Raw genomic sequence first — 72,089 nt, 5'->3', positions numbered from 1 at the left:
AGCAACTGCACGGACTGAGTCTGTAACCTGAGGATTATCCTCATAGCTGCCAAGAAAGCATATGTCCTTGAAGCACCGCTAGGTGACGCACCTGTTTTCCTAGCGACTCAAGACGTTATGAACGCCTGGTAGTCGCGTAGTGATGATTACTCCCTGGTTCAGTGCGGCATGCTTTACAACTTAGAACTGGGGATCCAAAAGCGTTTTGAGCAACATGGAGCATATGAGATGTTCCAAGAGCTGAAAATGGTTTTCCAAGCTCATGCCCGAGTCGAGAGATATGAAGTCTCTGACAAGTTCTACAGTTGTAAGATGGAGGAGAATAGTTCTGTCAGCGAGCACATACTCAAAATGTCTGGGTTGCACAACCGCTTGTCTAAGCTGGGAGTTAATCTCCCGGATGACGCGGTTGTTGACAGAATCCTTCAGTCGCTTCCACCTAGCTACAAGAGCTTTGTGATGAACTTCAATATGCAGGGGATGGAAAAGACCATTCCTGAGGTATATTCAATGCTGAAATCAGCGGAGGTGGAGATCAAAAAGGAACATCAAGTGTTGATGGTGAATAAAACCACTAAGTTCAAGAAAGGCAAGGGTAAAAAGAACTTCAAGAAGGACGGCGAGGGAGCTGCCGCGCCCGGTAAGCAAGCTGTCGGGAAGAAGCCAAAGAATGGACCCAAGCCTGAAACTGAGTGCTTTTATTGCAAGGGAAACGGTCACTGGAAGCGGAACTGCCCCAAGTACTTAGCGGATAAGAAGACCGGCAATATCAAAGGTATATGTGATATACATGTTACTGATGTGTACCTAACCAACGCTCGTAGTAGCTCATGGGTATTTCATACCGGTGCGGTTTCTCATATTTTTAAATCAAAACAGGAGCTGCAAAATAAGCGGAGACTGGCGAAGGACGAGGTGACGATGCGCGTCGGGAATGGTTCCAAGGTCGATGTGATCGCCGTCGGCACACTGCCTCTACATTTACCTACGGGATTACTTTAAAACCTCAATATTTGTTGTTTAGTACCAGCTTTGAGCATGAACATTGTATCTGGATGTCGTTTAATGCGAGATGGCTACTCATTTAAATCCGAGAATAATGGTTGTTCCATTTATATGAGAGATATGTTTTATGGTCATACCCCGCTGGTCAATGGTTTATTCTTGTTTAATCTCGAACGTGATGTTACACATGTTCATAGTGTGAATACCAAGAAGTGTAAGGTTATAATGATAGTCCCACATACTTGTGGCACCGCTGCCTTGGTCACATTGGTGTCAAACGCATGAAGAAACTCCATGCAGATGGACTTTTGGAGTCTCTTGATTATGAATCATTTGACACGTGCGAACCATGCCTCATGGGCAAAATGACCAAGACTCCGTTCTCCGGAACAATGGAGAGAGCGACCAACTTATTGGAAATCATACATACTGATGTGTGCGGTCCAATGAGCGTTGAGGCTCACGGTGGCTATCGTTATGTTCTCACCCTCACTGATGACTTGAGTAGATATGGATATGTCTACTTAATGAAACACAAGTCTGAGACCTTTGAAAAGTTCAAGAAATTTTAGAATGAGGTAGAGAATCAACGTGACAGGAAAATAAAGTTCTTGCGATCAGATCGTGAGGGAGAATACTTGAGTCACGAATTTGGCACGCACTTAAGGAAATGTGGAATTGTTTCACAACTCACGCCGCCTGGAACACCTCAGCGTAATGGTGTGTCCGAACGTCGTAATCACACTCTATTGGATATGGTGCGATCTATGATGTCTCTTACCGATCTGCCACTATCATTTTGGGGTTATGCTTTAGAGACTGCCGCATTCACTTTAAATAGGGCTCCGTCAAAATTCGTTGAGACGACACCGTATGAATTATGGTTTGGGAAGAAACCTAAGTTGTCATTTCTAAAAGTTTGGGGATGGGATGCTTATGTCAAGAAACTTCAACCTGAAAAGCTCGAACCCAAGTCGGAAAAACGCGTCTTCATAGGATACCCTAAGGAAACTATTGGGTATACCTTCTACCTTAGATCCGAAGGCAAGATCTTTGTTGCCAAGAATGGATCCTTTCTAGAGAAAGCGTTTCTCTCGAAAGAAGTAAGCGGGAGGAAAGTAGAACTTGATGAGGTACTGCCTCTTGAACTGGAAAGTGGCGCAGCTCAAGAAAATGTTTCTGTGGTGCCTGCACCGACTAGAGAGGAAGTTAATGATGATGATCATGAAACTTCAGATCAAGTTGCTACTGAACTTCGTAGGTCCACAGGGACACGTTCCGCACCCGAGTGGTACAACAACCCTGTCCTATAAATCATGTTGTTAGACAACGGTGAACTTTCGAACTATGAAGAAGCGATGGAGGGCCCGGATTCTGACAAATGGCTGGAAGCCATGAAATCCAAGATAGGATCCATGTATGAAAACGAAGTATGGACTTTGACTGACTTGCCCGATGATCGGCGAGCCATAGAAAATAAATGGATCTTTAAGAAGACAGACGCGGATGGTAATGTGACCATCTATAAGGCTCGGCTTGTCGCTAAGGGTTATTGACAAGTTCAAGGGGTTGACTACGACGAGACTTTCTCACCCGTAGCGACGCTGAAGTCCGTCCGAATCATGTTAGCAATTGCCGCATTCTATGATTATGAGATATGGCAAATGGACGTCAAAACGACATTCCTTAATGGTTTCTTTAAGAAAGAATTGTATATGATGCAGCCATAAGGTTTTGTCGATCCTAAGAATGCTGACAAGGTGTGCAAGCTCCAACGCTCAATCTATGGGCTGGTGCAAGCATCTCGGAGTTGGAACATTCGATTTGATGAGATGATCAAAGCGTTTGGGTTTACGCAGACTTATGGAGAAGCTTGTGTTTACAAGAAAGTGAGTGGGAGCTCTGCAACATTCCTCATATTATATGTGGATGACATACTATTGATGGGAAATGATATAGAATTCTTGGAAAGCATAAAGGCCTACTTGAATAAGTGTTTTTCAATGAAGGACCTTGGAGAAGCTGCTTATATATTAGGCATCAAGATCTATAGAGATAGATCGAGACGCCTCATTGGTCTTTCACAAAGCACGTACCTTGACAAGATATTGAAGAAGTTCAATATGGATCAGGCCAAGAAGGGGTTCTTGCCTGTATTGCAAGGTGTGAGATTGAGCACGGCTCAATGCCCGACCACGACAGAAGATAGAAAAAGATGAGTGTCATCCCCTATGCCTCGGCCATAGGGTCTATTATGTATGCCATGCCGTGTACCAGACCTGATGTAAACCTTGCCGTAAGTTTGGTAGGAAGGTACCAAAGTAATCCTGGCATGGAACACTGGACAGCGGACAAGAATATCCTGAAGTACCTGAAAAGGACTAAAGATATGTTTCTCGTTTATGGAGGTGACGAAGAGCTCGTCGTAAAGGGTTATGTCGATGCTAGCTTCGACACAGATCTGGATGACTCCAAGTCACAAACCGGTTACGTGTATATTTTGAATGATGGGGCAGTCAGCTGGTGTAGTTGCAAGCAAAGCATCGTGGCAGGATCTACATGTGAAGCGGAGTACATGGCAGCCTCGGAGGCAGCACATGAAGCAATCTGGATGAAGGGGTTCATTACCGAGCTAGGAGTTATTCCCAATGCGTCAGGCCCAATGACTCTCTTCTGTGACAACACTAGAGCCATTGCCCTTGCCAAGGAGCCCAGGTTTCACAAGAAGACCAGGCATATCAAGCGTCGCTTCAAATCCATTCATGAAAATGTTCAAAATGGAGACATAGATATTTGTAAAGTGCATACGGACCTGAACGTCGTAGATCCGTTGACTAAACCTCTTCCACGAGCAAAACATGATCAACACCAGAACTCTATGGGTGTTCTATTCATCACAATGTAACTAGATTATTGACTCTAGTGCAAGTGGGAGACTGTTGGAAATATGCCCTAGAGGCAATAATGAAATGGTTATTATTATATTTCTTGTTCATGATAATTGTCTATTGTTCATGCTATAATTGTGTTATTCAGAAATCGTAATACATGTGTGAATACATAGACCACAACATGTCCCTACGGAGCCTCTAGTTGACTAGCTCGTTGATCAATAGATGGTTACGGTTTCCTGACCATGAACATTGGATGTCATTGATAACGGGATCACATCATTAGGAGAATGATGTGATGGACAAGACCCAATCCAAAGCATAGCACAAGATCGTGTAGTTTGTCTGCTAAAGCTTTTCTAATGTCAAGTATCTTTTCATTAGACCATGAGATTGTGCAACTCCCGGATACCATAGGAATGCTTTGGGTGTGCCAAACGTCACAACGTAACTGGGTGGCTATAAAGGTGCACTACGGGTATCTCCGAAAGTATCTGTTGGGTTGGCACGAATCGAGACTGGGATTTGTCACTCCGTATGACGGAGAGGTATCTCTGGGCCAATTCGGTAAGACATCATCGTAATGAGCTCAATGTGACTAAGGGGTTGGTCACGGGATGATGTGTTACAGAACGAGTAAAGAGACTTGCCATAACGAGATTGAACAAGGTATCGGTATACCGATGATCGAATCTCGGGCAAGTGCTATACCGGTTGTCGGTGTCAAAACCGGCGGATCTCGGGTAGGGGGTCCCGAACTGTGCGTCTAGGCCGGATGGTAACAGGAGGCAGGGGACACAATGTTTTACCCAGGTTCGGGCCCTCTTGATGGAGGTAAAACCCTACGTCCTTCTGGATTAATATTGATGATATGGGTAGTACAAGAGTAGATCTACCACGAGATCAGAGAGGCTAAACCCTAGAAGCTAGCCTATGGTTAGGGTTACACAAGGTCGGTTACAAAGGAGGAGATATCCATATCCGTATTGCCTAGCTTGCCTTCCACGCCAAGTAGAGTCCCACCCGGACACGAGACGAAGTCTTCAATCTTATATCTTCATAGTCTAACAGTCCGGCCAATGGAGATAGTCCGGCTTCCCGGAGACCCCCTAATCCAGGACTCCCTCAGTAGCCCCTAAACCAGGCTTCAATGACGATGAGTCCGGCACGCAGTATTGTCTTTGGCATTGCAAGGAGGGTTCCTTCTCCGAATACATCACAGAAGAATTTGAATACGAGGATAGTGTCCGACCCTGCAAAATAAGTTCCACATACCACCGTAGAGAGAATAATATTTTCGCAAATCTAATTTGCTGACTTGTTTTGACAGCATGACGTTATGTCATGGCCCGGTGATTATTCGAACCGTTTCCTTTAACTAGCCCCGCACATAACGCGAGGCAGTTTTTCGACACGTCTTGTCAAAGCAGAGATCGTGTCCCCTTATTACGGGATTCTCATCAAGACGGGCGTGGGTAACCCAACCGCGCCATCGATTATGGCGCTCGGGGGATAAGCGAGTTTTACCAGGCTAGTGCGGACGCTTAGTTTCGTCCGCCCATATAAAGGGATAAGGAGTCACCTTTCTATCCACGCCTTCTTCCTCCTTCGCTCATCCGTTTTCGCACACTCGAGCTCTAGCGCCCAAGTCTGCACTTCCCACCTCAACCTTCTCCAACCATGTCCAGAGCGAGAGGTAGGTGGATGGTCTCCTCCGTCACGGATGGAGACATCAAGAAGCTGAGGAGAGCCAGATACCTGCCCGACGACATCGCGCACCGGCTCCCCGATGAGGGGCTACTCATCCCCACCCCCAGGCCCCATGAGAGGGTAGTGTTCCTCACCCATTTCCTCCGCGGACTGGGATTCCCTCTCCACCCATTCGTCCGGGGGATCATGTTCTATTACAGCCTGGATTTCCATGATCTGGCCCTGAACTTCATCCTCAATATCTCAGCGTTTATCGTCGTGTGCGAGGCCTTCCTCCGCATCAGGCCCCACTTCGGCTTATGGTTGAAGACCTTCAATGTCAAGCCGAAGGTTGTGGGCGGCCGCCAGGCGGAGTGCGGAGGCGCCATGGTGGGAAAGATGCCCAACGTAATATGGCTCGAGGGCTCCTTTGTGGAAACCATAAAGGGGTGGCAATCAGGGTGGTTCTACATCACCGAGCCGTGCGACCCTGCATGGGCAGCGGCCCCCGAGTTCCGATCTGGCATCCCCACGCGGCTCACCTCCTGGAAAGAGAAGGGCTTGTCCTGGGGTAGTTCGGGAGAGCTGACCGGACTCCAAACATGTATTCAAAACATGGTGAACAAGAAGCTCAAACTTGTCAACGTGGCCCAGGTCATGCTCCACCGCCGGATCCTTCCGTGCCAACAACGAGAGTTCAACTTGTGGGAGTTCGACCCTGCGCAGCACCGAACTCTGAACAGGCTCTTCGACACAACTCACGAAGATGCCTGGAGGGTGCTGTTCAAAAGCGCCGAGGTCCCCCCTCCCATTACTGAGGATCGCGGATTCAGCGCGAAGCGCCAAGCCAGTGCGATAAGCTGCTTTACCTTTCACAGGATACTTATTTCTTATAGATTGACTCCATGCGGGATCTAAACTCCCGTACCTTTGACAGGACTGGCAAGAGACGGCCGGACAGATCGACTATCCGGCTCCTTTGCCCGAAGGCCCAGCAGACGCTCTTCTGACGAAGATGCTGACTCCGGCCCCTTATACGGTGCCGGAGAAGACCAAGAAGGCCAAGGGAACCCGAAAGAGTTCCCGACGCCAGGCGTCGTCGGACTCTCCGTCCGATGACTCTGCGGCGCACTCCTCCCCCGAAGACGGGGAAGAAGAAGAAGATGCTCCCCCTCTAGCTGGGGGAGATAAGAAAAGGAAGGCCGCCCCAACTGGGGGCATCGAAGGGTCCAAGAAGGGAAGGACTCTCCTTCCGGACAGTTCCACCGCCGCCGACGAAGGCGAAGACAAGTGGTTGCCCAGGGCCAAGCCCCCGGGGAGATCGTAAGTATTCGGATACCAGAGTAACTCATAGCATTCCTTTGTCGCACTGCTTTCCCTAACGCCGAACATGATTATGCAGGCCGCCATGAGCTAGTATTGATGTATCATCGGACGGCTCCCTGGGCCCGTCGGACATGGATAGCGATCCAGTCCTGACCGCCACCTCCCTCATCCTGCCGACGACGCCGAGGTGTTGTCTCAAGAGGCACCGGACCGAGGGGAGACAGTCCCGGAGGCGCCTCAAGGCGACCTTCCGGATTCCGGGAGCCGAGGGGACGGGGCCCCTAAGAGCTCCGAGTTCGGCCCTCAGCCGAACACCGCACCGGAACCTCCAGCGGTTCCAGGATTGGGCATGCGGCCTCCTTCTAAGAGGGGCAAGACGCCTGTGCCGGTGACCTCTGTCCATCCAGAGGCGCCGGACAATCTGCTGGAAGTGCTTCGCAGCGCTTCCATTGACGAGGAGCATCGTACTGTTATGAGTGCGGTGGTCCAGAAGGTTCAGTCCGCCAAGAGCGGGTTGACTGAAGCCTGTGCCAGCCTTCTAACAGGCTTTGAGGTAAGTGTTTTAAAATGTAGTAGAAATATTACCGCATAGACAGTAGCCCCTGATGCTTTGTTCGGTGTTCACAAAGAAAAGCCGAACAGAGGATCAAATAATATCGCAGGAGTCTAATATAAGTATGTCAATATGCGTATGCAGGCCTCGCTGCTGGCGTCCGCCGGACTGACTGCGGAGGTTGCCATACTGAAGCAGGACCTCGAGGGGTCCAGGAAAGAGCTCGGCCTTGCCAAGAGGCAGCTCGAGGAGAACAAGGGTAAGTAATACCCTGTCTATAGATATGACACGATTGCAAAATGACAGGATCATCCTATATTTGCCAGGGGCCACAGCCGAGGTGGCGACCCTGAAGCAAGCGCTAACCAAGGCCGAAGATAAAGCGGCCAAGGAGCGCACCGAGCGAGAGAAGCACGAGGCTCGGGTGGGCGAGGTGCAGCAAGAGCTCCAAGCTCTCGTGGCGAAGCACGAGGTGTTGGAGCTTGACTCAAAGACGCGGGAGTCTGAGCTTGCGGCGGCCCTCGAGAGTGCAAAAAGTGCCAAGGCCGAAGCCCAAAAGGCCCTCCAGGAGATCGACACAATGAATAAGATAGCGGCGGGTAAGGCTTTCTATATGCAAAGCAAGCATGTAAGAGTAAATTACCGATTACTTACCCGAATCCGGAGCTCTCCAGGAGCATTCGCAGATTTGCCCCGCAGCGTGTCCGATGCCGCACAATTTTACCAGGCCGAGGATGGAAGCTCAACGGAGAAGCTGTTCTGGTCTCAGTATGCTGAGGCCGAACACTCGGTGCCAATGAGCGACCAGCTGAAGCAGATGGTCGAGCTACATAAGGCGGCCGATCGGGCCATGAAGAGCTTTATAGTCCGGCTGTGGCCTGGCGACGCCCTTCCGAACAGCTTCTTCGGCCTGGTGAGGCATCTTGTGGATGCCTGTCCACGGCTGGAGGTCGTCAAGCGATCTGTCTGCATTGAAGGTGCACGCCGGGCTTTCGCTCGTGTGAAATTGCAGTGGGTCAAGCTAGACACCGCGAAGCTGATCAAGGAGGGGCCGCCGGAGGGCAAGGAGCACCGCCACCCCGAAATGTACTACGAGGGTGTTCTGCCGGGTGCCCGTCTCATAGCGGACTAGTGTTCCAAAGATGTAATATTTGAGTGAGACTTGCTTGTTTTATCCTGTATTTATGAAAACTTGTTTCATATGCGCTATGCAACGCTTGTTTGGATTTAAAATATTGCCTTCTGTTTGGCTGTTTATCCAATCTGAGAGATGGCTAGTCCTCGGCTTCTGCCCCCATGCCACGAGTGCTGGGGTGTTCGGGATAAACCTGAGCACTCTTGTTCCCATGTTTGGGTCCTTTGAGGGAGGTGCTCAGCACAACGAACAAGGCAACCAGACTAATAATGCTTTATCACTCTCACTTAGCCATAGAATTCTATAATTTTAAATTTCGGCGAAGCCCCTGGTATTCGGAAGGCCGAATTCGGGGCGCGATACACGCCTTTAAGCCGGACAGGGCCGGCCCCTCCCTCTAAGCGGCATAAGTCTTTAGGGACTCGAAAACCTCGCTGAACAGCGACCAGTCTCTCGCCTTATCATGACAGACAGTTTTAGCTTTCTCTACTGAGGCGCTGAACCCTGCAGAACCGGGGCACAATCACAGTAGTTCTCCTAGCGCTACCTTAGCCGACAGAGCGGAACATAAGGTACCAAAACATAGGAGCCGGGCAAACCCAACATTTGACCAAAGACATGATTCGGAGCTGATGCATATAATGCTATAAGTTCGGGGTGCCGCACTTGTGAAAGTGTTTGGACTTTTCACACCGTATTGTGGGGTATGTAAGCCCCTGGTGTGTTGGCCGTACCAAAGTGTATGGTTGCAAGGCGTCATTAATGAACACATTGATATATATATATAACAGGAATGCAATAATAGTTGTAATGTCATGCATTGTTTAGTCAAAAGATCGCGTTAAAGCAGAGTGATACAGGTAGTGCGATAAGCAAAGAGTAGGACTATGTCCATTCCAAGGGCAAGCTGAGGAATGATATGAAATCGAATATTTTGCTCATTACTGTAATCCACCTGGGAATTCCGTGGTATGACGTAGCTGGTTGCCTCCTTGGTTGCTGCATCATGTGTTCGGCAATAGTGCTGCCGGACAGTGTTTCCAGAGATTAAGGTCCTGAAAAAAGAGAAAAATTACAAAACGGGAAGCCCCTAGTGCGGTTTAAGCCGCGTCTTGGGGTGTGACGCAGTTTTGCCCCCCTCCCCACCTGTGCCCATGGTATTTTTAGTGCGTAATTATGTACGCGTGGCACGAGTTTTGCCGTTGGGCTGGGATTTGGGTGGGCGCCGTATTGCTACGCGAGCTCAGATCGTGCTAGGTGGTCCATTTGCCGATTGCTCCGAGCGCGCTTGAAGGTGTCCGGGCTTTGAAGCGCCGAACTGGTTGATTGCCTTGAGAGGCTGCTTTGCGCTTCTGCTGCGAGGGCCGCGGTGTGCTCCTCTGTTCGGAGAGAGCGATCTGTGTTTCCATTGACTGTAATAACTCCGCGAGGTCCTGACATCTTGAGCTTGAGGTATGCATAATGTGGCACCGCATTGAATCTAGCAAATGCGGTTCGCCCGAGTAGCGCATGATAACCACTGCGGAACGGGACTATGTCGAAGATTAACTCTTCGCTTCGGAAGTTATCCAGGGATCCGAAGACCACTTCCAGTGTAATTGAGCCTGTGCAATGGGCCTCTACACCTGGAATGACGCCTTTAAAGGTCGTTTTTGTGGGTTTGATCCTTGAGGGTTCTATACCCATTTTGCGCGCTGTGTCCTGATAAAGCAGGTTCAGGCTGCTACCGCCATCCATAAGGACTCGAGTGAGGTGAAATCCGTCAATGATTGGGTCTAGGACCAGTGCGACAAATCCGCCATGACGGATACTAGTGGGGTGGTCCCTGCGATCGAAGGTGATCGGACAGGAGGACCAAGGGTTGAACTTTGGGGCGACCGGCTCCAACACATATACCTCCCTGAGCGCATGCTTCAGCTCCCTCTTGGGGATGTGGGTTGCGTATATCATGTTCACCGTCCGCACTTGTGGGGGAAACCTCTTCTGTCCTCCGGTGTGTGGCTGCCGTGATTCCCCCTCGTCATCACTATGCAGCCCCTTGTCTTTGTTTTCGGCAAGCAACTTGCCGGCCTGCTTGAACACCCAACAATCCCTGTTGATGTGATTGGCTGGCTTGTCTGGGGTGCTGTGTATTTGACACGAGCGATCGAGTATACGGTCCAAGCTGGACGGACCCGGTGTACTTTGTTTGAATGGCTTTTTCCGCTGACCGGGTTTAGAGCCTTTGAATCCGACATTGACTGCCATATCCTCGGTATTTTCGCTGTTAATGCGGCGCTTATGTTTGTTGTGACGTGACCTGCTATTGCCGTCCTTGGTATCCGAGGTACCATGGTCCTTTGATATGTTATTACTGCGAGCCAGCCAGCTGTCTTCTCCCGCACAAAAGCGGGTCATGAGCGTCGTGAGAGCTGCCATAGATTTCGGCTTTTCCTGACCAAGGTGCCGGGCTAGCCACTCATCTCGGATGTTGTGTTTGAAAGCCGCTAAGGCCTCTGCATCCGAACAGTCGACGATTTGATTTTTCTTTGTAAGGAACCGAGTCCAGAATTGCCTGGCCGACTCTTCTGGCTGCTGAATTATGTGGCTCTAGTCATCGGCGCCTGGTGGTCGCACATAAGTGCCCTGAAAGTTGTCGAGGAATGTGGCTTCCAGATCTTCCCAACAACTAATGGAGTTCGCTGGCAAGCTGTTAAGCCAATGCCGCGCTGGTCCTTTGAGCTTTAGTGGGAGGTATTTGATGGCGTGTAAGTCATCACCGCGGGCCATGTGGATGTGGAGGAGGAAATCCTCGATCCATACTGCGGGATTTGTTGTGCCGTCGTATGATTCAATATTTACGGGTTTGAAACCTTCTGGGAATTGACGATCCATTACTTCATCTGTGAAGCATAAGGGGTGTGCGACACCTCTGTATTGGGCTATATCGCGACGCAGCTCGAATGGGTCTTGCCCGCTGTGTTCGGCCCGGCCGGATTTGCTTTTACTGTATCCGGCATGACGTTTATCGTCTCGCAGAGTGGTGCGCCCTCGTGATCCATAGATCGATCTTGCATGCTTTGCTTTGTCCTCCAATATGTCCCGCAGGTCTGGCGTATCTCCCCAGGCCTTTTTATGTGAATGGCATCGGGGTGGAGGCTGAGTTTTTGGCTGGAATGCCTCTCTATCGCGGCCACGAGGTGGCTGATCAGCCGTATCATACGCTTCTTCCTCCAGTCGGGGTAGTAACCTGCACTTTGGGTAATTCTTGGAGGGGCGCTCGAGTTTATATTCCTCGGCCACGAGGACTTCAGTCCATCTGTCAGCTAGTAGATCTTGATCAACTTGAAGCTGCTGCTGCTTTTTCTTGAGGCTATTTGCCGTGGCCATAAGCCGACGCTTGAAGCGCTCTTATTCGATGGGATCCTCTGGTATGGCGAATTCATCGTCGCCGAGGCTTGCCTCATCTTCGGAGGGGGGCATGTAATTGTCATCTTCCTCCTCTCCATCTGCCGCTCTCTCAGGAGGGCTGGCTTCTCCATCCTCCTGCTCTAAATCTTGCTGGAGGGGATTGTTATTGCCTTCGGCACTATCCGGAGTGTTATTATCTCCTTTGCCGGTATCACCACTTTTGCTTTGGCGGGATTTAGAGCGGCGCCGCTGACGTTGACGCTTGGGTTGCTTCTTGGAGGGGTCATCCTCTGCTATCTCATCGCCATTGCCTTCTTTGGGTGTATCCACCATGTATATGTCATATGATGAGGTGGCTTTCCAGTGCCCTGTAGGTGCTGGTTCATGTTCGTCTCCTACATCGTCGTCCATACCGTCGATGTCTTCGGAGTCGAAGTCGAGCATGTCGGTTAAATCATCGACAATGGCTACGAAGTGGGTGGTGGGTGGGCGTCGAATTTCTTCGTCGTCCGCATCCCAATCCTGTTGGCCATAGTCCGGCCAGGGCTCTCCTGACAAAGAGAGAGACCTTAGTGAATTCAGAATGTCGCCGAAGGGCGAGTGCTGAAAGATATCCGCGGCGGTGAATTCCATGATCAGCGCCCAATCGAATTCGATTGGCAGGGGCGCGGATGGTTCGGAGTCCGGAAAAGAGTCCGGCGCCTTGGAGTCACGGGCTTCGTAGAGGATTAGGCAGGTGTTCGGCTCGATCGCCGTTGAGACTGCAACCCCTGAGGTGGTGCCTAGCCACCCGTCCTCGATTGGCGCAGTTGGCTCCGAGCTAAGGGTCGGAGCTGATGCGGGAGCGGCCTCTGGGGTACTGTTCGGCGGCAGAGCTAGGTCATACCCATCGTGACAGTGCGGCGCGCCCAGCTGTGGCTCGAATTCGTCGAGATCAAGTCTCCGCGGATGTTGGCCGTGTAGTTCAAACTTCCAAATCTGACCTAATGGCCAGGGGCGTAGCTTTCAATCTGCTCCAGATGGCCAAGCGAATTAGCCCACAGTGCAAAGCCGCCGAATACAAAGATCTGTCCGGGGAGAAAAGTCTCACCCTGGACTGCATCGTTGTTGATGATCGGAGGAGCCATCGGGCCTAACGGCGACGACACAGAGGAACTCTCAATGAAAGCACCAATGTCGGTGTCAAAACCGGCGAATCTCGGGTAGGGGGTCCCGAACTGTGCGTCTAGGCCGTATGGTAACAGGAGGCAGGGGACACAATGTTTTACCCAGGTTCGGGCCCTCTTGATGGAGGTAAAACCCTACGTCCTGCTGGATTAATATTGATGATATGGGTAGTACAAGAGTAGATCTACCACGAGATCAGAGAGGCTAAACCCTAGAAGCTAGCCTATGGTATGATTGTATGTTATGGTTGTTGTCCTACGGACTAAAACCCTTCGGTTTATATAGACACCGAAGAGGGTTAGGGTTACACAAGGTCGGTTACAAAGGAGGAGATATCCATATCCATATTTCCTAGCTTGCCTTCCATGCCAAGTAGAGTCCCACCCAGACACGAGACGAAGTCTTTAATCTTGTATCTTCATAGTCTAATAGTCCGGCCAATGGAGATAGTCCGGCTGCCCGGAGACCCCCTAATCCAGGACTCCCTCACCGGTAGACAAAGGGAATTGTATACGGGATTGATTGGATCCTCGACATCGTGGTTCATCCGATGAGATCATCATGGAACATGTGGGAGCCAACATGGGTATCTAGATCCTGATGTTGGTTATTGGCCGGAGAGATGTCTCGGTCATGTCTGCATGATTCCCGAACCCGTAGGGTCTACACACTTAAGGTTCGATGACGCTAGGGTTATAGGGAAGGTTTGTACGTGGTTACCGAATGTTGTTCGGAGTCCCAAATGAGATCCCGGACGTAACGAGGAGTTCCGGAATGGTTCGGAGACAAAGATTTATATATGGGAAGTCCTTATTCGGTCGCCGGAAGTGTTCGGGGGTTTATCAGTATTGTACCGGGACCACCGAAAGGGTTCCTGGGGTCCACCTGCCCCGGAGGGCCCTATGGGCTGAATATGGAGGGGGGGGACCAGCCCCTAGGTGGGCTGGGTGCCAAACCCCCTAGGGCCATGCGCCTAGGGTTTGGGGGAACCCTAAAGGGGGTGCCCCCCTTGGCTTGGGGGGCAAGCCTTCCCCCCTTGCCGCCGCCCCCCTCTAGATCCATCTGGAGGGGTCAGACCCCCTCTCCCTTGCCCCTATAAATAGAGGGGAGGTGGGAGGGCAGCCGCACCACATCCAAGGCGCATCCCTCCCCCTCCCCAACACCTCCTCCTCCTCCTCCTCCTCTTGCGACGCTTGGCGAAGCCCTGCTGGAGTACCACGCTGCTCCAACACCACCACACCGTCGTGCTACTGCTGGACGGAGTCTTCCCCAACCTCTCCCTCTCTCCTTGCTGGATCAAGGTGTGGGAGACGTCATCGGGCTGCACGTGTGTTGATCACGGAGGCGCCGTTGTTCGGCGCTTGGATCAGAATCAACCGCGATCTGAATCGCCACGAGTACGACTCCCTCATCCGCGTTCTTGTAACGCTTCCGTGTCGCGATCTTCAAGGGTATGAAGATGCACTCCCCTCTCACTCTCGTTGCTAGTTTCTCCATAGATTGATCTTGGTGATGCGTAGAAAATTTTAAATTTCTGCAACGATCCCCAACAACCGGTGCCTCCATGCCAGTCGACACGAGGCCAAGGCAGCCGGTGCATGATAACCCACAAGTATTGGGGATCAATTGTAGCCTTTTTCGATAAGTAAGAGTGTCGAACCCAACGAGGAGCTAAAGGTAGAACAAATATTCCCTCAAGTTCTATCGACCACCGATACAACTCTACGCAGGCTTAACGTTCGCTTTACCTAGAACAAGTATGAAACTAGAAGTACTTTATAGGTGTTGTAGGCTAGGTCTGCAAGATAATAAAGAGCATGTAAATAAAAGCTAGGGGCTGTTTAGATAAAGACACAACTAAATTAGTTTCAGTAGACCTTGCAAAAAAAATTAGTTTCAGTAGAGAGCTTTTTGTCACGAGAAAGTTATTTGTCCCCAGGCAATCGATAACTAGATCGGTAATCATTATTGCAATTTTATTTGAGGGAGAGGCATAAGATAAGATACTTTCTCTTCTTGGATCATATGCACGTATGATTGGAACTCTAGCAAGCATCCACAACTACTAAAGATCATTAAGGTAAAACCCAGCAATAGCATTATAAGGCATCAAGTCCTCTTTACTCCCATACGCAAACAACCTACTTACTCGGGTCTGTGCTTCTGTCACTCATGCCACCCACCATAAGCAAATCATGAACATATTGCAAACCCTACAGAGGGGATCCCTCATGCTTGTGCGACACGAAGAGCACCATAGGATAGCACCAATAATAAAACATACAACTCAAACCAATCACGATCATCAATTAACCCATAGGACAAAACGAATCTACTCAAATATCATAGGATAGCCATACGTCATTGGGAAATAATATATAGCGTTGATCACCATGTTTAAGTAGAGATTACAACAGGTAAAAGAGGGGTTACACCGCTGCATAGAGGGGGGAAGAGTTGGTGATGACAATGGTGAAGTTGTTGGTGTAGATCGTTGTCGCGATGATGGCCCCAACGATGTTCTGGCGCCACCGGGAGAGAGGGGGAGAGAGCCCCCTTCTTCTTCTTCTTCCTTGACCTTCTCCCTAGATGGGAGAAGGCTTTCCCCTCTGGTCCATGGCCTCCATGGCGGCAAAGGGGCAAGAGCCCCTCCGAGATTGGATCCGTCTCTCTGTCTCTCTCCATTTCCGCGTTCCAGATTCTGCCCTTTCATCGTTTCTTATATTCCCGGAGATCCGTAACTCCGATTGGGCTGAAATTTGGACACGATTTTTATCCGGATATTAGCTTCCTTGCGGCGAAAGAAGGGCACCAACCACCTTACGGGGTGGCCACGAGGGCCCAGGGCACGCCCCCTGCCTCGTGGCCCCCTCGGGCATCGTCTCACGTTGATTCTTCTTCCCAAAAATCACATATATCACAAAAAAATCTCCGTCAGTTTTTATCCCATTTGGACTCCGTTTGATATGGATTTTCTGCGGAACAAAAAACATGCAACAAACAGGAACTGGCACTGGGCACTGGATCAATATGTTAGTCCCAAAAATACATGCAACAAAGAGAGCATCATGAAGGATATGACTAGCACATTTAAGTCTAACATGCTTCCTATGCATAGGGATTTTGTGAGCAAACAACTTGTGGGAACAATAATCAACTAGCATAGGAGGGCAAAACAAGCATAACTTCAAAACTTTAAGCACATAGAGAGAGGAAACTTGATATTATTGCAATTCCTACAAGCATATATTCCTCCCTCATAATAATTTTCAGTAGCATCATGAATGAATTCAACAATATAACCAGCACCTAAAGCAGTCTTTTCATGATCTACAAGCATATAAATTTCATTACTTTCCACATAAGCAAAATTCTTCTCATTCAGGATAGTGGGAGTATCATAAGAGACTTGGATACTATAAATTGTTTCCATATTAAAAGAGTAATGTTCAGAGAAGGGATAATCGTAATCATGACAAGTTTTATAAATATAATCACTACTTTTTATAGCATATGTATCATCACAATAATTATCATAAGTAGGAGGCATGCTATCATCATTATAAATTTGCATATCAAAACTTGGGAGACTAAAAATATCATCTTCATTAAGCGTAGCATCCCCAAGCTTGGGACAAACATTAATTGCAGCAAATATATTCTCAAAAACATCATCTTCATCAAACATAGCATCCCCAAGCTTGGGCCTTTTCATATCATAAGCATAATCACTCTCATCATTAATAGTATAGATAGCACCAATAGTATAGCAATTATCATATTCTTCCAAGCAAGTGCCAAAAAGATTTTCAAGATCATAAGAAGTATCATTATCTTCCACAATTATATTTTCATGAGGCACAATAGTAATAGGAGCAGCATTATTTGAGAGAGATATCTTTTTACCTCTCTTCCTTTTTCTTTTCTTCTTCTTCACCACATCATGTGTGGGTTCAATCCTCTTTTTGGAGCTCCTTATTAATGAGATTGGTTGAATAGGAGGCTCCTCCTCGTTACCTGGTTCATCATAAGAAATAATAGGAGGATATTGGGAAGTCTCTTCCCTTTCATTAGTATTCTCTTCATCTTCTATTTGTTTTCTTTTCTTTATATAGTTGGCAATATAAGGATTTTCAATGCAATTCACCGCACAATACATATAAATTTTCTCTAGATCAAAATGAAGAACTTTATCAAGGGAAAATTTTGGAATATCCTTAGTTATACATTTAATTTCTTCATAACCCAAGAGCAAACTAAGTTCATTATGATGTGCAAGGGAAATCAAGTCATCACAATTTTTGGACACGATTAGATCATGAAACAATTTGCATCGGATAATTAAATGATCACATTAATTACAAAGCTCACAAGTATGGCCAAGAAAAATTAAATTTTCAGCACAATCATCTAGCTCTTCTTGCAACAATTTAGTTTCTAAGTACTTATGCTTCTTGCAATATCTATCTTCTCTATTTGGTGTGTACTTACAAACCCAATGCACTCCACAAAAATTGACATGTTTATAGGAGACATTTTCATCATAACTAGTGCAATCATCATTAGTGTCATGGATATTCAAAGAATTCGTACTAACAACATTGCAATCATGCTCATCATTCAAATATTTAGTTCCAAACATTCTAATGCATTCTTCTTCTAGCACTTGAGCACAATTTTCCTTTCCATCATACTCACGAAAGATATTAAAAATATGAAGCATATGAGGCAAACTCAATTCCATTTTTTATAGTTTTCTTTTATAAACTAAACTAGTAATAAAACAAGAAACTAAAAGACTCGATTGCAAGATCTAAAGATATACCTTCAAGCGCTAACCTCCCCGGAAACGGCGCCAGAAAAGAGCTTGATGTCTACTACACAACCTTCTTCTTGTAGACGTTGTTGGGACTCCAAGTGCAGAGGTTTGTAGGACAGTAGCAAATTTCCCTCAAGTGGGTGACCTAAGGTTTATCAATCCGTAGGAGGCGTAGGATGAAGATGGTCTCTCTCAAGCAACCCTGCAACCAAATAACAAAGAGTCTCTTGTGTCCCCAACACACCCAATACAATGGTAAATTGTATAGGTGCACTAGTTCGGCGAAGAGATGGTGATACAAGTGGTATATGGATGGTAGATAAAGGTTTTTGTAATCTGAAATTATAAAAACAGCAAGGTAGCAAGTGATAAAAGTGAGCATAAACAGTATTGCAATGATAGGAAACAAGGCCTAGGGTTCATACTTTCGCTAGTGTAAGTTCCCTCAACGATACTAACATAATTGGATCACATAACTATCCCTCAACATGCAACAAAGAGTCATTCCAAAGTCACTAATAGCGGAGAATGAACGAAGAGATTATGGTAGGGTACGAGACCACCTCAAAGTTATTCTTTCCAATCAATCCGTTGGGCTATTCCTATAAGTGTCACAAACAGCCCTATAGTTCGTACTAGAATAACACCTTAAGACACAAATCAACCAAAACCCTAATGTCACCTAGATACTCCAATGTCACCTCAAGTATCCGTGGGTATGATTATACGATATGCATCACACAATCTCAGATTCATCTATTCAACCAACACATAGAACCTCAAAGAGTACCCCAAAGTTTCTACCGGAGAATCACGACGAAAATGTGTGCCAACCCCTATGCACAGGTTCCCAAGGTCACGGAACCCGCAAGTTGATCACCAAAACATACATCAAGTGGATCATAGAATACCCCATTGTCACCACAGGTATCCCAAGCAAGACATACATCAAGTGTTCTCAAATCTTTAAAGACTCAATCCGATAAGATAACTCCAAAGGGCAAACTCAATTCATTACAAGAGAGTAGAGGGGGGAAGAAACATCATAGGATCCAAATATAATAGAAAAGCTCGCGATACATCAAGATCGTATCATCTCAAGAACACAAGAGAGAGAGAGAGATCAAACACATAGCTACTGGTACATACCCTCAGCCCCGAGGGAGAACTACTCCCTCCTTGTCATGGAGAGCACCGGGATGATGAAGATGGCCACCGGAGAAGGATTGCCCCCTCCGGCAGGGTGCCGGAATGGGTCTAGATTGGCTTTCGGTGGCTACGGAGGCTTCTGGCGGTGGAACTCCCGATCTATTGTGCTCACGAATGTTTTTAGTGTATATGGAGATATATAGGTGGAAGAAGTACGTCAGGGGGGCCACGAGGGGTTCACGAGGGTGGAGGCGTGCCCAGGGGGGTGGGCGCGCCCCCTGCCTCGTGACCTCCTCGTAGATCCTCGACGTGCACTCCAAGTCTTCTGGGCTTCTTTCCTTCCAAAAATGAGTTCCGTGAAGTTTCAGGTCAATTGGACTCCGTTTGATTTTCCTTTTCTTCGAAACCCTAAAACAGGGTAAAAACAGAAACTAGCACTGGGCTCTGGGTTAATAGGTTAGTCCCAAAAATGATATAAAAGTGGCACTGGCACTGGTATACAAGCCCATCATTGGAATATACAAGCCAAGTTCTATAATGAAAAATTCCCACTAGTATATGAAAGTGATAACATGAGAGACTCTCTACTATGAAGATCATGGTGCTACTTTGAAGCACAAGTGTGGTAAAAGGATAGTAACATTGTCCCTTCTCTCTTTTATCTCATTTTTTTGGGCCTTTTCTCTTTTTTATGGCCTTTCTCTTTTTTGGGGGCCTTCTCTTTTTTATGGCCTTTCTCTTTTTATTCCTCACCTGGGACAATGCTCTAATAATGATGATCATCACACTTCTATTTATTTACAACTCAATGATTACAACTCGATACTAGAACAAAGATGACTATATGAATGCCTCCGGCGGTGTACCGGGATATGCAATGAATCAAGAGTGACATGTATGAAAGAATTATGAACGGTGGCTTTGCCACAAATACAATGTCAACTACATGATCATGCTAAGAAATATGACAATGATGAATGTGTCATGATGAATGGAATGATGGGAAGTTGCATGGCAATATATCTCGGAATGGCTATGGAAATGCCATAATAGGTAGGTAGGGTGGCTGTTTTGAGGAAGATATAAGGAGGTGTAAGGGCATATTTATCCCTAAGGTGTTTTGGTGATTGATGGCAATGCTTTTGCGGACTAATCGTGTGCCTTGAGTTTCCCAGACGTTTCATCGCTAGGCACAAGACGGTTTGGTGCCCCTCGAAGACTGTTGAAGACGACGTCTTTTCTACGTTTCTTTTTGGTGGATTTGAGTCGTAGGAAAGCCGTACTATCAAGAGGGGGTCCGTGTCGGAAAGGTTTGGGTGGAATCATCACATACACGTTTTCTTACTTGTCCCCTCCTTTCCCCTGCACTTTGGAGCATCCTCCATTGATCCTCTTTTCCCTTGTCCTGACTGCTGTTGGTGTGCTTGCGGTAGTACTGCTCCTTGTTGAGCGGTAGTACCGCATGCACCCGCGGTAGGACCGCACTTCGGCGCGGTAGTACCGCAGGTGCCCACGGTAGTACCGCTCATCTGGAGTCGCAGTACCGTGGCCCCCAGGCCAAGTACCGCTCCTTCGCGGTAGTAGGGGTGGACGTAATTTTTTACATCCACACCACTGCGGTAGTACCGCATCCCTTGCGCGGTAGTACCGTGCGCGGCCTGGATCAGCTGCCAGGCGGTAGTACCGCTCCTCTGCGGTAGTACCGTGTTGGATTTTTGCTTCTTCCATTTACCAGCGGAAGTAGGCACGGATGTATCTTTATCCGCGCTCTTCCCAGGCTAGGGGTTTCCTGCATTGCGGTAGTACCGCAAGGGGGAGCGGTAGTACCGCACCCGCGGCAGTACCGCCCTCAGCTCTTGTGCTACAGGTCTGCCCTAGCTGCTGCTGCTACGATAGTATCGCGGGTCCGCACGATAGTACCGCGTGGCCTTGCGGTAGTACCGCTTGTCAGCAAGCGGAAGTACCGCATGGCCCTGCGGTAGTACCGCTGGTCTGGGGCGGTAGTATCGCTAGTCGCGGGCTGATAGGTGGATAACGGTTGGATTTTTGTCCTAAGCTATAAAAGGGGTGTCTTCTTCCTCTAGTTGACCACCTCTTCCAACCCTAAGCTCCATTGTTGCTCCAAGCTCCATTTTCGCCCGATCTCACTCCCTAGCCAATCAAACTTGTTGATTTGCTTGGGTGTGGTTGAGAAGGCCCCGATCTACACTTCCACCAAGAGAAATTTGATTCCCCCCACTAATCCCTTGCGGATCTTGTTACTCTTGGGTGTTTGAGCACCCTAGACGGTTGAGGTCACCGCGGAGCCATAGTCCATTGTGGTGAAGCTTCGTGGTGTCGTTGGGAGCCTCCAATTGAGTTGTGTAGATTGCCCCAACCTTGTTTGTAAAGGTCCGGTCGCCGCCTCCAAGGGGACCAATAGTGGAATCACGACATCTCGCATTGTGTGAGGGCGTGAGGAGAATACGGTGGCCCTAGTGGCTTCTTGGGGAGCATTGTGCCTCCACACCGCTCCAACGGAGACGTACTTCCCCTCAAAGGGAAGGAACTTCAGTAACACATCCTCATCTCCACCGGCTCCACTCTTGGTTATCTCGTGCCTTTACTTATGCAAGCTTATTTGTGATATATCTCTTGCTTGCTTGTGTTCCTATCCTTGTTGCATCATATAGGTTGCTCATCTAGTTGCATATCTAGACAACCTACTTTGATGCAAAGTTTAAATTGTTAAAGAAAAGCTAAAAATTGTTAGTTGCCTATTCACCCCCTCTAGTCAACCATATCGATCCTTTCAATTGGTATCAGAGCCTCGTCTCTTTATTAAGGACTTTACCGTCTAAGAGTATGGTTGACGTCGTAGAAGGTGAGGAGGAGCACTCCGGTGCAAATCTGGTATCTTCTACGGGAGATGGGGGAACCGTGGTCTCTCGTGAGGAGTTCAATGTGGCGTTGGACACATTGAAAACCTCCATGATGACCGAGGTCAAAAGCATGTTTAAAGATTTCTTAGAAGAGCTTAAACTTTCCACCGCACCGTTGAAAGCACTACAAAAAAAAGACACATCCGTGACATTTTGGGCTGAACGATTTTTTTCTGTCATACATATGACACTTCTATGACGATAATTGTGACAAAACCCGGTATCGTCGTAGATGTGGTGGGCTCCTACTTCTATGACAAAAAATCATGACAGAAAATGGGCTTTTCGTCCTGGGCGGGCCGGAGACGCAGTTGCATGACATTCTTTGGGCCGTCCATGACAGAAAAAACCGTGGTAGAAGCGAGGGGGAGGAAAATTTCGGGGAGTTCCCGGTTACGGTGGGAGGTCGGGGGCCGAGCGATGCGCGTTTCTCTCGTACACGGACGCGCGTGTGTGCGAGGCATTGGCTCTAACTGAACCCGAGCAAGGCGTTGGGCTCTAACTGAACCCGAGCGATTGCACTGCAGGCTACGCGTTACTGAACCCGAGCGATCGATTGATGGCTATTAACTGAACCCGATCGAGCGATTCCTTCGCTACTGCTGCTAACTGAAGCCGATCGATGCTGCCTCTGGATGAACAGTGAGCGTTGCGGGGGGGGGGGGGGGGGGTTGGATGAACAGTTCCCTGTGGGGGTGGATGAACAGGACCCTGTGGTGTTGCCTCTAGATGAACATGACCCCGATCGATTGAGACGGTTGGGGCTGGATGAACAGGACCCCGTGGAGGGCTGGATGAACAGGACCACCCCGTGGAGGGCAGGATGAACAGTAGACGGTGGAGGGCAGGATGAACAGTAGCCCGTGGAGAGGGCTGGTTGAACAGTAGCCGGTGGAGTAGCGCGCGGTGGAGGCTGGATAAATAGGAGCCCGTGGATGAACAGTCACAGGTGGAGGCTGGAGGAGGTCGACGGTGGATGAACAGTAGCTCGTGGAGGCTAGAGGGGGTCGACGGTGGAGATGAACAGTATCCCGTGGAGTCCAGTTTTGCGGTATGCCACACCCCTCCCGATGAACAGGACCCCCTGTTTCGATCGTAGCGCGCCAACACAAGTCCGTTTCATCCGTTTTGCGGTACGCCACACCCCTCCCGATCAACAGGACCCCCGTTTCGACCGTAGGAGGTCCGTTTCCTTCATTTTGCGATACACCAGACCCCTCCCGATGAACAAGATCCCGTTTCGAACGTGGCCGGTCGAACACAAGGCCGTTTCCTCCGTTTTGCGGTACGCTAGGCCTCGTTTCCATCGCCTGTTCCGTCCAAGCCCTCCCGATGAACACGACACATTCCGTTGCCTCCCCATGAACATGACGCATTCCGTTGCCTCCCCATGAACACGACGCATTCCGTTGCCTCCCCATGAACACGATGACGACGCTGTTTCTCCGTTCCGACCCAGCCATGTACATGAGCCCTAGCCGTACGTATGCGCAAGTAGGTGTTCGATACCCCACCCGTATGTACACATACGTGGCCGTATTTTCTTTCTTGCACCCTGGCCGCCTCTACTACGACACGTGCGCGCCTCTACATCGACCAATATATATGTACGTACACGTTCGCGACCAGAATGACAACGCTATGTACGCTTCGACCAGGTGGGTCCCGAATGTCAGGCACTTCCTTGCGTGTGAAGATGTAGATGGTGGGTCCCAGCAGTCAGGGGGGCGAAATACGGTGGCCCGTCCGGTGGATCCTGCTGTCAGGTGGAGGAATAATTATTTTGCAGATAATAAGGAGGCACTTCCTTGCTGCGGCCGTGGACCCAGCTGTCAGCCTCTCCACGTACGGTCCACGTCCGATGGAAGCCGTTCCTTGACCATGTTGACCATGCTGCACTGAGAGCACCAGGGCAGTGGACGACGACGAGGCCTAGGAAGGGGACGACGCAGAGCCGGGGAAGACGCGGCAGTGGATGCCCACGCGTAGAGGAGTACGAGGGTTCACTGGTTCGCTGCGGTGTGAGGCTGCCGTCGCCGCAGAATAACAGGGGGTGTAGGTGAGTAGAGGGATGGCCTGGCCAGCAGTGAGAGTAGTAGGGGGCGGTGAGGCCTCCGCCGCATCGCAGCCGGCCACGGGAGGCAGGAGCACGAGGCACGACCGGCGCTGGTTTGGGCGGCTGGAGCAAGAAGACCAGAGCTTGAAGAAGCACTACGGCCGTTGGATGGACATCGTACGGTCACTGGAGCTAGAATCGTGCATATTGACTAAGTTGACAAAGCCCTCCGTCCCCGTCAACTTAGTAGGCCCACAAGTCAGCCTGCCACTATACTGGGTCCCAGCTAACAGGGGGAGTATTCATTTTTTTGTGCGTAATAAGGAGGCACATCCTTGCGTGCGAAGATATAGCTGGTGGGTCCGAGCTGTCAGCGGCGGTAACGTTTTTTTCGTGAAATACAGAGGCCCTTTCGGTGGGTCCCCGATGTCAGGTGGAGGAATCATTATTTTGCGCATAATAAGGAGGCATTTCCTTGCGTGCGGCCGTGGACCCAGCTGTCGGCCTCTCCACGTAAAGTCCACTTCAGATGCATGTCGGTCGTTGACCACATTGACCAGGCCGCGCCGAGAGCACCAGGGCGGTGGACGACGACGAGGCCTAGGAAGGGGATGACACGGAGGCAGGGAAGACTCGGCAGTTGTTTCCCACGCGGAGGGGAGTACGACTGTACGAGGGTTTACTGGTTCGTCTGCCGTCGCCGGAGAATAATAGCAGGTGTGGGTGAGTAGAGGGATGGCTAGGCCAGCGATGGGAGTACGGTCGGGCGGTGAGGCCTGCGCGGCAGCACAGCTGGCCGCGAGGAGGAGGGAGCAGGCAGTCCCGCCGGCGCTTGTTTGAGCGGCTGGAGCAGGAGGAGCAGAGATTGAAGAAGCACGATGGCCGTTGGATGGACATCCAACAGTCAGTGCTTGTGCGTCAACCTTTTTTAGGAAAGCCTCAAATCTACGGAAAACAACATACAAACCATCTGCCATTATTTTTAATAATTTACAGCCCATTTGCTAATTCTTAAGGTTTTTTTGGAGCCCGTATTCTTTTTGTTAGCATTACAGCCCATATTGTGGCAACTGTTAAAAAATTATACGAAATTTTGCATATTTCGGTGCGGTCTGAACTGTTTTTAATCTTGAAATTTTGACTCACATTCAAACTGATTTTAAAAATAAATGTATATCAATATAAAATCCAACAAATTCTCCACGCATAAAAATTAATGTAATTTAAAATCTTGAAATGAAAAAAAGATATTTGAAACTAATTGCCGGTTTGATGTGTTTTAAAAATGTACAACCCATTTCTCATTACTGATGGGCCATTTTCTCGGCCACCCGAATGAAAGCTCTCCCCGTCTTGAAAGAATTGCAGCCCAACAGGCCTGACAAAGCGACTTACTTGGCAAATCACAAAAAAACTGGGCGATGGCCGTGGACCCAGCTGCCAGCCTCTCCACGTACAGTACTCTTCCGATGGAAGTCATTCCCTGACGATGTTGACCACGCCGCGCGGAGAGCACCACGGCGATGGACGACGGCGAGGCCTAGGAAGGGGACGTCGCGGTAGTGGAAGCCCGCGCGGAGAGGACTACGAGGGTTCACTGGTTCGGCTGTGGTGTGAGGCTGCCGTCGCCGCAGGGCCTGGCCAGCGATGGGAATAGTAGGGGACGGCGAGGCCTCTACGGCAGCACAGCCGACCACGGGAGGCAGGAGCATGCGGCACGACCGGCGCTGCTTTGGGCGGCTGGAACAAGAAGACCAGAGGTTGAAGAAGCACTACGGCCGTTGGATGGACATCGTACGGTCACTGGAGCTAGAATCGTTCATATTGACTAAGTTGACAAAGCCCTTCGTCCCCGTCAACTTAGTAGGCCCACAAGTCAGCCTCCCAGCAAGGTGGGTCCCAGCTTGCCGGGGGAGTATTCATTTTTTTGTGCGTAATAAGGAGGCACTTCCGGTGGGTCCGAGCTGACAGCGGGGGGAACGTTTTTTCGTGAAATATGGTGGCCAGTCCGGTGGGTCCCAGCAGTCAGGGGGAAACGATTTTTTTTGCAAAATACTGGTGGCCCGTCCGGTGGGTCCCCGCTGTCAGGTGGAGGAATAATTATTTTCCGCGTAATAAGGAGGCACTTCCTTGCGGCTGCCGTGGACCCAGCCGTCAGCCTCTCCACGTACAGTACTCTTCCGATGGAAGTCGGTCGTTGACCACATTGACCACGCCGCGCTGAGAGCACCACGGCGGTGGACGACGACGAGGCCTAGGAAGGGGACGACGCGGAGCCGTGCAAGACGCGGCAGTGGATGCCCACGCGGAGAGGAGTACGAGCGTTCACTGGTTCCGCTGCCATCGCCGCAGAATAACAGGGGGTGTGGGTGAGTGGAGGGATGGCCTGGTCAGTGGTGGGTGTAGTATGGGTGCGGTGAGGCCTCCGCGGTAGCACAGTCGGCCACGAGAGGCAGGAGCAGGCGGCACGACCAGCGCTGCTTTGGGCGGCTGGAGCAAGAAGACCAGAGGTTGAAGAAGCACTATGGCCGTTGGATGGACATCATACGGTCACTGGAGTATTGACTAAGTTAACAAAGCTCTCTGTCCCTGTCAACTTAGTAGGCCCACAAGTCAGCCCAACAATATGGTGGGTCCCAGCTTGCAGGGGGGTATTCATTTTTTTGGGCGTAATAAGGAGGCACTTCCTTGCGTGCGAAGATATAGCTGGTGGGTCTGACCTGTCAGCTGGGGGAACGTTTTTTTCGTGAAATATAGAGGCCCTTCCTGTGGGTCCTAGCTGTCAGGTGGAGGAATCATTATTTTGCGTGTAATAAGGAGGCATTTCCTTGCGTGCGGCCGTGGACCCAGCTATCAGCCTCTCCACGTACAGTCCAGTTTCGATGGATGTCGTTCATTGACCACGTTGACCAGGCCGCACCGAGAGCACCAGGGCAGTGGACGACGGCGAGGCCTAGGAACGGAACGACACGGAGCCAGGGAATACTCGGCAGTTGTTTCCCACGCGGAGGAGTACGAGGGTTTACTAGTTCGTCTGCCGTCGCCGGAGAATAACAGCAGGTGTGGGTGAGTAGAGGGATGGCTAGGCCAGCGATGGGAGTATGGTGGGGCCGTGAGGCCTGTGTGGCAGCATAGCCGGCCGCGGGAGGAGGGAGCAGGCAGTCCTGCCGGCGCTTGTTTGAGCGGCTTGAGCATGAAGAGCAGAGATTGAAGAAGCACGACAGCCGTTGGATGGACATCCAACATTCACTGCTCTCGTGTGTTGACTAAGTTGACAGGGCGTTGCGTGTGCGTCAACCTTTTTTTTATGAAAGCATACGCGTCAACCTGTAGTAGGCGCACAAGTCAGCCTCAAATATGTGGAAAACAACATACAACCCATCTGCCATTATTTCTAATAATGTACAGCCCATTTGCTAATTCGTAAGAATTTTTTTGGAGCCCATCTTGTTTTTGTTAGCATCACACCCCATATTGTGGCCACGGTTAAAAAGTATACAAAATTTTGCATATTTCCGTGCGGTCAACTATTTTTAATCCAGAAATATCGATTCACATTCAAACTATTTTGAAAAATAATTTATATAAATATAAAATCCAAATAATTGTCCACGCATAAAAATCAATGGAATTTAAGATCTTGTAATGAAAAAAAATTGAAACTAATTCCCGGTTTGATGTGTTTTAAAAATGTACAACCCATTTCTGGGTAAACCGAATGAAACTCTCCTCGTCTTGAAAGATTTGCAGCCCAGGAGGGCCGATAAAGCAAGTAGGCCTTGTTTGGGTATTTCTTAAAAAAATAGAACTGGGCTAGCCATTTTCAGCAAGAAAAAAACACAACTGGGCTCATGATGTGGTAAACATAAATAAAACCCTGGCTAGACGGGCCACAGCCCCCGCACAGCCCCGTTGTTACCCTGATCCATCGCTAAAACTAGTATAAATAACAACTGGTTGTTCCTTTAAAAAACTGCGCGACTTGCTGGGTCCCTGGTGTCAGCCGCTCATAGTGTAATTCTCTCGTTTATTGACTACGTTGACAATAGCGTGAGCTCCAGATGTCCAACCATTAGGAGGAACCATATTTTTGGGCTTGTACTATAGAGGCACTTGCTTGCGTACTGCCATGACGCTGGTGGGTCCCTACTGTCATCCTCTCCATGTACAGTCATCTCCCTGTTCCTCTCGGTTGTTGACGACGTTGACAACGCAAGAGGGCGGCGCACCGCGCACGGCGAGCGAACCAAGGCCGCAAGGCGGAGGACGACGGCAAGGCCTCGGACGGAACGAACAGGAGCCGTTGAAGATGCGCTGGTCCAGTCGCAGGCGGAGGGGAGTACGAGGGTTGACTGGTTCAGGCGCGGGTGCGTGTTGGGGCTGACATCGCCGGAGAATAACAGGACGTGTGGGGGAATAGTGGGAGGGACTGGCCAACATTGGAGGGTACGCACGGTAGGGCGGCGGAGGCGCAACCAGCCATGGGAGGCTGGAGCAGGCGGAGCCGACGGGGTGGTTTGGTTTGGGCGATTGGAGGAAGAAGAAGACAAGAGATAGAAGGTACACGACAGATGTTGGATGTCAATCCAACGGCTGGTAGGCAGAATCGTTTGTTGACTGGCTAGTAAGTTGACACCACCTTGGATAGGCTATTTCCTCGCGGGTCCCAAATGTCAGAATCCAAATCTTTCACGGTCATGCAGCCTTTCCTATGAAAATTTACAGCCCATTTGATGTGCTAGTTCGAAATAAGTTTGTGGGTGCTGGTGGGGGCTAATCACTTGGCTTCTGTAATGCACAGTGAGCTCAAGCAGCCGGCGAGAGTGATGTTATTTCCCTTGGTTTGGATTTGTTACAATATTTCACTCTAAATTAAACGAATGGCAAGCCATTTGCCTTGTTTCAAAGAAAATATGACAGTCACAGCCGAGTTGAAAAGGGCAGGAACATCTAACTCCAGCTTACAAACTGTACAAAAGCACGAGGGTTAATTGTTCATCAGGTTTACAAAAAAACCAGATTGAAAAGGGCAACAACATCTAACTCCAGCACTATTTTGGCAGTCACAGTCAAATGGATCGGTCAAGTCCATAGAATGAACATCCTGGGTCATAAAATTTACTGGATTATGACCACAATATGTTGTAATTAGAAGCCCGGCACGTTCAGAAGCTCTTTTGCCCACCTGAAACTCCTTTTTTTGCTTTTCGACATACCCATCCGTCAAAACCATGCTGCTGATAAACTTAAGCCTGATGGACAATAGTAACCTTGCATTCAGCAGGAAGAATGTGACAAATCTTGTGTTTGCATGGTTGGCTACATATCGTTCTAGCGTTATTGTCTTCAATCGAATCTCATGAGAAGTGAGAAAATCCCGGTGCTTACGGATCCACCGATTAGTTATAACTTTCTTACCCCGTCCTGTTGCCTAAATGGACATGAAGATTGAAAATAGTTAAGGTCTAAAAGAAGAGTGTCGAAAGAGCAATAGCTGAACGGTTAATTCTAGTACACTATATGCGGGCTTCCAATGTGCGTGAAATTATCACCTTTATATACAAATTCTCCAGACATGGGAAGCATTGCAGCAAGCCGATAATCTTGTTCAGATCAAAACTATTCATTTGGATATATAAGATCTTGACAGAATCCAGCACCATTGATAGGCCATCCATGGAGAAACTCTTCATTGAGAATAGAACATAATATTAGTACAAAATGTGTACTCCAAGATGATATATAAATTATGCGCAGAAATTTAAAATGCAGCTTATGGTTACAAGTGTAGATGATAATATAAAGTACCTGAAGAACTGTGGAGCCAAACACCATATTGAAATGAGCACAAAGATCATGTATTACACCCAAGGTCTCCAGTTTAGGCGCAGAGAGGACGGTTATTTGCAACGGTGAATAACTAGAATCAAGGATCAACCTTCGAAGTGAAGGGGCGTCTTGGATGATGAGCTGCCTTCCGTTAAAAGAAATTCCAATTCTTACAAGGTTATGCGACTTTATTTGGAGACAACCAATTCTAACTGTGAAAACAAGCACCAAGCACTCCAGCGCAGGGCAACTGGAGTGGATGATGCTGTGCAATGAGGCCTCCGATATACGAACCCGCACAAGTGAAAGTTTCTTGAGAAATGGGAGTCGAAGGTTTAGTACCAGATTGTCTGGTAGGTAGCACTGCGCAAAGGTGGCGGTGTGGAGAGAGGACGAAAACCCCGAGATGGACATCGGTGCTAAGGGCACAAGTTCATGGCGTTCGGTATGTGGTATGTGATTTCCAGGGGAATAGTAGAACTCAAGCAGCTGTAGTTCTGTGAATTCAGGGGATTCCAGCCAGGCGTCCACCGTGCAGGGCATGGTATGCTTGCTCAGGTAGCATGACGGGATGCGGAGGCTTTGAATGGAGCCCTGGTGGGAGGAGATGATGGCTCTGGGGATTTCAAAATCATTGAAGAGAGATAGCTGATGACAGTCGAGATTAAGGGGAACGACGCGCCATAGAGGGCGCCACCGAATTGAGAGGACTTGGGTGCGGCAGCAATCCTTGGTGGGGAGAAGCGAGATGATCTCCCCAAGGATGGCGTCCGGGAGATCGCTGATGCGGTCCACTCGAGATTCTAAGGGTTCCTGGGATCCGGTGGGGGCGGGGTCGCCGCTTCTCCCCGCGCTGCCGGGTGCGGGATCTACAACAGGCATCGCCGCTGGCGGGAGCCTCATCTTCTTGGCGCTGGGGTCAGCCGACTCCATTTTCCTCGAGGGCGTCACGTCGCGCTCACGGATTTGAGTAGAGTAACGAATGACGAGCCTAGTTGTAGTGTGAGCGAAGAAGAAGGGGAGCTGGGGGTTTTCTGTAGGAGTGAGGAAGAAGGGGAGCTGGGGTTTTCTGTAGGAGTGAGGTGAGGAATTTGGGGGTACGAGTGGAGCGAGCTGACGTGAGGTGGGTGGGAGTGAGGAGGAAGAAGAGCACCCAGGTTTTTGAATTGATTTTGCTATTTACTAGTGTGGATGGGCTGTTTTGTCTTGGGACCCGAGAAACAATTACTACTAGTAAAGTGGAGACACTCTACAACTACCTAGAAAAACAATTACTACTAGTATAGTGGAGACACTCTACCGCTTCTGGCTCCTCCTAGGTCATTGAAACATCTCCCTCTACTGAATGCCGTTATACTTTTGTTCACCGACATGCGGGCCATGCAGCGCGCGGGCCCAAATGCCATCCACCAAATTAGAAGGTAGTATGCAGGCAGAGAGTCACCCCGGTCGTAGCGCGACAGTAACGAGCCGTCGTATCACAAAACCCCACCTCCCCGTAGTCTAAGTTTGATGGACGAAGCAACCATCATTTCACTCTTCGCTGAATCCTCTTCTCCCTCACCGTCTTCAAGAAAGGCAACACTTGCATCTGCCACTGTTCTTCTCTCCGAACGAAGGGAAGGTAAGCGGATCCGTGATGTTGGTATATTTTCGTTCAGAGGAAAAAAAGAACTTTTGCAAAGCAGTAACCGATCCTCACTCTCTATTTTGTTTCATTGTCATTGCGATTGTGTTTTCCTTTCAGTGGACTCCTAGTATTCGTTAGTTTCATGATGGACCAAGGAGAACCAGGCAAAGATCTGCCGATATTAGAGCAGACGCGGGAGGATGATCCCCACGAGACATAGAGCTCCAAGAAGATGGAGGTAACCACCGAGGCGACCCCAGATACTGAGATGGTCAACGCCCTGTTTGAGGTTACAGCCCCCGTGGCACTGCAGGAGCAGTTTTCCCCCTTCGAGGATGTGTCCCCCGCCGCTGAGCTTCCCAAGGTGATTTCCTTCTTTGCCGATCTCGATTGTGGTTTTTCATCTAAGTATGTGGTGATTTTTTTTAGAAAAGGAAGTATGTGGTGATTAATAATGCACAATTTTATTAGCTTTGATGCCATGGTATACGTAGTGGTTTAAATAACTTGTGTTTCTTATACTGAAAAGTAATTCAGAATTTGTTTCTGTTTCAATTAGAGCCCTCATGTAGACAAGGATTGTGTGGTTGTACATGTCACTCGCTATGAGGTGGACGACCTGATTATACGCACTGTTAATATAGAGTTCTTAGGCTGTTGGATCCTGGAAGCCATTTGCGGTTATACCAATGAAGAGTTGTATTCCAGCCTCACTGTTGTCAGGCGTGTTGTCCAGGGTGTACTGAAGCACAAGAAGTTCAAAGCTACTCCTTCGTTTGTGAGGAATACTGTTCTTGTCAAGCTTACGCAGGAAGATGACGTGGCATGCCTCCACAAACAAGTTTATCAGTGGCAAGGCCACAAGGATTACAGGATTGAGCTGCTGCTGGACGTCCTCGATGATGTTCATGGCAAGGTCCGTCTTGTGTCCAGCCCAAATTAGATCGAGGCATGAAATAGTTGCCCCAGCTAGTGTTTAATAGTAGTTTGGATTGTGTCTAATTATCCGAACCTTGCCTGTTATCGACCCCTCTGGGGCTAGTACTCTGTTTGAATCCGTCTATGGGAACTGCTGCTACTTTTGTGTGCCCGTGAATCATGTGAGAACCATCGTAATTGTTGCCGAAACAGATGCGTCCTCACTAGTTTTTTCATGAATATGGCATGGTAAGACATAAGTTGTCACGGTTTATCATACGAGCAGTGTGTGTTTTGATGAAATAGAGCACTCGTCCGAGAACCGTGCACCGACGTATACATAAGTACTTGTAAACACTATTGGTGCTACCCCACTTGTAAGCAGTTGTGCAAAACACGACACATTGGCTCAGCTTGCTTCAACACTAGGCTATCGACCAGCTAACAATCAACAATCTGCTATCTGACATATAAGCAACTATGTATCTTGTTACAGTGGTTCCTGCAGTTAATTGAGGCCATAATGTAATAAATTCCAAACGTTCACACGCTAGTCCTGCGCTCATGTGGAACACTCACATTAAACTCGTCTTCATAAAAAACTTGAAAAGCATAAGTTAAGCAATTTTATACATCTCAATGATTCATAGAACATAACAAACATATACTAGTTCACAGCAAATGACAAAGTTGTGAGAAGGTTTACAAATCAGGAAAAAACAAGCAAGGCTTCTCTCTGAGCAAAGGGCCTCCCGGCAGGCTTAAATTTCCTAGAGTTCACTCTGGTTTTTTCTTGTTGCCACCATTCAGGGTTAGGTTCTCTCATTCCAGAATAACCAATTATAATTGTGGTATCAGCTGCAATGCTGAACTGAACCATGCAGTGTACTGACCAGCTGAAATGCTTGTGCATTCCACTAAATTTAAGCACCGCTATTTGCAGAAATAAGCAGACCACAATGCCTCTTGTCCGCGCACCTGTCCAAAAAACCGCTGTGCAGCCGTGCTAGCTAGTCCTTGGTCCATGGATGAACTGGTAGAAAGTGCATTCCGGACTAGGATGCAGTTGTTTTCGCTCGTCCCTGCACTGCAATCATGAAGTAAAACGTATGAATCAGCTTCTTTTAGATTGCGTTGGTCATTCTACCTTAGTTACTACCAATGTAGGGATACCTTGAAGATGGGAGGTTAGACGACGGCAGCGAGGGATAGCCATCTCATTTTGCACAGTTGTACTAAAACTGAGGTGTGTTCTTTTGATTGCGCGGATAGAAACGATACGGAGACAGACATCCTGAAACGATATGGAGACAGACATCCCTGTTTGCGCAAATAAGATATACGGTTATTTAAACAGTGACAGATATTACTACTTTCCCCCGTTTACTCTTAGAACCAAGTCCTAAATTCATGCTACAGCTTTCCCACTTCCTTCCCTGTTTGAACCAACGCTTTGAGTCGACTGTATGAAATAGCTTTACTTCTAATCTACTACTACTATAATGCGGCAGTTTTGAAATTGGATTTACCACTCCAGCTTCGGTTCTCCGACCCAAACAAGCATTGGCTCAAAATCCACCGTTCATTTCTCCTCCCATGCATATCACTGCCGTCCATCAAACAAAGGATGTCATGATCTGACGGCTAAGAGCTGCCGGATTCGCTCCCTCTCCTTGTGCACATGGCCGACTCTGCTCTCCAAGTAAACAAATAAAGAAGTCCCTGTTGAATCTGGATTGCACCTACTGAAGTTGAGAAATGTCTAGAAACTGCTACCACCTCCTCACATGCAAGTACGACAAGTTGGCAAATAGCTAGCACATTTTGGTTCCCCGTTGTCACCTGGGAAATAAACACTCTACTACTAACAAATTTTTTTAGATTACTATAAAAATGGATTTTTTAGATGCCGCTATACTGCAAAGTTTACACTGTTCACATAACATAACATTGCATGACTGATGCTAGCTAAAGTTTTATTCTGCTTCATCGAGAAATGTAATATTTTTATTATTCGCAGAAAAAGTGTAATATTTTATTTCAGTCATACATAAGCTATACCTCAAGCTAATACAGGACATGAGTGTCTGTCAGACCTAAATGACTTATTTAGTTGCACAAAATAGTCCATAAACATGCATGTAAACCGTCAAACGACTCTGGAACTATACATCAGTGGAACCCAGGAAACAACATATAATAAAACTACAACTTTTATCTTGTAATCAAATTCTTACTTGGAACTCAGTTTGATTTGTGCAAGTGATTTGCTTCTTATTTCAGAATAGTCCTTAGATCATGCAAACAAACACACTATGATATCTACTCAAGATACGAGTACCCATTTCTCTCTCTAAAAAGAAGGTATATGAGTATCTATCATACAAAACATACGTGCAAAGCACGTGCCTTAGTAGAAGTCTAGGTGGCTTTGGAACAGCGGACGGAAGTAGAAAAGGATCCACATGAAGGGAGCTGGGGCAGTAGAGCAAGGCAGGTTTCGAAGGAATATATACCTGAGGGTCATCGGCATGTCGCAAATATGGCGTCGGGAGGCCACATCTTGGCCACAATACCGTAGGGAGGAAGAAGGGGTCGGAGGCCCTCCCGAGCCGGCGCTCTCTCGGAGAGAATGACACGGCCGCTGATCGGGACATGCGGGCAACCGTTGGTCTCCTCCCTCGCCGCCGACGACAGCGTGAACGATGCACCTACACCCCTGCCCCGGTCGAGGTTGTCTGGCCGGATTTGTGACCAGCCGTGAGCTGAGAGAGAGTGTGGCCACCTATGTGTTGCTTAGATCTGGAGAGCATGAGAGAGTGAACGAGAGGAACCCTAGTAAAGCAAGCGCTAAGGCTCCTGCTTTTATATATAGTGGAGTGATTTTGTTGTACCAGCTTCAAAAAAATGCGCTCCTACGTGTACCCGCGAGTGGGTGTGAGAGAACTAGTGCGTGTGTGCACTGCTTCTCTTCATGAGAGTACAATATACTATGCCCAAAGAACGTTCGCTGCAAGAGTAATAGTACAAGTGTGTGACGTGTGAGCTAAAATAAAATGTGCGCACCGTCTTTTGTTTTTAGAAGTTCCGAGGGTAGGGTGTGAAGAGCACATATGTGCGTGACGTCTACCTGCAGATAGACGGTGGGTGCGATGTGCGAGTCTGCGAGAGGACTCAGGAGAGTCGTGACTCGTGAGGGTGCGTGTGCGTGAGAGAGAGGGGGGCACGTATCAATGCAATGCATGTGTCCGTAAATCATTATCCGACAAACGTTCGCCACAAGCCTTTTCCTGACGAACGCCGTAAGGACGTTTAGATCGGCATCCGATAGTGTCAGTTTTGCCATGTCATTTAACAGAACAGCCACTCCTCCTACACACAAATCTTCCACGTGAGTGTTAGCAACTGCCGTATGCTCCCTCCGTTCCGAAATGCAGTGCATATAGCTTTATTGAAAATTCGAACCTCGCAAACTTGTACCGAGTTTTCGTGTACCAAATTGCACATTTAGAATACCATGTATATATCATTTCATTCATATTCGAGAGGTAACTATAAAGTTGGGTGAGGAGTCTACAAAGAAAGACCATCGTATCACCTGCAGCAATTTCAAGCATCCTTTAGTGTCGAGGAATATCATAGGAACTCTATATGATATGATTTTTATAGGATTTTTTCCTTCAGAGCCAATCGGTTCATAGGAATAGATTCATATACTCCACATTTCAAAGGAAATAAACATGATATCATTTCTATAGCTTTAGAGCCACTTGCTTCATATGAATGGATTCCTATACTCCCTTAATTTCAAAGGAAAATAAACATTAGTGTATATTCAATAGAAAAGTTCCTATGATATGAACCAAATTACATCTCTTTTCTAATCCCTTCTCATAGGAATTGAGAAACATGTCATCTCTATATTCAATAGAAAAGTTCCTATGATGTGAACCAAATGACATCTCTTTTCCAATCCCTACTCATAGGAATTGAGATGCTCCATGTCATCTCTTTCCCTACAACTTCCATGTATACATCTTCTATTCCTAAATAGATAGTACAACCCACTAGTAGCTTTTTTCGAAAACATGCAACTATGGCACACGAACTATATAGTGTGCCAATAACTTTGAAAGATGGTCGCCGGATGAAGCTAACCCGATAGTGTAGAGATAGGCAAATCCAAGCACTACTGGCCATTGGATATCATCAACATTCCACCAGATCTGCCACATGTACAATTTAGAAGACTCCATGGTTGAACTTAAGCATAATGCACAAACCTCAAAACACAAGCACTTCTCCTTTGTTCTAGAATATTTTGTATCATAATTTATTATTTTTTTTCTAAATGAATTGCCATTATTTGTTTTTTACTTATGATTTACTCCCTCCATTCCAAAATAGATGACCCAACTTTGCACTAACTTTGTACAAAGTTAGTGCAAAGTTGGGTCATCTATTTTGGAACGGAGGGAGTACAATGCACAACCCCATGAATCTTAACATTTTTATAAAACTTATTGATTTTGAATGAGATGAACTATAAGAACTAAACGAACATCTACATCATGCATATATGACTCAAAGCTTTACATCCTACAGTGTGTATTTATTCATAATTTGGTTTCGAAATCTCATGTGTTCAATACATGTGTACCTTACTAGTTTTGAGTAGAGTAGCAAATTTCACGCGGCCCCGGGTATATCAAAATGCAGGGCCCATGCATCATTGCCTTTCGGTCGAACCTACGTCCACAATTTTTTGTACGTACTATATCTCCACTGGTCCCGAACCCAAAATGCTGCCTCGTTCCCGTAAAACCAAGCGGCCCACACATATTTAAGGCGTCGACTCGAACCCGTTTACTACGACGTGGCCCCACACGCCGTAGTACTCCTACAAACCCTAACGCTGCACTCATCATCGGTTTTCTTCAAGAGGACGAGGGAGAAGCCGATTTGTAGTGGAGGCGCTTTCAGAAAAAGGATCTATAGTGGAGACCCCTACCCTAGGGTGCCCTAGCTAGCTGCCGCACGCATCATTGTTTTCTCTTTTCTTTATGCTCTTGCACCCTAGAGTGAAATGATGGTTGCTTCACTCTGGACAGGTTGTGCATTGTCATCTCATAGGATTTGAGATGCATGTCATTTCATTTCCTATGACTTTTCTATTCCTATGATTTCCCTACCCTATGACTTTTCTATTCCTATGATGGTTGCTTCACCCTATAAACATAGGGTTGTGTGATTTGAAAGCGAGTTACTGCTGGACAGGTGGGGCCCCGTGATTTGACTTGCCATTATCATTTTAACTGCGGCGCTACGACCGGCGTGGGTCTCCCAGATTCCTGACCACCTCCATACAGGTGCCTCTCCCAATGCTCCACCATGTAGTAGAGGCTGGATCTTGCATGAGAGCCCATTTCTCCACTTTTTCCTTGCCTCTCTTTCCTCCACATATGCAAAAATGCCATGTAAAGCGCACTATTGTACTTACTTTTACTTGCTCCTACAGGTGCTTAAGCTTGCCACATAAGCATAAAGTATGATGTGGCAAGTTAATCAAGAAGAGAGAGAGACTAGTTTGGTGACCCAAGGAAGAAACGGTGCTAAGCGCATGTACCTAGGTGAAAAGACAATTTTGAGTCTATAGCTAATTAAATGAAGTAAAGTTAGCAACACCATTTCATTGGAAGAGGTCACTCCTTGGCAAATGCAATAAATACACGCGCTTAGCACCGTTTCTTCCTTGAGTACGAAGAAAGAGATAGAGAGGAGTAAAAAAATACACTTATAGCCAACCTTGTTGTAGTATGAGTGACTAAGTGATGACTATGTATGACATGCCAACATCAGATAGCCTAACGCACCGTGTTAAATCTCCAAGGGCACGACCGCGCGAGCGACGTGACGTTCGTGGTAGGCGCGACCATGATATGGGCTGCTGGCAGCCCTTGGATCTGAGATCAAACGGTCGCATGCTAAGTTGCTAAAAATTTGCAAAATAACCCTCCAGGATAGGATATTCACCCATAGGTCTAGAATCACGCCATGCAACCGTTCGATCTCAGATCCAAGGGCTCTCGGAAGCCTGTATCATGGGAGAATGGAAAGCCACTACCCTATCATTCGCACGCTGGAAGTTCGCTCCTACTCGTCCCCGCACGTCCTTCAATACTACGGCGGTTCACTCCTAGTCATCCCGTCCATTCACATTACGGCAGTTCCACTAATCCTAACCCTCCTCCCAAATCCATGGCATCCCAAATCTCCACGATCGGCGGTGAGTACAAGGTTAGAACCATCACCGGCGATGAGTTCGACGTCATCTACACCCGTTCTTCCGCGACGGTGAAAGGATGCCTTTCTCGCTTCAGACGCATGTTCGAAGACTCAGATGATGAGTGGGTCGCTGGGCTAGATGTTGAGTACACCACAGTCCTGGGACGAGAGAAGGATCTAAAGGACGAAGAGAGGAATAAGCTCGCCGTGATCCAGGTTTGCGTGCATGACTTATGCTTGGTCTACCACATATGCCATGCCGACATTGAGTGCCAGGATTTTAAGGACTTCCTCGAGAGCAACCTGGTCAAATTCGTTACTATAGACTTTGGTAACGACAAAGAAGTCCTGCATCGGGTAGGCCTCGTTGTAGGCAACACCTTCGACCTCCAGAAGAATCGGCTGGTGTCCTCTCGTCAGCCTTCAATGCTGACCCTGGCAGGAGCCATGGTTCATCCTTCATATGGTAAACTGGAGAAACCTCATTACACGTTTCATCGTCATGCATGGCAGCGGAATGTACTAGATATAGACCACATCCACTATGCTGCAATGGATGGCTACCTTTGCTTCAATATCTACAAGGGTTGGTGAAGAGCAACAACCAAGTGTGCGGTTCAAGCAAGGAAGTATCGGCCAAGAGGAAGAGGGACAAGGACGAAGTCGAGGACGTGGACGAGGACTCCGAGTAAGGTGGCAGTGTCGTTGCTCATGGTGGTTCTAATGCAGTGTCTACCGGAATAGTTGCAAAGTTTAATTTCAGGTGTGCTTAATTTAATTTGAGGGGTGTGTTGTGCTGAGCCCCCAGCAGAACTATGTTATGTTTCTTCTCGTTACTTTAACTCTTCAGTACATACATACTAGTATTTCTTACATTTCATCTTTTAGTTGGTATAGTACTACCACTCGTTTCTTCACATTATATACGTACAATATATATGGCCAACATCATATGGCCAGCAGTTTAGTTGTCAAAGAATTTCAGGGTGCTTAGTTTTGCCAAAGAATTCCAGGATGCTTAGAGGGTGCTTGGATCCAAGGGACTTATTTTAGTCTAACTAAAAATAGTCTCTTTAAGAGGCTAAAGTTCCAAGCACCCCTGACTAAAGAGGGGCTAAAACTAGTCTTGAGACTAATTTTTTTAGTCAGGGGTACCCCTACTAAAATGTGGACTAGTCCTCTCTCTACTCATTTAACTCCTCTCCTTTAACACAGTCGAGTTCTGGATTGGAGGGTTTGGAGGATAATAAATGCTCATTAACTTGATTTTAGCCTTTTTAGTATTTGGATCCAAGCATGGGTGAGGCTAGCATGTTTTAGTCCCACTACTTTTAGTCATGGGACTAAAACGTATCCAAGCACCCTCTTAGTTTTATTTGAGGGGTGGGTTGTGCTGGACACCATTATTGTGACTAGCCTTTTTAATAGTACTATATGCATAATTTGGCGACGAGCGCTCTCTATATGTACCACTTTTTTTTAATTTCAATTTTTGCTCCATAGCGCAATCCATCGATAGTACTGCTGTACAAAATTATACATTTTTTAAAAGGCTAGAGTACTGTTCATCACATATATAGCCAGTTAAATTCTCAACCTAGAACGACGTGCATGCCATGTAGTAAACCGATATGGAGGAAGTATAGTAAAAATGAGGTGATTTTACCGAGCGATCGGCGGGGAGCATGTCCTGTCATGCGGTCCCACGTGTCATGATGTACCAAGGCGATGCGCGTGTCCCTCTTGAGGCAGAAGCAATACTAGTACATGGTTTGAGATGATGGCGAACCGAAGTGTGAAATAATGGTTGCTTCGTCCGTCTGGGAAAGTGCGGCATTGTGATTTGACGTCTCATTGCTCATTACTACTACTGGGCCGGTACGAGTGGCGTGCGTCCCCCTGCTATTCTGCACTGTTATTTGGTGCTTGACACATCGACCCGGTTGCTATATGTCCCACATGTCGGCGACAGGAAGTACAGAATTCATGAAAGGGAGCGTCGACGGAGGAGTATACTACAAAATTCATGAAAGGGAGCGACTTAGTTTTGGATTTTTTTTACGGAGTACGTGCCCACTAGGGTTTACAGGGCTCATCTAAAAACATTCGTTTTTCCGTTTGATAATTCTCAATTCTACTATACTAGTAGTAGTACCATTACATGTTGGATTTCGAGGTGCGTTAGATCACCCAACGCAAGCAGTGTCAAGAGGAAACTAACCAATGCATGTACAAGTTCATGGAAATTTAGTGGTCATTCATGCATTCGTTCTAATTAATGCCTCGGTAAACATAACTTCTTGAGAAAAAACGAGCGTACTAATTACTTGTGCAAAATACGAAATTAATTCGACCACTCACCGTCTACCTTGGTTGGAGAGATTTTGAAATTGAGCCATAAACTGGAAAGGAGGGAGTAGTAACTTTTGTCTCGATTACTATTTGTGGCCTTGTATAGATGCAAAATGTATTTTTTATAGTGGCCTTGTATAAGTAAATGGAGGGAGTACTAACCAAAGTACATAGTAGGGACGAGGAGTAAACGGAGGGAGTAGTAAAATTTTCTCCTCATGCTGTGAGCCACCGCGCGCGTGGGCGAGGGAGCGGGCGTAAGGCGTACTAGTAAGCAAGCTTCACCTCATCCTGCGAGCCACCGTGCCCGTGGGCGGGGGAGACGGTGTACTAAGCAAGCTTCTCCTCGTTCTGCGAGTTGACGGGACACATCAAAAGTACTCCAGTGTATAGAGCCTTGCCCCTAAGGTAGGCCCCACATGGTTTGCCTCTTTTTTTAATTTAACCTAATGCGTCAAGTCGCAATTTGTTTGTTCACCCATGGTAGACGATCCTCCCTCCACCAAGTGGACAACCAGTACACGTGCCAAATTACCACGTGGGCTGCCTTTTTCATACAAAAATGAGCTCCATCGTGTACCCGCGCGGGTGTGGTTGGGAAAGAGACGGGAGTACGTGCGCCGTGCGTGCACCTCTTCTCTTCATGCACGTCCCCCACCTACGTGGGTGTGTGTGAGAGAGATACAAACCTAGACATAATGCGCCGTCCATCCCCATGCCTCCGCCCAGTCCGACCACCAGTCACCACCACGCCCCACTCCTCCTCACCTTATCTCTCATCTTTCTCCCTCCATTTTTATATACAAGGGGCCACTATCAAATTTACAATTTGCAGATATACAAGGCCACTAACACTAATCGATGCAATATTAATGGTGTTTGCCTCGTGGTACTAGCAAAGGAGGACATTAATTATCCCTTGCATGCATGCGGGAGTTTGTAAAAAATGCATCTTGATGTTCCGTGCAATGCACGGGCATCTTGCTAGTCCATGAAAACAACACATGGCAAAATTCCACGGCTTGGGGCGGCAACTGGCTCCGTCGGGCGAGGGCAGGGAGGTGGATCAGCAAGCTGCATAGCTCGTATCCGGCAGGCTACCCAACCGTCTTGGATGTGGAATAACTACTCTTAGTAAGCCATTGTAAGAGTGGAAAAAATGGTGGAGGAGATAGGGGAGCGGCCCGGTCATGAACGGACGTGTTGCCAGAGTGGGTTTCTTAGCTTCCACACGGGCGGGTTTCATGGAGGCATTTGAATGCGGCACGGAGGCGTGTTCAGCCGGGCGTGTCGTGAGTGGCGCCCTCGACTCTAACCTAGGACACCGCGCCGTTCTTCCAACTGACATGTGGGCTCTTTGGGTGCATGGCATGCATGTCAGTGACCCAACGCAGGCAACGCACATCAGAGGAACCTTTGGTGGGCCAGGGCGGTCAGAAACGGGCATTTCATAAACCTATGCTTGTTCATTGAGTGTGACGTCATCTTTTTCATGTAGATAAGCCTACTATGTTGATAGCCCGTTCGATACGTTGTGATTCATAAAGACCGCTGCAAACATCAATGTTCTGCTTATCACAGATAAGATTGATTAATACCCGTAACAATCCATGTCCTTAACAAAGGGTGCATGCATGTATAGGTTGAACGTGTGTCTTGCGTCCTGTGCTGTGTGCATGCAGGCGTGCGAGTGTTGCGTGTGTGCAAGGGTACGTTTGGGTGTTGCATGCATGGGTGCGTATGTGCGTGTGTTCGTGAGTGCATGTGTATGTGTCAGTGTTGCATGCCAGCATGCGTGCATGTGTACGTGTCAGTGTTGCACGCCTACATGCATGCGTGTCTTGCATGCGTGTCTTGCGTGCGTGCATGTGTACGTGCGGGGTGAGGCTACACGTCAGTCGACTGACTTTTTCATCTCTGGTCATTAGATTTTCCAGCCGTTGGATACGAAATCAAGGGCCTCCAGTTTATCATCAAACTCCACCCCCTTGAGCCGCCAGCCACCACCGGCCGAACCGCTAGCCCCCGCCACCCGCGGCCGGCCCGCCCTCCCTGAAACCACTCATTTATTACCATTTTTGTCCTTCATATACGCGCTGACGGGTGGGCCCTATGGTAATGTGCGCTGCTGAATGTGGACCGTTTGACTGGTCAATTGATCATGTTATCAACAAATTACGGAGCTGTATGGTGAGCCAGTGACCGTATGATCACCCTAAAATGTACTCCTATTTTATTAACACAGTACAGACTCAAACTACCATTTCTTTCTTTCATATACGGGCTGACAGGTGGGCCCCACGGTTACGCGCCCCGATGGTGCAACACTAGTTGCGCCGCATGGAATGTTTGACTGGTCAATTGATTGTGTCATCAACAAAATACGGAGTTGTACGGGTGAGCCAGTGACCGTATAATCGTGATATGTATTTGTTTAAGACGGTACAGACGCAAGGGCTCATATATACGCGCAAGCACTCACCGCTATAAGCGCACACATGCGAACCCTACCCCTATGAGCACCTTCGAGAGAGTGGGACAGCATATATATGATCTTGAGATTTTACGAAGTCACCATAGGTGCCTCGTAGTCGAGTGGAACGTCTCCTCCCACTGAACGTACGTCGCCGGAAAATACTAAAATTAACACAAGATAAATGCGAGCACCGAGACTTTAACTTTGGTGGGCTCGAGAAACCACTGTCCTCTAACCATCCAACCACATGTTGGTTAGCACGACAAAATGTATGTGGTGACCGTGATGAGCTTATTCTAAAGTCCAGTGACCATATCGTGCTTTAGCTTCAAATACAATGACCGTAAGTGTCGTCAACAAAATACGGAGCACGCATAAAATGCAAAGTCCGTCAGTGTCATCAACAAAATATGGAGACGTATCGTGAGCTAGATACTGTTGTACAATTGTATATGCTTATTTTCTTAGTGGCCGATTGCGTGTGTGGTGTGGTGGGTACATCATTTCTAGTTGTGGTGGGTCAACATGAAGACTCATGGGTCGGTTCCATCCTGCGCCACATATAGGTTGGACCGAGGCGTGTTATACGAAGACCCATGTGGAGGACTCGGCGTACAACACGAAGCTACCAGAGTCGTGGAGGACTCTATCCCCATTGGTGATAAGCCGACTATATATGATTTGTAACCCTAGGCCCTTAGTATGTTATACAAGCTTGGGGGCTAGTTCGTCGATAGTATACACACACACGCACAATGCCTGGTATTCACGTGTACTTTGTACACACCCCTATCACTAATATACAGTACCAGGTGTAGGCTCTTTCTTCAACTGCAATTGAATTCTAGCATGTGCATGTGTTTATTTCATATTATCGATCCATAGAGTGAGAGCGGTTTGAAATACAGGCAATGGATGCTTTTGCAATTCATATATAAACATTAATTAGCGCACTCCATGTTGTTAGTGTGAAGCACTTTATACATTTGTCACTTGCATGGGTACATTCCAAATTGCTAGCTACGAAATAGAATACATGTCAAATTCAACATAAATGGGGTTTCGAAGATTTGAATTCATAGGAAGTGCGTTCATCTATTTGAACCCGAGATAATGGCATTTGTAAATCAGATGTAAAAGGGGGCATCAATCTTTGTTGTGAGTTTGAACATGCTATATATATTCATACGCATATCTAACTTTTTTTTTGCAACCAAGGAGATTATATCTAGAACCATGTATGAACTGAGGTAAGTTGCATATTTTTAATATATACTCGTGTACAATGTATATTCAAATGTACCCCCTCCATTCCAAAATAATCGTAGATTTAGGATTTTCAAGTGTAAAGATTTGTGAAGTTTGACAAATCCTGAAAGTTCAATTCAAGAGAACCGAAAACGTTAAATGCTTCTGCTCCCAAATATTGAACGAAGCGCCAAATAGGCCTCTGGTCACCCGAAACCGCGCGAGACTAATGTTTTGGTGGTAGGAAATTTCTGTCCGGACTCTGGCCCATGTAGCCTATCAGCCCGATGTCCAAAGGTCTAAACCGGGGTAGGTTTGTAACTTCACCAAGACGCCAGAGAAGCATTCATACACCGTGGGCGCCTACCCATGCGCTCGGCCGAAATCTATCCCACCCACATTTGGGACACCTGACATGACTGTCCTACCCCCAACCCGCAATATGTCCGAAATTTATATGGGGGGAAAGTTTGTAACTTTCCCCAAATTTCAAGCAAGCGCGTCTCAAACCGAAACATTGTTCCCCCTTAGTTCCCCGCCTCCCTCCGTTTCCCCATTCATACTCCGTGGGCGCGAAAACGCCCTCTCCACCAGCTGCGAAACCCCAGCCTCCTCCGTCCTCCACCCCATAGCGGCCAATCCACCGCCGCCCTCCTCCATCACGCCGGAGCCGGTACCCCGACGTCGTCGTCCAACGCAAACGCAACCGCAACGCCCTCAAGGACTTAGCAGCTTAAGCCGAGGCAGAGCTGCCTCCACGACACCGACGCCGACGTGCGCCGTACCAGAACCACTCCGACCACGCAGTCCTGCGCCTCACTTCTACGGCTCCACTATCGCAACCGTCCACCACACCGGAGTTGTTCCCGCTATGCCGTCGTTCTCCGCCTCGGATCTGCTTCCCCGCCGCTGACAGACGGCCACCGCACCACACTCAACAACTTGGCCATGGGTTCGTCCAAGGCTGCACCATCCTCCACAACTTCTGGTTTCCGGCGAACAACAAGAAGATCGTCGGAAAAATAGAAGGAGGACACAACACTGCCAGCAGAAAGAGGTACTCCTCTTCCCTTATTCGTGCAAATCTTACGTCTCCGCTCACACCGTATTCATCCCACGAAAGAAACTAGTTGAGCGCTTCTTACTGCATCTTATTTGTGATACTAAATGCACAACGTTTCCTCCCTTTTACTATTTCACCTTTGCTAGAGGTCAGTAGCCCGCCTGGATTTCAATTTAGGGTCAGTCGAACCGCAATTAAAAGAAGCAGCACCCGCTTAGGCGCGCGGAGCACCTAGTTCGCCCGTTCCCCGGGGAAGCGGTGCATCGGTGTCTACCATAGGGGTGTGGGGCGCAGGAGCTGCTTGCGCCCGATCTGGAGGTCGGCGGGGCTTGAATGGATGGTCCGGGGGCGGTTCCAAGCACGTCGGTGCGGTGAGGTCGAGGGGAGGGCGCAGACAGGGGAGGAATACTGGGCCGGTGGTCACTGGCGTTTCGAGGAAGATCGTCAACACTGACTCGCTGGAGGTAGATGAAGGCGATCTGCCCGTTCTTTGTACATCAGACGGTGCAGAAAAAATGGACTGACCTATTTGCTTTCAGTCGACTGTTATTTTCATGGAATCCTGTAGTAATTTAGTGTGCCATGCATGTTGTAGAGCTATCATATGTCTCCCGTCATTTATTTCTCACCGACCTGCTATCTGCTACCTTTACACTGTATTACTTGTGCACACACTTCACCCATACTCACACTATTTTTTTATGCATGGGTATTTCAGACTCTGACGCAGTGTTGATGAATGCAGAAAAGAAAAGACAGAAGTCGCTCCAGTGTAATTCGAAGATAAGCACTAAGCGTTCCAGCGCTCTAACGGGTGCAGTGTCAGCAGTTGGAGACAGTAAACTTAGCTCTGTAGTTGATGATCTGAATTGCCACACATGACCATCCTAGGTGCTTGCTTTAACTTCGCGCTGTCAAATGTGGTTGCATGTTGCATATGGTGTCTAGCTTGTATTGCTTCCAATTTGGTTAAATTGCATCTGCTTACTTTACACATTATACCTTTGATAATGACATGCCTTCCTGTTTTTGATACATACTACATATGTCTATTAACCATGTTCGTACATCAAATTAATGCTCTTTTGTATCCCTCGTCAATCACTTATGATGAGACAGTCACCCGGGTGGGTTTCTGTGAGACGCCATACTCCTTTAAAGAGTGTAGTCTCATCCTCCCCACATGATTCTCAAGAAACAGCAAGGCTAAATGAAGATAGTCAACGTAGCTCTCTAGTTGATCACCGCAATTCCCCGACACCACCATCGCAGGTGCTTGCTCTTACTTGGCAGTGTGATATGTAGTGTTCGTCTTACATGAAAGTAGTGTTCGTCAGTATCATGCATCAATGAGTTCTGAAGAGCAAATGTTATTCCTTTTTCTTGTGGTTTGACTTGACAAGGCAAAATCAAGAAAGAGGAAGGAAAAGAGTAAGGAAGGCGATGATGGTGGTCCTCTGTAGCAATGTAAACGGAGCATCTGTACTGATTCTCCTTGTACTGATAGCGCATTACAAGGTCCAAGTCTCCGCTCCCCTACTCCACCATCCAAGGTGCTTGCTCTAACTTGGCAGTGTGATATCTGGTTGCATGTTGCATATGGTGTCTAGCTCGTATTGCTCCTAATTAGTGTAAACTGCATCTTCTTAGCTTACACATGATACATGTGAATATGACATGCTTTCCTGTTTTTGGTACATACTATATCTTATGATAAGGCACTTTTCTTGTGTATCCCGCAACAATGCTCCTAATTTGTTAAATTGCATCTCCTTAGCTTACACATTATACATGTGAATATGACACGCCTTCCTGTTTTTGGTACATACTACATCTGCCTATCACACCATGTTCTTACATCAAACTACTGTTCTTGTGTATCCTGCGTCTATCGCTTATGATGAGACAGTCATGCGCGTGGGTTAATATGAGACGCAATACTCTTATAAAGAATGCAATTTCATCCTCTCCACATGATTCTCAAGAAACAGCAAGCCTAAATGAAGATATTGAACGTAGCTCTGTACCTGAAGACCGCACTTCCCCTACACCACAATCACAGGTGCTTGCTCTAACTTCGCAGTGTGATATGTGGTTGCATGTTGCATACGGTGTCTAGCTTGTAATGCTTCTAATTAGGGTAAATTTCATCTGCTTAGTTTACACACTATACTTGTGAATATGACATGCCTTCCTATTTTTGGTACACACTACATCTATGTGTTAACCTTGTTCTTACATGAAACTACCTCTCTTCTGTATCCTGCATCAATCACTTATGATGAGTCACCTTTATTCGTTGCATATTGCATATTATTTCTAACCTATTGCCATGTATTGCTTCTAATTTGGTCAAATACATTTGTTAGGGCACCCTTTTAATTTGGCAGAGTGATATTGGTTTCATCTTTCATATGGTTTCTAGCTTGCATCGATTCTAACAAGTTCAAGCACCTTGTGCTTAGTTTACACTTTATACATCATACATGTCAATATGTCACGCCGTCCTGTTTTTCATATATATTCCATCCTCCTATCATGCGGCTGCCTTACATGAAAGTAGTGTTCGTCAGTATCATGCATCAATGAGTTCTGAAGAGCAAATTTTATTCTTTTTTCTTGTGGGTTTGACTTGACAAGGCAAAATCAAGAAAGAGGAAGGAAAAGAGTAAGGAAGGCGATGATGGTGGTCCTGTGCAGCAACGTAAATGGAGCATCTATACCGATTCTCCTTGTACTGATAGTGCATTACAAGGTCCAAGTCTCCGCTCCCCTACTCCACCATCCAAGGTGCTTGCTCTAACTTGGCAGTGTGATATCTGGTTGCATGTTGCATATGGTGTCTAGCTCGTACTGCTCCTAATTAGTGTAAACTGCATCTGCTTAGCTTACACATGATACATGTGAATATGACATGTGTTCCTGTTTCTGGTACATACTATATCTGTCTATCACACCATGTTCTTACATGAAACTACTCTTCTTGTGTATCCTGCATCAGTCACTTATGATGGGACACCTTTAAGTTGGCAGTGTGATATTGGTTTGCATCTTGAATATGATTTCTAGCATGTATTGCTTCTAGTTTGATGAATGCCACCTATGACGAGACAGTTTTAACTTGGCAGAGTGATATTGATTGCACCTTCCATATGGTGTCTTGTAGTGTTTCTAATTTGTTGAAGTGCCTTCTGCTTAGTTACCACATCATAGGTGTGAATATGCCAAGCCGTCCATTTTTTTCGTACATATTCCGTCCTCGTATCATGACTTTGCCTTTCATCAGAGTAGTGTTCGTCAGTATCATGCATGAATGAGTTCTGAAGAGCGAATGATATTCCTTTTTCTTGTCGGTATGACCTCACAATGCAAAATCAATAAAGCTGAAGGAAATAGGCAAGGCATTGGATGATGGTGGTCCTTCCGAGCAACTGAAATGGAGGTTCTCTATAGATTCTACTCCGCCATCCTCCCAACAAGATTCGCAAGACAACACAAGGCTAGACAGTCAATGTAGCTGTGTAGATGACGAGCACATCTCCCCTACTCCACAATCATAGGTGCTTGCTCTAACTTGGCACTATTATATGTTGTTGCATGTTGCGTATGATGTCTAGCTTGTATTGCTTCTAACTTTGTTGAATTGCATCTGCTTACTTTACACATAATGCTTGTGAATATGACATGTGTTCCTGTTTCTACATCAGACTACTATTCTTGCATATCCCGCATCAGTCACTTATGATAAGGCACCTTTAAGTCGCCACTGTGATATTGGTTGTGTCTTGCATATGATTTCTAGCATGTACTGCTTCTAATTTATTGAAACGCCATACAGTTTGAACTTGGCAGAGTGATATTGATTGCATCTTTCATATGGTGTCTAGCTTGCAGTGCTTCTAATTTGTTGAAATGCCTTCTGCTTAGTTACCACATCATAGGTGTGAATATGTCACAAAATCCTGTTTTTCATACATATTCCATCCTCGCATCATGTGTTTGCCTTTCATCCGAGTAGCGTTCGTCAGTATCATGCATGAATGAGTTCTGAAGAGTGAATTTTATTCCTTTTTCTTATCGGTTTGACTTCACAATGCAAAATCATTACAACTGAAGGAAATTAGTCCGGCAGTGGATGATGGTGGTCCTTCAGAGCAACTCAAACAGGGGGTCTCTACAGATTCTACTCCGCCATCCTCCCAAGAAGATTCGCAAGACAACACAAGGCTGGACAGTCAACGTAGCTATGTAGATGATGAGCACATCTCCCCTACTCCACCATCACAGGTGCTTGCTCTAACTTGACACTATTATATGTGGTTGCATGTTGCGTATGATGTCTAGCTTGTATTGCTTATAACTTGAATTGCATCTGCTTACTTTACACATAATGCCTGTGAATATGACACGTGTTCCTGTTTCTAGAACATACGTGTACATGATGAGCACATCTCCCCTACTCCACCATCACAGGTGCTTGCTCTTACTTGGAACTGTTATACATGGTTGCGTTTTTCGTATGATGTCTAGTTTGTATTGCTTCTGATTATGTTGAATTGCATCTGCGTAGCTTACAACTTATACCTGCAATGATCACTTACCCATAAGACACATTTAACTTGGGATTGTGATGTAGGTTGCATCTTGCATTGTCTTCTAGCTTGTACTGCTTCTAATTTCTTGAAATGGCTCTTACGACGAGACACTTTTTACCTAATAGAGTGATATTGGTTGCATGTTCATATGGTGCCTAGCTTTCATTTCTTCTAATTTTGTTGAAATGCCTTCCGCTTACTGTTTTTTCATACATATTCCATCCTCCTATCGTACGTGTGAATATGAAACGCTGTTTTTTGTATATATTCCATCCTCCTATCCTGCGCTTGCCTTACATCAAAGTAGTGTTTGTCTGTATCATGCATCAACCAGTTATGCAAAGCTAATTTTATTCATCTTCTTGCGGTTTTGACTTCATAAGGCAATATCAGAAAATAGGAAGGAAAAGAGTAAGTTAGGGGATGTTGGTGGTCCTCCGCACCGACACAAACAGAGACTCTCTAGATTTGCCACTGCTACTGCTAATGAAGTTGAAGTCCCAAGTCTACATGATGAGTTCATCTCCAGTACTCCACCATCGTAGGTGCTTGCTCTAAGTTGACAGTGTGATAATTGGTTTCATGTTGCATATGTTGTCTAGTCTGTATTTCTTCTATTTTGATTAAATTGCACCTGCTGAGTTTATACGTTATACATGTGCATATGACATGGCTTTGTGTGTCTAGAATACACTGCATCTATCTATCATACCATGTTCTTACATCAAAGTACTGCTGTTGTGTATCCTGCATCAGTCACTCATGATTGGACGCTTCTAACATGGCAGTTTGATAGTGGTTGCATCTTGCATTGATTTCTACATTGTACTACTTCTAATTTTTCGAATTGCCACTTATGACAAGACACTTTTAACTTGGCAGAGTAATATTGGTTGCATCTTTCCTATGGTGTCTAGCTTGCATTACTTCTATTTTCTTGAAAATCCTTCTGCTTAGTTTGCACATCGTAGCGGTGAATATGTCATGCCGTCCTATTTTTCTTACATATTCCATCCTCATACGGTTGTCTTACATCAAAGTATTGCTTGTGTGTATCATGCATCAATGAGTTCTGAAGAGTGATTTTATTCTTTTGAGTTGTGGGTACAGCTTGACATGGCAAAGTCAAAAAAGGGCAAGGAAAATAATATAGTAGGGAGTGCTGTTACTCGTCGGGTGAAACGGAAAAGGTTCTGCCATCGAGATTCTGCTGGTACTTATAGTGCAGTAGAAGGTCCAAGTCCACCGGCTAAATCTACAAACACAGTATCACCTGCTCCACCAGCTGCAGCATCCGCTTCAACTGTACCAGCATCTCAACCAGTTACTCGTTCGTTTGCTCCGGAACTGGCCAGTTCCCAAGCTACCTTCACACCTAACACTACTTCCGAAGCACTGCTGACACAACAGGACTTGTGTAACATCCCGGATGTAACTTTCCCAATTTGTATTCCAACTCTTGCCGTTTCCGGCGTTAAGTTATATTTATTTCCTCGGGTTCGGGTTTTTGTCTCCGTGTGTTGTTGTCGTTGTCATGCATCTCATATCATGTCATCATGTGCATTGCATCTGCATACGTGTTCGTCTCATGCATTCGAGCTTTTTCCCCATTGTCCGTTTTGCATTCCGGCGCTTCGTTCTCCTCCGGTGGTCATTTCTAGCTTTCTTTTGTGTGTGGGGATTAAACATTTCCGGATTGGACCGAGACTTGCCAAGCGGCCTTGGTTTACTACCGGTAGACCGCCTGTCAAGTTTCGTATCATTTGGACTTCGTTTGATACTCCAACGGTTAACCGAGGGACCGAAAAGGCCTCGTGTGTGTTGCAGCCCAACACCCTCCAAGTTGGCCCAAAACCCACCAAACTCTGCTCCACCATCTACAGCGTTCGATCACGATCGCGTGGCCGAAAACCGCACCTCATTTGGACTCTCCTAGCTCCCTCTATGCTTATTTAAACACCTCCCATTCCAAATCCCGGGTCTCCCCTCGTCCCTAACCCTAAATTCCCAGATCCGCGCCGGCCGGACACGTCCGAATCTGGCCGGACGCGTCCGCTTCCCCGCCGCCGCGAATCGCTCGCTGCCACGTGGCATGACAGCCGAGCCGCCGCCGAGGCCCGTTCGGCCCAGGACGGGCCCCCGCCGCCGCCTACCGGGCCGCCGCCTCCTCAGCCGCGCCGCCCGCCGCCCTTCTCCTCCCCAGCCGCGACGCGCCGCCTGCCGCCAACCGCACCGTGCCGCCTGCCGTGCCGCCGCGCTGCCAGCCGCGCCGCCCCGTTCCGCCGCGCGCCGCCGAGCCGCCCGCGTCGCTCCGCGCCGTCTCCCACCGCCCTGCCAAGCTCCGCCACTCCGGCGACTCCTCCTCCTTCCCCGACCGACTCCGGCGAGCTCCGGGTCAGCTCCGGTGGGATCCCGGCGATCCTCGATTTCCGTGCCCAGATCCAGATCCGGTGAACAGTGAAACCCTAGGTGGTGATTTTTTCCCTAAGTCCCATACATCTCAGTCCATATGCACATGCTTGCGGCTCCGTAACTTTGCATCCGTAGCTCCGATTCATGCATATAGCATATCAAAATGTTTATATCAGAGAGTACATCATTTCATTCCATTGCATCATTTTCATTTGAGTTCATCTTGATTCCCGAAATGCTGTTAGAAGAGGGCTACTTGAGTTAATTGTCAGATCTGCTATTCCATTTAGGTATTTGTCATTTTTGCCATGATTATTGTGTGCATGATATGCCCATGAGTTCTACATGTGTTTTGTTAAGGGTTTTGTCATCTTTCCAGAGGTGCAACCCATGTATTTTTAGGATGTGTGTGGTGACTTGTGCAAGCTTGCAAAGTGGTGCACTTGCTAATTCTGTTTTCAGGGACTTAGTAATTTTACTAAGTCCTGGGGCTGTTTATCTCATGATGCCATATGTTCATATTGTTTCCTAGTGATCCGTGCCTCTTTTGAGGATGATCAGTAAGGGAGTTTTGTTAATATTGTAGTGATCTATCCATTCATGTCTTTGTTTGCAATTATGGAGCACCCTAGCTTGAGTCAATCGAGCTCTACTTTAGCTACCTTGTGAATCTGGGCAGATTGTCAACTTGTTTGCAATTTTGCCGGTGATGTTGTAGTTGATCCATGCATGCTATGCTATTGTTCTTGCCATGTATAGATTGCATTTTGTGCCTTATTGATGGATGTATGCTTGTCTTGCCATGACTTGCACCGTAGTGAGTGCATCGAGCTCATAAACATGCCTACTTGAGTTATATTTCAGCATGTGTCAGTTTTTCACCAAGTCTGAAAACTGATTATGTTTTTGCTATGTTCACGTGCTTGCAATTGTATTTTCTGATCCCTTTTGGCTCAAGGTCACTAAGGGACTTTTGTTAAGCTATTTGAGTAGCTCCATGCCATGCTTTACTTTGCCATGATCAGGTCCTGTAGCATGTAGTTTTGTTGCTCCGAAGAGGGCTACCTGATATGAAATTCCAGACAAGCGTTGATTTCACTAAGTCTGAGATCTGTTTGCCATTTGCATTTTTGCCATGCTTGTTTGAACCTGTTAATGGATGATTTGGCCGTAGCTCAGTGCTATACTTTTGTTAAGCATCTTGTGTGCATCCCTGCCATGTATTTCGTTGTCATGTTTGGGTGCTGTAGCATGTTCATTTCATTGCATTTAGAGGCCTACTTGCTGTAAATCGCAGACCGGTGTCATTTTTGAATCGCTTGCCATTTCCAAACCGTAACTCCGATTCCGGCGTTCTTTATATCGTTTTCAAGCGATTTCATCTCATCTTTCCAGTGGAACACTTGGTTTTACAAGTTGAGGCCAGGTTCATGCATTTCCTGTCATATCTTGCATTTTGCATCCTGCATCACATCCCGCATAGCATATCATCCTTGCATCGTATCGCTTGATCCTTGCACGTGGTTGATTGTATCCTTGTTGCTTGTTTGTCTTGTTTGGGTAGAGCCGGGAGACGAGTTCGCTAACGAGGAGCCCGTTGAGTTTGCTTTTGAGGATCCAGTCAACTCAGACAACTGTGGAGGCAAGATGATCATACCCTCGAAATCACTACTATCTTTGCTATGCTAGTTTGCTCGCTCTTTTGCTATGCCAATGCTACGATGCCTACCACTTGTTTGCAAGCCTCCCAAATTGCCATGTCAAACCTCTAACCCACCTTGTCCTAGCAAACCGTTGATTGGCTATGTTACCGCTTTGCTCAGCCCCTCTTATAGCGTTGCTAGTTGCAGGTGAAGATTGGAGGCCGATCCTTGTTGGAACATTTATTTACTTGTTGGGATATCATTATATGGCTATGTTATCTTAATGCATCTATATACTTGGTAAAGGATGGAAGGCTCGGCCTCTCGCCTAGTGTTTTGTTCCACTCTTGCCGCCCTAGTTTCCGTCATATCGGTGTTATGTTCCCGGATTTTGCATTCCTTACGCGGTTGGGTTATAATGGGAACCCTTGATATTTCGCCTTGATTAAAACTTGTCCAGCAATGCCCAACCTTGGTTTTACCATTTGCCTCCTAGCCTTTTCTTTCCCTTGGGTTCTGCAGACTCAAGGGTCATCCTTATTTTAACCCCCCCGGGCCAGTGCTCCTCTGAGTGTTGGTCCACCTGTCAGCTACTGGTGGCCACCAGGGGAAAATCTGGGCTGGCCTACCTGTACCTAGGACAATCTGAGTGTGCCCTGAGAAAGAGATATGTGCAGCTCCTATCGGGATTTGTCGGCACATTCGGGCGGTGTTGCTGGTCTTGTTTTAACCTGTCGAAGTGTCTTGAGTTACCGAGATACCGAGTCTGATCAGAACGTCTTGGGAGGAGGTCTATTCCTTCATTGACCGTGAGAGCTTGTCACGGGCTAAGTTGGGACTCCCCTGCAGGGATTGAACTTTCGAAAGCCGTGCCCGCGGTTGTGGGCAGATGGGAATTTGTTAATGTCCGATTGTAGATAACTTGAACCTTAATTAATTAAAATGAATCAACTGAGTGTGTTACCGTGATGGCCTCTTCTCAGCGGAGTCCGGGAGGTGGACACGGTGTTGCAGTAATGTTTGCGCAGGTTGCTATCTAGTTTCTCGCTCGCGCTTTGCCTCCTCTTCTCGCTCTCTTTTGCGAATAAGTTAGCCACCATATATGCTAGTCGCCTGCTGCAGCTCCTCTTATATTTACCTTGCCATACCTATAAGCTTAAATAGTCTTGATCGCGAGGGTGCGAGATTGCTGAGTCCCTGTGGCTCACAGATTACTATTACACCAGATGCAGGGCCCGATGATTCCGCTCCAGCAGACGCGTACGAGCTCAAGTGGGAGTTCGACGAAGACTCTCAACGTTACTATGTTTCCTTTCCCGATGATCAGTAGTGGTGCCCAGTTGGGGTGATTGGGACCGTGTCGCATGTTGGGTTCTCTTTTATTTTGGCGCCGTAGTCGGGCCATGAGTGTTTGGATGATGTAATGTTATTTATGTACTTGATTGACGTGGCGAGTGTAAGCCAACTATGTTATCTCCCCTTTATTATTTATATTACATGGGATGTTGTGAAGATTGCCTAACTTGCGACATATGCCTTCAATGCGATTATATCTCTAAGTCGTGCCTTGACACGTGGGAGCTATAGTCGCATTGAGGGTGTTACAACTTGGCAAGATCAGATGAACCTCATGAGCATCAACACCAAGACAGTACCTGACTGAGTCAAGTTGCAGTTGCATGCTCCTTTATATGTACTCTCACAGTTTGATGTACAGTAACACTTTCCATATTCATTGTTGAACTAGCACCACGACGCAAGCGGAAACAGACATCTGGGATAATGCTTGACAGATTAACAAAATCTAAAGGAGGAAGAATGGAGATCCATTTTGAGGCAGGTTTAAAAAGGCCACGTGATGCTACAGAGTCAGCCAAGTTAGTATCAGAGGCAGCCGTTGCCGTTAGGTGTCATGCACGTATCCTCCGAACGTGGATCCAGTACAGGAATGAGAAAGACAATACCCAGTTTAATACCTTCCTTGACCATTTATCCGTAAGTAATGTTATTCATCGCAATTAGTAATATTGTCTTGCTCTGTCCCATACTTTCTAGCTTCCTCCTAATAAGACTTACATTCTTTTTTCAACAGATGAGGTTCAAGTTGGATCCGAAAGATGATGCAACTAGACAAGCATGCACTCATGTTTTTCAGTCTGCTCTGCGACAGTATCGGTACCACCTTAGAAAATCTCACTTTGAAGGCAAGGCTAACAATGAAATCGCCCAAACATCTCTAGTGAAATATATTACAGATGAAGACTAGACAACCCTTGTTAAACATTGGTCTGATCCAAAGTATCAGGTAGGCTATATGTATTTGATCAGACCACATATTGAACTTGTATTTATGTATGTGCCTTACAAGTGTATCTTCTTCTAGGCTAACTGTTTGAAGAACAAAACCAACCGTTCTAAAGTGAAATTCCAACAGACCACAGGATCTCGTAGCTATATTGCACACTACGAGGCTCTTGTAAATAGCTGCTACTTCCTTCTTTTTTTGTGCCATATTATCGTATCTATATTGACTTGTTCCAAATACATAGGAAATCCTGTGCGGACCAAAAAGAACCTAAATCGAATGCAGTGCAAATCTTCAAGGATTGCCACACCAGCAAGATGAAGGGCATGAGCACACCAGTTCAAGCCGCTGTTGTAAGTCCTTACTCCTCCTGCCTTGAACTGATTGGTACTGTGATTTGTTCATTTAACTACTTGGTTTGCAGCCAATGTCAGTTACTCTGTTCACTTTTATTCACTGTTGTCTTAATGTATCATTTCACCTTACATGGTTTAAAAGAGATGAAGGATATTATTTTGGTCTTGATCTGTAATCTAGTTGTTATGTTCACGTGCGCACACAATGATAAAATAGCCTGTTTGTTTTATATCTGTTTGCCCATGATATGAATGATGTCATACTATGTTCATCCTACTTTAAACCATGTCTCTTTATCCTTAGATGTCAACAAATCTGAGGAAATAGACAATACAGTAGGCATGCTACATGGACATATGTTCCGAAAGTGATTTTATTATGTAGTTGGCACTACAATACATGCTAATGTATTACAGTAGTTCACCAAAATAAGTTATGTATAACATTTAACCTACTTTGTTTGTTTTTATCTCATTAGTAACTTATCTGGTACGCTAATCTACAAGTTCAAACTTTCAGGAAGCTATGGAACAAATGATTGAACAGCCACAACCACCTGAAGGTGACGAGGCTACTACATGCACAATGTCACCTCTTGCTGCAGTGCGTTAGTATCTCTCCACTAACAGTGCAAAAAGCACCTTCCTGCGTAATTCTGGGTTGGTTGTCAAGGTAACCTTGTCCAAATCGCCTACTGAACAAAATCTTCCTGCTAGACAGAGTGATATATCTGTGCTCCAGACACAAGTCCAATCCCTAATGGACGTTGTTTCGGAAACAAGAATAGTGGTTGAGAAATGTCGTCAAGATACGAATGGTTTTGAAACCAGACTATCAGACATTCGCTTCGTTGTTCAAGAGCAATGGCGGAAAAAGGTGGAGATCGTGCTGCTCCATCAGATTCTATAGCCTGAAACATTAGCACTCAGGTCAAATGATCTGTGCTTCTATACATCTGATGGTGCTTTTATCTGGAAGGACTATAAACTTTATGCCAACAGGCCTTTTGTTGTATGGTTGGAATTTATTTTGTTGTGATACAACATTTATGATGCTGCCCCAGGTTGTAGTAATTACGACGCTATTTTTGTATAGTGTAGGTTTATCTTAGTAATGTATTCGTCCGAAACCTTCATAGGAGCCCAACATGCCAACATTCGTTGGGCCCATTCCAATTGGGCTAAAAACGATTACGGGCCGAAATTGGCATGTAGCCCACAAAAAATATCTAGGCCTAAATCAGCATAAGCTTTCATTTTTTTTCTGGTAGGCCTGTGCCCATAGTGGGCCTTTAATAGGCCTAAACATAATTTGGGCCCTCAGTAAAAATAGGCCGTTTACAGGTGTAAATATCTCGAGCCCATAAAATACATGGGCCTTTAATAGACCGAAAGTGAGATTGGGCCCTGATTGTGCCAAATAACCCACTGGACTTTAACAGGCCAAAATTCAGATGGGCCGTAAATGTGCCGACCTAATACACGGGCCTTTAACAGGCCGGAACTTCGGTCGGGCTAGATTATCGTCATTTTTATATGGGTTGTTAATGGGCCCTATCGGTGTCAAAACCGGCGGATCTCGGGTAGGGGCTCCCGAACTGTGCGTCTAGGCGGATGGTAACAGGAGACAAGGGACACGATGTTTTTACCCAGGTTCGGGCCCTCTCGATGGAGGTAAAACCCTAATCCTGCTTGATTAATATTGATGATATGGTAGCACAAGAGTAGATCTACCACGAGATCAAGGAGGCTAAACCCTAGAAGCTAGCCTATGGTATGATTGTTGTATGATGGAGTTGTCCTACGGACTAGGACCCTCCGGATTATATAGACACCAGATAGGGTTAGGGTTACACAGAGTCGGTTACAATGGTAGGAGATCTTGAATATCCGCATCGCCAAGCTTTCCTTCCATGCCAAGGAAAGTCCCATCCGGACACGGGACGAAGTCTTCAATCTTGTATCTTCATAGTCCTGGAGTCCGGCTGAAGGTATAGTCTAGCTACCCGAACACCCCCTAATCCAGGACTCCCTCAGTAGCCTCTGAACCAGGCTTCAATGACGACGAGTCCGGCGTGCAGATTGTCTTCGGCATTGCAAGGCGGGTTCCTCCTCCAAGTCCTTCAAGAAGATTTTAAACACCAAGGATAGTGTCCGGCTTTGCAAAATAAGCTTCCACATATTGCCATAGAGAGAATAATATCAACACAAATCTAATCTACTGACGTATTCCGCAGCGTGACATCACACTACGGCCAAGCCTTTATTCAAGTCGTTTTCACTTCTCCACCTCAGCGTGTTTTGCGAGGCAGTTTCCTTGGCACGTCTTGTCAAAGCAGAGATCGTGTCCCCCCTTTTACGGGATTCTCATCAATACGGACATGGGTAACCCAATCGTGCCCGTTAGCACGTTTCCTCGATTGAAGGCGAGTCCCAAACGGTTACGGGGAGGGCTCCTGGTATTCAACCTCTTATAAAGAGACCAGGGCCTTACTCCTTTTCCCCAATCTCAAAACAAGTTCGCCCGTCGCCTCAAGTTCCAACACCCTAGGCTCCAGATTCCAGGCGCTTCGGACCTTCGACAATGTCCGGTTCCGACCTTCAAGGCCGATGGATGCCCTCCCCCGTCACAAAGGAGGACGTGCTAAAGTCGAGAGAGGCTAAGTTCTTGACCGCCGAAATTTCGCATAGGTTGCCTGCTCAAAGGCAAGCTATTCCCAGTCCCCAGCCCGGTGAGAGCGTAGTGTTCATGTCTCACTTCCTTCGGGGGTTAGGCTTCCCGATGGATCCCTTCGTGAGGGGGCTGCTGTTTTATTACGGGCTGGAATTTCATGACTTAGCTCCGGAGTCCATCCTCTACATTTCCTCATTCATCGTTGTGTGCGAAGCGTTCCTCCGTGTTACTCCTCACTTCGGATTATGGCTCAAGACTTTTGGAGTGGAGCCGAAGATGATCGAGGGACGGCACGCAGAGTGCGGAGGCGCTGTCATAAGTAAGAATGCTGATGCTCCATGGCCCGAGGGCTCCTTTCAAGAGGAGCTCGGCTTGTGGCAACGAGAGTGGTTCTATATCACCGCTCCCAGGAGCGCCAAGTGGGTGGCGCCTCCTGCCTTTCGCTCGGGTCCCCCATCATGGCTAGCGTCATGGGTCAACAAAGGATTAGATTGGGGGTTATCCAAAGACGTGCCCTTGTTGCAGGGCCGCATCAGGGATCTCTTAGAAAGAGACCTCAACCTGGTCAAGGTGACGCAGGTCATGCTGATTCGCCGAACACTGCCTGGCAAACGTCGCTCCCTTCGTTTGTGGGAGTTTAATCCGGAGGGACCACGAGCTCTCCAGCATTTTATGGGCGCAACGCCCGTGGAGATGTATAAACTGTTCTTCAGATCACAAATGATGTGTTTGGATTTGACCGAGGACGCAGGCCTAAGCTGCAATCGCCTAGATACCCAAGTAAGTAACCTTGTGCCCGGACCTACTATCCATATAATCGTCATAAACTTGCCCCTAAAAGAGCTGTCCTTTTAAACAGGAGTGGATAGCGAAGGCAAAGCTGATCAGGTGTCCGGCTCCCCTTCCCGAAACCAGGCTGGATCCCGTGCTTGTCAGGATGTTGAAGATAATGCCTTTGGAGGGAAGTAAGGGGAAGGACAAGGGAACTATGGCCTCCTTGAAGGAGGCTTCTCCGAAGGGAGGAACCGACAATTCCTCTCCTAAGGGGAAGAAGAGGGCCGCCTCTGACGACCCAGAGACCATGGCCTTGAAGCAGGGGAGAAAATCCTTGCAGAGGGTCCGACGCCGGGGAGTTCCTCGGCCGAACTACGCCCTCAAAGGGATCAGCCCTCCAGCGAGCCGTAAGTAGAGAGAGGTTTTCCTTTTGAGGGATGAGAGAAATCCTTGATTTATATCTGAGAAGATTAACCAAAATTTTACCTTGTAGCTCGGACCTCAGCCCTTCTCAGCAGAGCTCGTCTTAGGGGGATCTTCTTTCGGAGATGATGGAGAGCGGGATGCCTCCCCCTGCCGTACCGCCTAGCGAGGCAGGCGACCCAGAGGTGTCGTCGCGGAGGGTTTCTCTGAATCCGGCAGGGGCGGAAGATAGCTATGTGGCCCCCCAAGGTTCTCCGCGTCCGGCCTTCGAAAGAGGCCATAGGACAAGTCCGGCACCGTCTGGTGCTCGGCCGGAGGAGCTAAACATTCTGCTGGGGTGAGCTTCTATCTCAGAGGAGCACCGTGCATTGATGGGCACGGGTTTTGAGGTACGTTAGATAATGTACACTTTTGTTAGTTGCGCATAAGTAAGATGCGCCATGTGTAGATAGTAGCCCCTGAGACTCTGCGTGTTGTCAAGAAATGACGGCACACAGAGGATCATAATCCCAGATCTAAGATGTCGCCTTTGAATGTAGGTGGCGAGGTGTTCGGAATCAAGCCGAACTAATGATTTGGCCAAACTAAAGCGGCAACTGGATGTGGCATATGCCGACATCGCGCTTGTCAACAAGCGGCTTGATGAGGCTCAAGGTATGTAATTCCTCAGGCGGCATTAGGTAAGAGGAGCTTCATGCCAGTGTCTTATAATGTGTGTGCTTGATGCAGATGGTACGGCCGCCGTGGAGAATCTTAGGGCAGAACTTGCCCGAGCTAAGGAGCAAGCCAGAAAAAGCGATGCGGCTGCCGAGAAGGCCCTTGAAGAGCTGAGAGCCGAACAGGCTGCTCACTGCCGAAGCAAAGAAGAGATGGCCGAGAAGTTAAAGAGCGCTGCAGACCGTTGCAAACTTCTTGAGAAAGAAGACCGGGCGAGATAGACGGACTTTGAGAAGGCCGTTGCCGATGCCAAGGACGCTCGCTCTGCGATGAGAGCTGCGAAGGAGGAGCTACGTCAGGCAGAACAGATTGCAGCTGGAAAGCCCTTTATGCTGCGGAGTAAGTTTTGCGATCCGAAGTTTGCTCCGTTGGACCGGATGTGGAGTGTGGAGGACACCTATCTGGATTTGGCAGCAAGTGCTGCTGATGCGACCGAACACTTCCGAGATCTAAAAGATCGCGAAGTGGAAAAGCTTTTCCGGTCACAGTTCCACAATCCAGAGCGTCCATTGGCAGTGGACGATCGCCTGGCTCAATGGGCCGAGCAGAATAGATTGTCCGAACTCGCCATGAAGTACATCATGGGTCATCTGTGGCCTGGGAGATCGGAGCCGAAGAGTTATTTCAGCTTGGTGCAGCAATTCCTTGACGCGGTGCCGCGTATCAATGCGATGAAGAGGTCAGCATGCATAGAGGGCGCAAGGATGGCTCTTGCCCGTGTCAAGACATACTGGGCAGAGATGGAGACCACCGTTGTTGCGTCCCGAGATTCGGACAAAAGCCGAGTACCCTCCGAGCACTATTTTCAGGAAGTCCTTGAAGGCGCTCGTGTAATAGAGACGCAGTGCTCAAAGATGCTATGTTATGATAGCATATGTAATTATAAAGTAATATTTTGATAAACTGTAGTGGCCTTTTTATACTTGTGCCTTCAAGTATTGGGAACACCTCCTGTGCGGCCGTTTTAAGATATATATATACAAAATCTGAAAGATGGCAGTCGTTGGCTTCAGCCCCCACGCACATAGTGCGGGGGTGCTCGCAGAAGACGCATTTTCACACTTAACCCAACGTCTTGGTCCTACAAAGGAGGTGATAGCGCAGCGGGCCAAGCAACCGGACTATAATGCTTTAACACTTTCACTTAGCCATAGGAGCTTGACAGTGGGACTATTTAGGTAGCCCCTTGGTGGCGACTGCGCTCGCTCGAGTTCGGGGCGCGTATGTGCCTGACCGGGAAACGGCCCTTCGTTAAAACGGAGGAATCCTATAGATTCCAATAGGTCATCGGGTGGCTGACCAGTCTCATGCTACATCATGACAGTCAGTTTTCGGCTTTCTCTACTGAGGCGCTCGCCCGGCCTAACTGGGGCACAATCGCAGTAGTTCTCCTGGTGCTACCTTAGCCGATAGAGCGGAACGTAAGGTAGCCGAACTCAGGAGCCGGGCAACCCAACATTTGACCAAAGACATGATTCGGAGCTGATGCATATAATGCCAAAACCCGCGACGCCGAACACTCCCTAAGGTGTTCGGTCTTTATGAGTGCGGGCAAAACAACACTCTTTATTAAAAAGCCCCTAGTGTCCAGGTACGCGCAAAAACTCTGACGTGGCCACATGCCAAGACGCCAGCCTCCTCCTTGGTTATATCAGAGAAAACCAGGGGATATGTAGCAACAAGAGACAGTAAAAAAGGTTTACGCAGGGTCTTAATCTAAAAAGAATCCTTAGGACGGGTCCCTACTGCACGTCTGCGCCTGTGTCTCCGTTGTGCCGTATCCTGGACGGGCGCCGCACGACGTTCATCTGCGAAAGAGAGGAACTGAGCTGAAAATGGGTCGTGCCGAACAAAAGTTTAAAATAAGCAAAGTATAAAGTAAAATATATAGAACTGAGCTTTATTGTCTCGTATTGTATATGTATGGAGCCCCTAGTGCGGGGGTATATGGCCACTAAGCCTGCATCAATGATGATTTTGTACCGAACTCGTCTATCCGCGTTCGTGGTCTTTAATGACTTACTCCGAAATTTTTGGCCGGTGAAGCCATTTTACTATGGGGCTGTGAAAGCGGCCGCACAGTCCTCTGCTTGGGGGAGGGGCACATCAATGCTTCCCCTTCAAAGAGATGATGCCTCGTGGACCGGGCATCTTAAGCGTTAGAGATGCATAATGCGGTATTGCGTTAAAGCGGGCGAAAGCTTCGCGTCCCAGTAGTGCTTGATAGCGACTGGAGAATGGGACGATGTGGAAGGTCAGCTTTTCGCGGCGGAAGTTATCAGTAGAGCCGAATATAACTTCGAGCCGGAGAAAACCCATGCAATGGGTGTCCGGACCAGGCGTGACCCCTTGAAAGGCGGTTTTGCTGCGGCGGATTCTTGCTGGGTCTATCCCCATGTGGCGGATTGTGTCCTGATATATCAGGTTTAGTCCACTGCCGCCGTCGATAAGGACATTTGAAAACTGGAGTCCGCCAATTATTGGATCGAGTACCAAGGTAGTCCAGCCTGCGTTCCTGGTACTTCTAGAATAATCCAGCTGATCGAAGATGATTGGTTTTGACAACCAATGGCAGGAACCCTTTGGGATAGGTCGTGTGGTGCGTACCTTTATGGGCGCCGCACGTTTTGTTATGTGAAGTAAGTTTACTGTTTTTACTTCTTGTGGGAAGTTCTTTTGTTTCCTGGTGCTCTGCTTTTGGGGTTCGTCCTCGTCTTTGCTTGGTGTGTCGAGTCCCTTGTGTTCGGCGTTGAGTCTGCCGGATTGTTTGAAAACCCAACAATCTCCGTGGGTATGGTTAGCAGGCTTACCGGGAGTACTGTGTATTTGACATATCCTGTCCAGGATTTTGTTTAAGTTGGATGGATCATCCCTGTTATCCTGGAGGGGTGGCTTTGTTTGATTCTGTCGTGAGCTTTTGAATCCGGCGTTGACTGCCGTGCTCTTCGGACTTTTTTCCTTAGTCCGGCGACGGTCCTTGTTGCGTCGCGGCTTTCCATTTTCATGCCTAGTTTCGGATGTACTTGGGTCGCTGGGGCTGCATCTTGCCAACCAGCTGTCCTCTCCTGCACAAAAGCGGGTCATGAGGCTTGTTAGTGCGGCCATTGTTCTTGGCTTTTCTTGGCCGAGGTGTTTGGCGAGCCATTCGTCTCGGACGTTATGCCTGAAAGCTGCTAAGCTTCGGCGTCCGGACAGTCGACTATCTGATTCTTTTTAGTGAGGAATCTATTCCAGAATTGCCGAGCTGATTCTCCGGACTGTTGAGTTATGTGATTAAGATCGTCTGCATCTGGAGGGCGAACATAGGTCCCTTGAAAATTTGCTCGGAAAGCGTCCTCGAGTTCTTCCCAGCTTCCGATTGTGTTTTCAGGAAGGCTTTTAAGCCAATGCTGGGCTGGCCCTTTAAGCTTAAGGGGTAAGTATTTTATGGCGTGGAGGTCATCTCCTCTAGCCATATGTATGTGGAATATATAATCCTCGATCCAGACTCCAGGGTCTGTTGTTCCATCATATGCCTCTATGTTTACAGGTTTGAATCCCTCTGGAAATTCATAGTCCAGGACCTCATCGGTGAAACATAGGGGGTGTGCGGCACCCCTGTATTTGGGTGTGCCGGATTCTGATGATGGCTTTATTGCATTGCTTACGAGATCTTGCTTTCTTGGCCCGTAAATGGACCTGACTGGGGCCTGATGCGAATCCTTAAGTGGTTCGCATGCCGATTTAAGTGCGGCGCCGCTTGCCGCTTTATGCTGGCCATGGGGTCGTCTATCCGACCGTGTGGCTTTCTTATTTTTTGAATGCGAGGGCTCTAGGGCCTCTTCGTCGAATTCGGGCAGTAGCTTTCTCCTCGGATAGCTTTTAGTGCGGTGACTGTCGCCGTATTTATCTGCGGTATTGATTACTTTTCTCCATCGGATCCTGAGTGCATCTTCCGCCGTTTTTAGCTTCCGCTTCTGCTTTGCAGGCTGCATGCTGTTGCAATGAGCCTCTTGTGGAGATTCTTCTGCTTCGTGGGTTTATCCGGCGTAAGGTCGTCCGGAGTGCCGTTTTCGCCGGGGGAGGGATGTTCGGTTTCTCTATCCATGTTGCCCTGTTCGGACGGTTGCTCTAAGTCCTGCTCGTCGTCTACCGGCTCATCCTGCTCTATGGCTGGGTCTTTATCAAGGCGGGGCTTGGGTCGGCGTTTACGCCGACGCTTTGATTGCTTTGCGAGGGATCGATCCCCCATTCCATCCCCTTTTTCCTCGTTGTCGTTTCCTTTAGGGGTATCCACCATGTACACATCGTGAGATGGGGTGGCTGTCCAATGCCCTATGGGCGTTGGCTCATCTGTATCTCCTGCATCGTCGTCCATGCTGTCGATGTCTGCGGAGTCGAAGTTGAGCACGTCGTTTAAATTGTCGACAGTGGCTACCAAGTGGGTGGTGGGTGGGCTTTGAATTTCTTCATCGTCCGTATCCCATCCTCGCTGACCGTAGTCCGGCCAGGGCTCTCCTGATAAAGAGAGAGACTTTAGAGAATTCAGGATGTCGCCAAAAGGCGAGTGCTGAAAGATGTCCGCGGCGGTGAACTCCATTATCGGCGTCCAATTGCATTCGATCGGCAGGGGCAGGGGGGTTCGGAGTTCGGAGAGGAATTCGGCTCCTTGGAGTCACGGGCCGTGCGGAACGCAGGGCTGACGTTCGGCTCGATCGCCTTTGAGATCGTAGCCCCCGAGGTGACGTCCAACCGCTCATCCTCGATTGGCGCAATAGGCTCCGAATAAAGGGTCGGAACCGGTGCTTGTGCGGCCTCCAGGGCACTGTTCGGCAGCAGAGCTAGATCATGCCTCTCGACACAGTGCGGCGCGCTCAGCTGTGGCTTGAATCCGTCAAAGATCGAATCCCCGCGGGTGTCTGCCGTGTAGTTTAAGCTTCCAAACCTGACCTGATGGCCAGGGGCGTAGCGTTCGATCTGCTCCAGGTGGCCAAGCGAATTGGCCCGCAGTGCGAAGCCGCCGAAGACGAAGATCTGTCCAGGGAGAAAAATCTCACCCTGGACCGCATCGTCGTTGATGATCAAAGGAGCCATCGAGCCCAAGAGTGATGACACAGAGGAACTCTCAATGAAAGCACCAATGTTGGTGTCAAAACCGGCGGATCTCGGGTAGGGGGTCCCGAACTGTGCGTCTAGGCGGATGGTAACAGGAGACAAGGGACACGATGTTTTTACCCAGGTTCGGGCCCTCTCGATGGAGGTAAAACCCTACTCTTGCTTGATTAATATTGATGATATGGGTAGTACAAGAGTAGATCTACCACGAGATCAAGGAGGCTAAACCCTAGAAGCTAGCCTATGGTATGATTGTTGTATGCTGGAGTTGTCCTACGGACTAGGACCCTCCGGTTTATATAGACACCGGATAGGGTTAGGGTTACACAGAGTTGGTTACAATGGTAGGAGATCTTGAATATCCGCATCGCCAAGCTTGCCTTCCACGCCAAGGAAAGTCCCATCCGGACACGGGACGAAGTCTTCAATCTTGTATCTTCATAGTCCTGGAGTCCGGCTGAAGGTATAGTCCGGCTACCCGAACACCCCCTAATCCAGGACTCCCTCAGGCCCGATTTGACGTTGGGCCACATATGGCCCATGGTTTACGTCCAACGTTAACATGCCGAAAATGACAACAGGCCGAAAGTGGCCCAAAGCTATAGTGGGCCTCTAACAGGACGAATGTCAGACATGGCCGAATATGACACAAATACTTCACGGTCGTTTATGGGCCGAAAGTTTTGATGGCTGTAAATGGGCCCAAATGAAGCCGGACCTTTAACAGGCCGGAAATACACCGGGCCGTAATTTGGCCCAATTACTTAGCAGACTGTTAACAGGCCAGAAATGACCATGGGCCGCGTTGATGACAAGTTTAGGACAGGCCGTTGACGGGCCGTTTTGACAGAGAATGTTGGGCCTTTAGCTGGGCCGACCCATTATGGTCGGCAGAATCTAGTGGGCCTTTAGCTGGGCTGGCCCATTGTGGTCCGCAAAATCTTGTGGGCCTTTAGCTGGGCCGGCCCATTATGGTCTGCAAAATCGTGTGGGCCTTTAGCTGGGCCAACCCATTATGGTCCGCTAAATTTTGTGGGCCTTTAGCTGGGCCGGCCCATTATGGTCCGTGAAATCTTATGTGCTTTCGGTTGGGCCGGCCCATTTAATCTTTGTGGGCCACTTTTGGGCCGGTCCACGTGTCAACATATCATAGGCCCATCTCGACCGTTGGATGAGTGACACCTGTGCCAACATGGAGCTGACGCGTGGATCCGTCAGCCAATGAGAATTTTACACATGGAAAATCGGCATTGGTCGTGGCTGTTAATGGGTTATCGGATCCAAAATCCGACCCGATAGCTTAACGGCGTTCCGTTACGATGGATGCCATGTGTCGGTCAACCTTGACGAAAGCACTTCTGTGACGCTCGATTTACCGTCATGGAAGTGGACACTTCTGTGATGACAATTTTGGCAATGTCATGGAACACTTCTACGATAGCACATGTATGACTATCTTGATTCTGTCATAAATTTGTCATGGATGTACATGCATGACAGAAAACGCGACCTACTGTGACAAACACGTATCATCACGGAAGTGTATTTTTTTGTAGTGAAGTGGGTGATCCCACCAACAAGGTGTCGGATGCTCCCTCCGACAAGGGGGAAGCTACTAGCGAGAAAGCCCTTCATACTAGTGGTAAGAGTGGCACCGGCATCTTTACCCATGTGGAACCTCCACTTGTCTATGGTGGACCTCTCCCCTCCACTCATTTGAATCATGTCGGGCCGGCCCCTAAGATTGAGAAGAATGTTGAATTTGACTCTTAGGTCTATTGTTTTAAGCATCATTTAAATCATGTGAACACTAACCTTTGGAGAATCATTGAAGAAGGTTTCTATCCGCATGACCGAAGCAACTTCACTCCTAGAGAAGCCGTGGATAATCAATTCAATGAGAATGCTCTCTTCATCATTCAAGAAGCTATCCCACCCGAAGACCTTCTTCATCTCTGGCCTTACTCCTTGGCCAAAGATGCTTGGCGCCAAGTGGTTTCCCTCTACCGGGGAAGCGCAAGCATTCAACGCTCCAACTATGAAGTGGTGCAATATGAAGCCGATGAGTTTGCAATGAAAGAAGATGAAGAACCTCGTGAGCTCTATCGGAGGGTAACCAAACTCGCGGTCTCTCCGAGATCATGGAAGCAAGGACACGGATGACAATTGGATCAAGCGCAAATTCTTCAAGGCAATGATGCCCTACCACAAAGCCATGTCCTCCGTCATTCGTCAAAGGCCGGACTTCCACACCTTGTCCTCAAGTGATGTGTTGGATGAGTTTGTTGCGATGAGCATCTTGGACAAGACCGCCGACAATGCGGTACTTCGCTCTCAAAGAGTAAAGAAACCCAACCTTGCTTTAAATGCCAAGGTTAGTATGGAGGAAGAGGACGAAGAGGAAGAAAAGGAGAGTAACCTCGAAGATATGAAGTATGCCTATCATGAACACATGGCCCTTGCTTCAAGGCAATTTTGGAGCAAGAAGAACTCAAGGCCCAACTTCAACAAGAACATTTCAAGTGGCACAAAGGGCAAGCAACGAGTGAGGACTTGTTTCAATTGTGGCAATGTAAGTCACTTTGTTGCGGAGTGCCCTTATGAGAAGAGGGAAGACAATGGTGGAAAGCTCATCCGAAAGGACAAGGCCAAGTCTTTCCCCAACAAGAGCAATTTCACCAAGAAGACTCCACTCAAGGCATTGGTGGTACAAGAAGAGTACAATGAGGATGATGACGATGATGAAGATGGTGAGTCGGTTGCCATGGCCTCTGTTGCCATTGCGACAACTCCACAGGTGTCTCTCTTCGACTCACCCAGTGAGAGCATCACCACCAAGTGCCTCATGGCTAAAGCCACCAACAAGGTAACCCCCAACATCAAAACTACCATCATTAATCATCCCTCTTCGACGGACAACATTGATGAACATGAGGGAGACAATGTGGAGGTGAATGAGTTTGAGACCTTTATGGGTAAACTCAAGGGTAAATCCAAGAAGCACTTTGTTGCTCTCTTGGAACAACTTGGTGAAGCCAATGACATGATCGAGGCTCACGAAGATACCATCTCTAAGATGGAGGGGCATAGTCGTGACTATGCCGATGAGATTTCAGATCTTTCCAATTCTCTTGAGGAAGAGTGTGGTCTTCGTTTGGCTCTTGAGGAGTCTCATAACAATGATCATGCTAAATTAAAGAAAGATCTTGATCATGCACTTGTTGTTTCTCGTGTGCTAAACTCCGAGAAGGCAAAGCTTGGGGTTGATCTTGCTAGACTCAAAGAGGAGTTTGACATTCTTGACAAGGCTCACAAAGTCTTGAAGGGTGTTCATGCTACCCTCAAGGAGTCTCATGATCAACTCCAAGTGAAGCTAACCAAGGAGAAAGCCACTTTTCCTCATATGGTGTTAATGGATAATGCAAATGCTACTAACCCTTGTTGTGAGCATGTGCATCTTATTGAGGAGAATGTTCGGTTGAAGGAGCAACTTGAGAAAGGCCTGGTGTCATGCATACAAGGTGAGAAGATCCTAAACAACCTTTTGAGAAATCAAAAGGGAGTTGTGGCCAAGGAGGGGATTGGGTTCGCACCCAACCCCAAGAACAAGAAGGATAACAAGACCAAACGACCTCCTCCTCTCAAGCAAATGTTTGTGAAGGAGGGAGAGAGTGCCTCCAAGGAGAAGAAGAACAATGCGAAGGGTGACAGTGTCAAAAAGGGAAATGTCACCCCTCCCAACAAAGCCGGCGACTTTAATCCTTCTTATCTGTTATGCCATGCTAGTGATGGGCATGTCTATGCCAAATTTGTTTGTTCTCCTCATGAGTACATTGAATGGTCTATTTGGGTTCCCAAGACCCTTGTTACTAACATCAAAGGACCCATTACAAAATGGGTACCTAAAACCAAGCATTGATCTCTTGTAGGTGTTTGCATCCGGTGGGGGATCATGGTTACTTGATAGTGGAGCTACAAATCATATGACCGGAAGCAAGGACTTGGTGGTGGACGTGCACAAGATTCCATCTATGCCCACCAATGTCGAGTGGGGTGTTGGGACTTGGCAAGGTTGTCATCTCTCATGATCTCACGATCGAGAAGGTCATGCTTGTTGAGTCCCTTGCATACAATTTACTTTCCGTTCGTCAACTTGCAATCATGGGCTTTGCCACTTTCTTTGATATTGATACCGTGGCCCTCTTGTGGAGCAAGACTCTTAAAGTAGCCTTTGTTGGGCACATCGAGAACGGTCTATATGTGATTAACTTTTCGAAGTGACCCACTAAGACCGCGACGTGCCTAATGGCTAAAGTTGATGTGGGATGGCTTTGGCATCGCCATTTAGCCCATGTCAATATGAGATCTTTGCAAAGTCTTCTCAAGGGGGACCATGTCCGTGGACTAACGAATGTTAGTTTTGCTAAAGATTGTGCCTGCAGTGCATGTATCGAAGGAAAGCTTCATGAGAAGGCTCACCCTCCCACGACTATCATTTACTCAAAGAAGCCTTTGGAGCTCCTTCACTTGGATCTCTTTGGGCCTCCATCCTTTGATAGTCTTGGGGGTAGGAAGTATTGCTTGGTGATTGTGGATGACTACTCAAGATATACTTGGGTGTATTTCTTCAAAAGGAAGAGCGAGACCCAACAAACCGTCATTGACTTTGCAAATGAAGCACAACGTCAACACAATGCAAAGATCTTGACAATAAGAAGTGACAACGACACCGAGTTCAAGAACTACACCTTGGATGAGTTTCTTAGTGATGAGGGGATCAAGCATCAACATTTCACACCTTACACCCCTCAACAAAATGGTGTTGCGGAGAGGAAGAACCGGACGTTGATGGATGCAGCAAGAACCATGATGGCGGAGTTCAAGTCTCTATACAACTTTTGGGCCGAAGCCATCAACACCGCATGTCATGCATCCAATCGGCTCTACCTCCGCAAGGGCTTGAACAAGACTCCATATGAGATACTCACCGGTAACAAGCCCAACCTTAAGTACTTTCAGGTGTTCGGGTGCAAGTGTTTCATTCTCAAGAAAGGTGTTCGGTTGTCTAAATTTGAGGCTAGAGCTTATGAGGGCATATTTGTTGGTTATGCTACAAACTCTCATGCTTACCATGTCCTCAATAAATCCACGGGACTTATTGAGGAGACGTGTAACGTGGAGTTTGATGAGAATA

Source organism: Triticum urartu, chromosome 1A, assembly GCF_056163025.1.
Source record: "Triticum urartu cultivar PI428250 chromosome 1A, HENAU_Tu73, whole genome shotgun sequence".
NCBI classification, from domain to species: domain Eukaryota; kingdom Viridiplantae; phylum Streptophyta; class Magnoliopsida; order Poales; family Poaceae; genus Triticum; species Triticum urartu.
Note: the sequence above shows the minus strand (reverse complement) of the source record.